Source organism: Onychomys torridus, chromosome 8, assembly GCF_903995425.1.
Source record: "Onychomys torridus chromosome 8, mOncTor1.1, whole genome shotgun sequence".
Taxonomy (NCBI): Eukaryota; Metazoa; Chordata; class Mammalia; order Rodentia; family Cricetidae; genus Onychomys; species Onychomys torridus.
The window spans coordinates 15,850,469-15,911,416 of NC_050450.1; the positions used below are offsets into that span (position 1 = coordinate 15,850,469).

The window sequence follows — 60,948 nt, forward strand, 5'->3', positions numbered from 1 at the left end:
TAATTGTGCTAGCACATATGTTGCAGACATAAGTCAAATTGTATCAGTTTGTACCCTTTAAATAGGTGTGGTATACTAGGCATGGTGGTGCACACCTTTGATCTCAGCATTCAGGAGGCAGAGACAGGCAGATCCTTGAGTTGAGGCCAACCTGGTCTACAGAGCTTATTAAAAATGAAAAGCACAGGGGCTAGGGATATGATTCTCTGGTAAAGTATTCTGACATGCTCTAAGTCCTATGTTCAATTTCTAGTACAATAAAAACAAACTTTGAGAAGTGTAAAGTTCCTAGCTCATAACCAATGCCTAGTTTACTTTTAGCTCATTTACTCCATGGCCAGTTGCTACCTCCTTTCTTCCTGGTGACACTGTCCCCATAGCCATACAAGCCAGCATCTGTTGTCTCTCAGCTTCCTACATCTGGCTTTCAGGGTACCACAAGGCCCAGAGGAAGACTGCATCAAATAGCCCTTTGCAGAGGTGACTAAACATTCTGGAGCCCCCGTCTACTGGAAATGGATCTGTTTCTCTACCCCCAACTGCCATCACATCACTTAAGTGCTTCTCTGAGTCCCCCCTTTTCCCTCTGCTCAGCATTCTCTATGCAGAGGCCCTGGGAGGAAGCTTGTAGTCATCGACCTCAAAGGTCAGAGGCTGAGGGTTTTCTTATTTGCTAGATTGCAGATCAGTGACTACCAAATAGGATTGGCTTTGATTCAGTTTGATAATTCCTTCACTTGGAGGAATTTCCAGGTCCTGGACCTGTCTGAGACTTTAGGTTTAAGGCAGCAAATATTCTAGGAAGACTCAGGTTCCTAACTCCTGGAAGGGCCATCTTACTTTATCCCTTAGCCTCTACTCTGGATCAAAAGATCCTGGGCATGTGGGGAGAGGCCAGTACCGGGCTCTGGGTTCTGGTGCTTTAGGCTAGGGTAACACCTGCAGTAGTCCTGGAGGTCTGGGCGGCTTCCCCATCATGTTTGTCCAGTTGTCCTAGTGACTGTGTGACCCTTCTCCCCGCCCTCCACTGCCCGCTGTGGCTGCCTGCACCCACCATATAAATAGAGGCGAGGAGCAGCTGGGCTCTCTTGGCAGTCACCATGAGGGCGCTGCTCCTGCTCTGCTGCTGCCTGGCCTCCCTGCTGCTTTCAGGACAAGCAGGTAAGCCCCCTGCACAAATGGCTCCCGCTGGGCCCCTGATGTGCCCAAGTTTTTATTGGAGTAAGGGGCTAGGCTGACAGCAGAACTTTGCTTCATGCTGGTATCACTGCCCTTCTCACAGGGGCCTGCGACACAGGATGAGATGCTAGAGAGAACTGGGGGCCCATGAGGGGTTCTAAGAAGAGATGAGAGCAGATGGTTCTGAGGTCTGGGCCAGATTCAGAGAAAGGAGTCTGGCTGGAACATGCTGGAAAGAGGACCCTCCAAGTCAAGCCTAGAGGGATCTCTGAGATGGATAAAAATAACAATCTTAGGACTGGAGGTTCAGAATTTCCCTCTTTGTGGGAGATAGGACAGAGGACTCTGTTCTAGCTAGTGACTTAGGTTTGCATGTCATGGACAGAGTGGGACACTAGGCAAAGCTGGGAATCATGAACAGTGGGCAGAACTGGAGTCAGAATAGGTAGTACTGAACATGAAGTTGAGGATTGGTGGTTGTGTTACAGCAGCCGGACAGATGCAGAGAGGAATGGAAGAAAGCTCTCTGAGGGGCAGGGTCTTTCATCAAGAAGGGGTTCAGCTCTGCACATCGTGGCTTTCCTTTGACATCTCAGCACTTTGTATGACAGAGGCGGTGGCTTGGGTTGCAGCATGGGGGTTATTTATAGGCTGTGGAGGGGACACCCGATCATTTTTCCACCTCTCTTGTTCTTCAGACTCCCAAGGCTAGCTTCCCCTTGGGGATTCTTTGGGGGAGGTGCCCTAAGATTCCCCCTAGGGATCTAGGACACCCCGGTTTGTCTTCTGTACTAGATTTAGTCTTTGCACATGAGATCATGAGGTTTGTGGGTCTGGTCTTAGATCTTTAAGGTTCTGTCTCATGAGACTATGGAGCTACAGAGGTACCGTTCCAGTGAGAGAACAGGCATTAGGAGAAACAAAAGCCATTCTTTGGGGGTGCAAGAGATAAGGCTGGGGGCCTCTGGACCTTTGAGCTTGCTGCTGGCCCTGCCCTTGTCTGCCCTTGAGTTAATTTGGTCTGTGGGGCTGTGGTGGCTGCAGTGGTGAGTATTCCAAGCGGCTGTCAGGTGGCTAAGTATGGAAACAGTCCTGTAACTGGATCCTGAGCCTGAAGTCGCTGCCACCCTCCCCCTTCCCAGGCCCTCCTCTGCTGGTCCAGCCCTGGCTGCCACCTTGAAGCCTCCACATAGCAGAGTCCCAGGAATTTCTGTCCTTTTAGGGGCATCTTTTATTTTCTCTCTTCATATAGAGGAAAGTGGATATCCAGAATATTCCAAAAGCTCTGCTCAGAGCTCTTGCTACAGGGGAAAGAGGCATGGGGTTTGTGTGAGCGTTTCTCCAGGCTGTTGCCTTCTGCACCCAGTGTGAGCCTGCTCCTGCCTGTCCATTAGTGTGCAGCTTCCCCTGCCTGCTCCTTCAGCTCAGTGCCCACTGCTCTGCGTAGACTGGATACTGTAAGGTGGCTGCTGGAGGTTATAAGAGCCCAGACCGTCTCTGTATGCCCTTATAACAGCCATCTTCCCTAGTGGTTGTTTTCCCCGAATTGCCATCCTGGTCAAAGGTCATGCCTTTGTACCTGGACTCTTCTCCCCACTCTTCCTCCTGTTATCTACCTCCTGCTTTGCTCTGCCCTGGGCTGGAAGAAGCAGATGTCTCCTCTAGCCCCACCTCCACTTCCAAGGCTAGGAACCCCAGAACTCTAGCTGTTTTTATCTTTCCCACATTGCTCCCACGTTTCCTCGAGACTGGCTGACTGCCTTTGAAACTCCTGTTGCTTCTTCTTCTCACTAGAAGACTCAGCATCCCTGTTTCTCTAGTTGTTAGTCACACGGACCTATAGCAGCACTTGGAGCAGCCATGGCTCCTGTTCCCAGACTCCTCTAGGCTCCACCCTTGTCATGTTGCCCTGAGTTCTTTGAAATTACCTGAGTGCTTTCCGTAGCCTAAGCACCTGGCAGAGAGATAGGTGCTCAAGAACCCTAGAGATGATTTAATCAATGTTTTCTGTGGACAGTGAAGGAGAGGAAAACCCAGAGAAGTGAAGGGGCCTTTCTAGTCAGTGACAGAGGCACATGCTTCAGTGTGTTAGTACTCCACTGGGGAACTGTGTTCTCCCCTGACTGCCTTCCTCTGACAGCCCCTGTGGGTGGATGTGAAAAGGGGCTGGGGATGAGGCCACCCAGGAAGTTTCTGAGAATGTTGCTTTGGATCCTTTGACTCCCTGGAGGGTTGGGTAAGTAGGTACTGCTAAGAAAGCATTTGTTAGGGATGAAGCCCTTGGTGTGTATGGCTAAAGGCTAATTCATGATACTTTAGATTCCTGTTCCTTGATCAGGAATCTAGGGTTTTTGTGTCCATTCATTCCCCCCACCATACCCATCTCAGCCCTGGTTTGTAGATATTTGATTCTTCTCTGGCCCCCCTCTGCCATCCCAATGGTAAGGGGTTGGTGTATGCTGGGGGTTCCTGTCTATTGCCAAGGGCAATGTGTCCATGTCACTCCTTGAGGCTGTCACTCCTATAAGGCTGGTATATCTAGAAGGAAACTTCCTGTCTCTTCCACAGAGGGCAGTTCAGCTTCTACTGTCTTCTGTTGGGAGGCTTTGAGGGGAGTGAATTCAGGGTTCTTGGGGAGAGAGCTGACCTCAGACCTGACCTTTGGGAGCTGACCTTTCTGGCTTCCAAAGCGATGTTCCCTACTAGCTTGAGAAAGCTGGACAAGCCCAAGTGCATCTTGTCTTTCATTTTCCACATGAAATCTGTGCAGTGCTATGCCAGGATATGCTTATGGATTCATCCCTTCGAAACAGGACACTTTCCCTAGTGTCGCGGGGAACCACAGTTTGGGGAATTCTGTTTTTGTCCCATATATGAGATAGCTAGTTCATGGTGGGCCAGAACCAGGATTGAGGTCTCTTCCCTCTTTCCCTGCACTTTTGCCCACTCACCTCCTGAGGGAGGTGAAGAGAAGGCCAGTTGCAACCAGCTGGCCATTTGGTGCCTGCTTGTGAGTGTAGACTGAGAACACCCCAGTTCCTGTGGACACAAAGGGAGGAGACAAGATGGCTGATTCTGCTGCTGGCTTGGCCTGCGAGGGGGCGGGGCTGGACGCTATGCTTCCCTTGGAATGAAGTGACAGCTGGGAGAGTGTGCTGTACAGAACAGGGTCTGTTGCTGTGGGGGTGGGCACATTCTCTACTCCCAACCCAAGTCTAAGCCTATTGTGTGACGTTGCTTGAGTATCTGAAGCCGTTCATCCACACAGCTTGCAATAGTTCATCATTTTATAAAGTCGTCCTATATTTTATTGTGCCTGCTGTGTTTTAAAGTACAATATGGGAGGAATTCAGAAGACATTTTGGCATGCCTTTGGCTTAGAAGGAAGGAAAGACAGCTGCCTCTTTACAGCTATCCCTGGGCTGATAAGATGCCATCATAATGGAGACTTGACAGCGTGAGAAGCTGAAGGAGGGTTATTGGGCTGAGTGGATTGAGGATTGTCTTTTTATGAAATAAATAATATTTGTGTTTATTGATTAGGGAAGGGCATGCATATGCCACAACATGTATGTAGAGGTCAGAGGACAACTTTTGGGAGTCTTGGCGATCTGATTAAGGTCATCAGACTTGGCAGCAAGCACCCTTACCTGCCGAGCCATTTGCTGGCCCTGAGGAGAATTTCTAGATTAAGGAAGATGGAGCTGGGACTTCGGAAAGCAGGGTTCAGATATGGGAAGATAGCAGGAAGGGAATGCATGTAAAGGGAACAGGATGAGGTGACCTCATGGAGTGAAGTGTGGATGGCCTTGAGTGGTGGCTGAGGTGTCCACTTTATTCTGTGGACAGTGGGTAACCATGGAGGACTCTGAGAAAATGTTCCTGGTTATGTTGACTGGGAGAAGTGGGGCTGGGGGAACTGATCAGTCAGCCACGTCAGGAGGATACGTCAGAGAAGAAAGACCCCAGCAAACTTATGTGCAGCACAGAGGCAACCCTAACAGAGTTGGGGCCCCAAAGCCAGACTTCTCAACCTGAGCAGGCTGCAGGAAGCCCCACAGGCTGCCGTTAGGTCACTGGAGCGACTGCCAGAAAAAGACATTGCTGTGTAAGAGAGAACACATTCTAAATGTTCAGTTTGGACTGAGTGTGGTGATACATGACTAATTCTAGCACTGGAGAGACAGTGGCAGGTGGGTCTCTGTGAGTTCGAGACCAGCTTGGTCTTCCTAGTGAGTTCCAGGCCAGTCAGGAGTGAGACCCTGTTATATACACACAAAGTTCAATTTTGGTCATTTTGAGTGCCACAGTCCAGTGTTTAGAAAGATGAGATTAGACTGGGTATATTGACACAGCTTGGGAGACAGAGGTAGGAGGATCATGAATTCAAGGTCATCCTGGGCTGGTAGAGGGCCTGTATTAAACAAACAAAAACAGAGGAAAGATGGATTGGAGCTAAGACTAGATTAAAACTAGGCCTAGAAATGTAGAGATACAACTCATTATTCAAAGACCTTCAAGGCTGGGAACGGGGGAGCCATTACAGAGGGAGGAAATAAGACCAAGGACTAATCTTTGAAGGACACTGGAATTGAAGATTAGGAAGAGGAAGATGATAATAAATAAATGAATTTCAGAAAGATGGGAAGGAATACAAGGAAAGAGAGTGTCCTGATGGCCAAGGGAAAGGATGTCTCCTAGAGGAAGGGGCAGTCAAGGATATTAAATGTCACAGAGACGTGAGGGACGATGAGGTGTTGATTTTGACAACCCAGAGGTCACCGGCAGATTATGAGGGATTTAAGAGTATTTAGTGATCACACAGAGGCAACATATTTAGATTTGGGGACTTAAAGATTAAGTAGGGGGATAAAAGCAGTAAAGAATTCGGGGCCAGAAGGCATTGCAGACAGAGAAATGTTAACACTGAGCATGTTTCTGAGCCAATAGGGAAGGATCTTGTGGAAAGGCAAAGGTTGAAGAGCATAGGGAAGGGCTAGGGTTACGGTTCAGTTAGGAGAGTGATTGCCTAGCACACATAAGGCCTGGGTTTAACTCCCCGCACCACACAATACTGGGAATGGTGGCAAACGCTGGTAATGCCAGCACTCGGGAGTGAGGTTAAGAGAACAGCAGTTCAGGGTCATCCTGGGCTACAGAGTGAGTCAGAGACAGGCTGGACCCCATGAGACCCTGACTTAAAAACAAGGACAAGAAGGAGATGGCAAATGGGGTGTCTAAGATAGCAGAATACCCAAGCAGGGCACCAAAGGCCTAAGCCTACTGTGGCTCTGATGAGAAGCACTGAAGAGGCCTTGGATAGATATCATGAGTTAGAATCGGCCTCAGTGGCCCATGCTATCCAAGGAGCTCAACTAGGAAGTATGCCTGTAGGATCCTGGCCTACACTGGGGATTTCTCTAGAACAGCGGTTCTCAACCTTCCTAATGCTGCGACTTTTTAATACATGTTGTGGTGACCCCCAACCATAACATTATTTTCATCTCGACTTCATAACTGTAATTTTGCTACTGTTATGAATTGTAATGTAAATATTTTTGGAGACAGAGGTTTGCCAAAGGGGTTGTGACCCACAGATTGAGAACCACTGCTCCAGCAGGTATGCAAGGCCATGGGGTGGAGAGGCAGACAAATCTTTCAGGAGCTGTGTATAGTTCGGAGACTTGCCGCTGTGAGTTTGAGTTGAGCCATGCTAGTCTCCACTGTTGAGGAACCACTGTAAGATGCCTGGAAGAGGGGGCTGGAGGGGGACAATAAGCCAGCATTTCATTAGAGTGCGTGCTGGCGGGCCCACCTCCTTCAGTCACAGTGGCTTCAGTAGAAAACAACTTGCCTCAGACTCCATCTTCCAGGACATGGACTTAACAAATACCTGTTGAATCGACTGTGGGTAAAGCTGTGTGTTCTGGTCCCATCTGGATTCATGGTGTTTTTTTGTTTTTGTTTTTGTTTGTTTAAAGTGGAAGCTGACAGGGGAGGGGAGGCACATGGCCTGAGTTACCTGAAGGGTGATCTTGTTATTCTTCATTGTGGGATGAGGACAGGCACCTAGGATCAGGTCTCCCCACTGGTTTCATCTTGGATGGGAGGCCTCCATCCTTCTCATGGACAAAGGGGATGAACAAGAGGAGCACCTTAGATGGGTAAGGCTTGAATCCTTCATTTCTGTGTTGAGCGCCTGGGCTCCTCAGAATCCTCAGTTCTTTCCTTGCCCGCCTTCTCACAAAGGTGTTGTAGCTGAAGCTGCCTGTCTTCCTGATGCATCCACCCTGCAGGGCCCTGTAATTCTTTGGTGTCTCACTTCTCGCCTCTCTGCCAGCACCTGTTCTGTCGTTCACTTCCACTACCTAATGTAGTGCAGTCAGGAAAAGTTACAAGCACGTCCATGGAAGACCAGGGCTTACCAGTTTGGATTGTCATTTTCTGTGATCACTTTGTTCTAGAGGGTTCACATTTTAGCTCAAGGAATGCATCTCTCAGGCGGAATTTCCCATTGCTTTGGTGAGCAAGGCCTGTGGCATCCCTTAATCACAATACAGTCAAAGGATAGTCTATGAGTTCTGAGTGCACAGGCGATGTCCACGGGTTCTGAGTGCACAGGCGATGTCCATGAGTTCTGAGTGCACAGGGGATAGTCCATGAGTTCTGAGTGCACAGGGGATAGTCCATGAGTTCTGAGTGCACAGGTGATGTCCATGAGTTCTGAGTGCACAGGGGATGTCCATGAGTTCTGAGTGCACAGGTGATGTCCATGAGTTCTGAGTGCACAGGGGATGTCCATGAGTTCTGAGTACACAGGTGATGTCCATGAGTTCTGAGTGCACAGGGGATGTCCATGAGTTCTGAGTGCACAGGGGATAGTCCATGAATTCTGAGTGCACAGGGGATGTCCATGAGTTCTGAGTGCACAGGGGATAGTCCATGAATTCTGAGTGCACAGGGGATGTCCATGAGTTCTGAGTGCACAGGGGATAGTCCATGAGTTCTGAGTGCACAGGGGATGTCCATGAGTTCTGAGTGCACAGGGGATGTCCATGAGTTCTGAGTGCACAGGCGATGTCCATGAGTTCTGAGTGCACAGGGGATGTCCATGAGTTCTGAGTGCACAGGGGATGTCCATGAGTTCTGAGTGCACAGGGGATAGTCCATGAGTGCACAGGCGATGTCCATGAGTTCTGAGTGCACAGGGGATGTCCATGAGTTCTGAGTGCACAGGCGATGTCCATGAGTTCTGAGTGCATGGGCTGCGCTGTGGAGTGGGCCATTTTCTGCCTGGTGCTGAGGAAGAATTGAAGCCATGGGAACTCAGTTGTAACTGGGCTTTGGATTGGTTCAGTGTTCCAGAGGTCTCAGTCCCCTGGGTCCACCCCAGGCCGGTGTGCTCAGCAGGAGAAGGTGACAGGTATACTTTAGGGAACAAATAGGACTGTCAGATTCATTTGAATTTTTGGAAACTAGTCTTTCTCCTGTTGGCCTGATTGTTGTGTTTCTGGTAGATTGAGGAGTCTTCCTCTCCCTCACCCCTCAGTCAGGGTTTCTCTGTGTAGCCTGGCTGTCCTGGAACTCACTCTGTAGACCAGGCTGGCCTCCAAACCCAGAGATCTGCCTGCCTCTGCCTTCTGAATTCTGGGGTTAAAGGTGTGCTCCACCATGCCTGGCAAGAAGTTTTAATCCATCTGGTTTCTGCCTCTTTCTTTTCCACTCCTGAAGGTGGATTTTACTTACAATCAAGGTTCCAGGTTCCTTCCAGCTCAGGGACATGCCTGTCTCTTGTCAACCAATGTATTCACCCTCCTTCCCAGAGCAGCCATTCCTGAACTGCTCAATTGCAAGATAGAAAACTTTCATGGAGAATCAGAATTCAAGTGTCAGAATTAAACCAGAAGCACAAGTAACAATGTATTAGTTTTATTCATAACCTGAATATAAATAGTTAACAAGTAGAATTTGGTCAGAATTTAATCAGAATTCAAGGGCTGAGAGCTCAACCATTCATACTCCCAAGGCCAGTACATTATAGCGGGTTCCTCACTCTAGCTTACCAGTTATTCCTCAGCTAGTATGGAGGGAGGGATGCTTTCATCTGCCCTGGGGTGAGTATGCCCACAGCCAGATTCTGAGGACAAGAAGACATTGATGCCAGTGGGAGCCATTCTGAAAGTCTGTCTTTCCTGAGATGGTGCTGTGTGGGGTTCAGGACAGCAGGGCGGCCATCAATGAGGCCACTGTCATCAATATGGGACACTGTCTTAGCAAGGATGGGACCTCTCTAAGGGTCTCTCTACTCCGTTCCCAGGGTCTTCTTTTCACAGCCTCCTTGGGCATTCTTGCTTCTTCCCTCTGTTTGGAGTGTGCTAGCTACTGTGTGGGTGTGGGCTATGTGTCGACCTTAGGCTGTAGAAGGTCCATCAGAGACTTGCAGAATGTGGGTGTAGTCTTCCTTTGAGAACACCCTTTAGTTAAGGAGACTGAGGTGGATTCTGGTCAGGATGGAATCAGAAGTCTGAGGAAGCAACAAAAATGACCAAGCTCTTTGGGAACTTGAGTGAGTACAAGGAGTGGGGGTATTTTACCCCTGAGGAGGGAGAGCTGAGGCAGATGTGGGGTCTCTAGCTCTCCCAGACCCTTCTCAGGACCTTCAAGGTCCTGGCTGAGCCACACGGTACAGGCAAGAATGGATTGTGTCTCTGCCCTGAAGAGATGACCTTCTATTTGGGGAGATGACTTGCACTGTAAAAAAATGTAACTAACACCCCCTGCAGCCTACACTGTGGTTGGCGTGCAGAGGATAGTTAGGAAGGTCGGCTCCGAGGAGGGATTCAGCTTGTAGGAAGGGAAATTACCAGACCATCAGCTTCCAGACGGCAAGAGACTAGATTTTTATTATTTCTCTTACATAGTAAATAAGTAGTGTTTGTTGTTGTCTGTTTGTTTGTTGAGACAGGGTTTCTCTGTGTATCTCTAGCCATCGTGGAACTAGCTCTATAAACCAGGCTGGCTTCAAATTCAGAGAGCCACCTGCTTCTACCTCCTGAGTGCTGGGATTAAAGGCGTGCACCGCCACACCACTGCTTGTCTTTGTTGTAGTTTTTAAAAATCTATTGCTTTGTTTTCAGTTACTATGACCAATCATGCTTCAAAGAGATTCTAGGAAAATCCTAGAAATATACAATTCATAAATTTTAAATAACTTTTTTTTTTTTTTAACAGAGCCTCACTATATAGTGTTGGCCTAGCTGCTCTGGAACTCACAGAGATCCACCTGCTTCTCTCTCTCAAGAGTCAGGGTCAATGGCATTGCCCTACTGACCACTGTTTCGATCTCCATACAGTATTCTGTTACATTGTTAGAACGGTTCTAGTTAACTATTAACCTGTTACTCTTTTGCTGGGACCCCACTCTCTCACAGTGCAGATTGAACCTGGGGTCTCATGCATGCTGGGACATACTCTGGCACTGAGCTAAAGCCTTATCTCACTGTGCCTAATTTAAAAGTTTATTACATGTATTTATTTCTCTGTGTGTTTGCACATATGTACACATATGCCTGTGCATGTGTAGAAGTCAGAAGACAACTTGAAGGACTAAGTCCTTCTGGGGCTCAAACGTGGGTTACCCAGGCTTGGCAGCACACATCCTTTCCTACTGAGCCGCTTGGCTGCCACCCCATCTTCCTCTTCTTGAGGCAGGGTCTCAGGTAGTTTAGCCAGGCATCAAATTCACTATGTAGCCTAGGATGGCCTTGAACTCCTGATAGTCCTGCCTCCTCCTTCCCAAGTGCTGGGATTACATGTGTGCACGAACACACCCGGCTTTATGTGATTCTGAGGATGGAACTCAGGGCTTTTGTACATGCTAGGCAAGCACTTTTATCAAGTGACCTATATCTCCAAGCCATCACTGTAGTTAATTTGTAAATTAAAACTGTATGGGGCCAGTGAGATGGTTCAGCAAGCAAAGTCATTTGCTGCCAGGCTTGACAACCCAAGTTCCATCCCCAGAACTCACATGGTAGAAGTAGAAAACTAACCCCTGAAAATTGCCTTCTGACCTCCATACATGTGCCATGGCTTGTGTGCACCCTCCTCACCAACAAATAAATAAATAGATAAAGTTTAACACTCATTATAGATATGCATGTACAGGAAAAAACAGCCTATATAGAATTCAGTACTATGTGGTTTCAGGCCTCTCCCGGGGCCCTGGAACATACTCCCTGCAAGCCCAGAGGGACTGTTGTACTGCATTACTAATCCTTAGAATGGAGCTTGGATCACTGAAGGCATTTAATAATGTCTAATGAATGAGTAGATGATTTGTGTAAGCAGAACTATCTACAGGCATGGGAGAAGCTCCGAGTTTTGCATCGGCAAGAACAGGATGAGAGCCACACTGGCTAGAATGGGAAGCTCATGTTCAGGGGAGACAAGGCCATACTGATGGGTTACAGCCAGTTGGGAAGGGCCTTGAATGCTAAGCTAAGTGGCTGTCTCTCTAGCCTGCTCTTCCTTTGACTAGATCCACCCCCTTCTCTCCCTCTCAGATATTTTTGGATCCTTCTAGAGCAGGGATAGCACTCTGAGTTCAAACAGGTGTAGGCAAAGCCTGGCCTGGAGTTCAGTGCTTACAGGAAGTGGGTTGTGCTGGGAGCTCAGCCCAGAACTGAGCCAGGGGAGAGCCCTGGAGCTTGCTTGGGAGTCCCCTCCTTCCTTCCCTCCTCCAGCAGGCCACTGCCAAATTGCAGCCCCTGGTCCTCTTCCAAGTAGCCATTGGTTAGGACCTGGTTGCCCAGTTGTCTCCAGTAGAATTTTCCCTAGATGGCCATAGGGAAAAGCTTGACTGACAAAGGCAAACCCTTGGCTCCTCCTCTTCATCTCCCGCCCTTCTTTCTGTCAACAGCATCTCTCGTGTCTCTCTACGTAGCTGGCCTTGAACTCATAGTCCTCCTCCCTTGACCTCCTAAGTGCTGGGATTATAGACATGAACCACCATACTCGTCTTGTACCATTTCTTTACCTACTAATGGGGATAATAATACTTGTATTATTGACAACACGGGCACTATGTGACTATGTGAGAACAAGGGAGCTGGGGGAAAACAGCTCAGTTGGTGCAGTGCTTGTCTAACATGTACAAAGCCCTGGGCTTCATCTCTGGCACCTCAAAAACTGGTCATGGTGGTGTGTGCCTATAATCCTAGCACTTGGGAGGTAGATACAGAGGGACCAGGAGTTCAAGGTCATCTCAGTATACTGGGATATATAGTGAATTCAAGGCCAGGCTAGGATATACAGACCCTGTCTCAAAAATAAATAAATAAATAAATAAAAAAGTCTATCAGATGCTAAAAATATTCTTTGAGCCAGGCATGGTGGTTCATGCCTTTAATCCCATCCCTCAGAGGCAGAGGCAGGGGGATCTCTGTGAGTTTGAGGCCAGCCTGGTCTACAGAGTGGGTTCCAAAACAGCCAGAGCTGTATAGTGAGACACTGTTTCACAAAAATGCTCTTTGATATTAGATGGTTTTTAATGTTAACGTTAACAGGGCTGTGACAGTATCAGATCATTTTCACTGCTGAGCGACATGTGCTGCCAGTTTCCTCAAATATCATGCGACAAGAACAACTAAGGGACCGATCAGCATTTCACTCCTGCTAGGGCTGTTAATATCTTTGGGATTCTCTGTCCTCAAAGAGCTTACAAACCAAGAGAGGGGGAGTCTATACTCATGAGATGAACAGAGAACCATATAAGGTAGATGGAATCAGGGGCTAAAAATAAGTAGCCAAAGAGAGCAGGGAAGGGGGAACACTTGTCAGGCAGGCTTTGTGGCTGGGAGGGGGCGCTCAAACCAGGTTTCTAGGCATGTGGATGCCAGGAGTGTAGGGGCAGGGACTAGGGCCTGGGACTAGTGAGGTCACATCTGGCTTAGTGTGGGAGGGTGTCTGGCAGATTCAGAGGGCCAGGCTTAGGTGCTGGTCATTTTTCTGTGGTTGTCATAACAAGCCACTCCAAACTTGATGGCTTAAAACGTTAGAAATGGCTGGGTGTGGTGGCACATATCTTTAATCCCAGCATTTAGGAGATTGAAGCAGGTGGATGTCTGTGAGTTCAAGGCCAGCCTGGTCTACAGTGAGATCCTGTCTCAAACCAAACCAAACCAAACCCACAAATGTGTTCTTGTTCAGTTCTAGAGGCTAGAAATCCAAATCAAGGCTATACTTCTGAAGGCCCTTGTGGAGGAAGCTTTTGTGCCTTTTCTAGCTTCTTGTAACCACTAGTAACCCTTGGTGTTCCTGGCTTCTAGCTTTACCTTTCCAATCTCACCTCTGCCTTCCTATGGCCTCCTCCCCTGTCTGGACTTTTATGTTTTAACCTCATCATATAAAGCTATTAAAGACATTGGGTTTAGGGCTCACCCTAACTAACATGTCCTCATCTTAACTAATTACATCTACAAAAATCTTATTTCTAAATAAGGTCACATTCTCAGATTATGGTGGACACACATGTTGAGAGCATACCATTCAACCCACTATAGTGCCTTAGCTGTGAACCTCAGGATTCTAGCAGCTGCTACCTCCAAATGTCTAGTTCTTATGTCCCTTGGGCATAGTCTTCTGCTGGGCAAAGGCACACCTGTTGTCTTGGCCCTACTGCTCCTGTGGCCCCACAACGACCTGATGGCTAATTTGGAGCTCTGATGACACACCCAAGGGAAACGTTAAATGAATGTATGGACAACTGGCCAGAGAGGAGAATTCCAGGAGCAGCTGCCCAGCCTGTAAGGGTGCTGAAAGGCAGGGTGACTTTCTGAGTATGCCTCAGCTATAGAACAAGGTAGAGGTGGGGAGGGAAAACTGCTTTCTGGATGGCTAGTGACAGAAAGAGCAAGAACTCAGAAGTTGGAAATCTGTGCACAGCATGCTCTCTTTGTGAGGCCCTGATTCCATCTCCCTTCTTGATCTCAGCCACTGGGTGTTGTGGGAGCCAAGGGAGGGGTATGTGGGATGTAGAAGCCTCTCCCTATCTTTCACAGAAGCTGCTCAAAACCAACTTCTGAAGGACCACCCTGTGAGGCACCCATTCTCATAGACCTCCTGCCAGCAGCAGAGGCTCCCTACTGGACAGTAGAGTAGCTGGGGCTCCTCGTGTGGGTAGCAGGAGTGCCCAAGCTTGAGTCTGGGCACCTAGCAGTTCTAGAAGCTGGGCACTGTGGCGCATCCTGGTTCTGGAGGAAGCAGTGTCAGAAGGTTACTTCCAACCTTTGCTCAGAGTAGGTCTCCAGACCTTTTAGAAATGAGCATCAGTGGGCACTGGAGAGATGGCTCAGTAGTTATCAGAACTTGCTGCTCTGTGAGGGGATCTGAATTTGGGTCCCAGCACCCACATCAGGTGGCTTACAACTGCCTGTAAATCCAGCTTCAGGGTATCTGATGCCATTTTCTGGCCTATTCAGCTTCCCACATACTCAGCACAATCACACACAAATACATACAAATAAATCTTCTTTTAAAAAAGAGCAACAACAACAGCAACAACAAAATGTTTATCAGTGACCACAAGACCTAGTTCAAGGAACTCACTGGTCTCCCTTGTTAGCCTGGCATTGTGTGCTCTGCTCTGCCCAGCTCTCTCCTAGCCTCTTAACCATAATTACTGCTCCCCTCCCACAGTATCTGACCTGAAATAACCTCAGATCTCATGAGTAACTACTCAGCAACTACCTATGTTGTCCACAGTCCCTTCTCAGGCATGGAGACTGATGCTGGGTGGTTAGTTCTGGCTTCCTGTCTACTCATCTCTCCCTCTAATCAGATCCTAATGTCTTTAAGGGGAGGAGATTTTGTTCAGCAATTCTGTTCACTTAGTTATTACATGGTAAGGTAGGAAAGCAACTCTTCTAGGACCCTTTAATCACCTGAGAACTAGGTCTGTGGAGGTTAAGTATTGGCATCAGGACACGGCTCAATGGCACTTCTCTTGTCTTATGGAACTATTTTGCTACCAAGTTGAAAAAAGGTCTTTCATTTTGCCACCATTTTATCCTATTTTCCATCCAACTGTTTTCCACCCACTCACTTTGTATCCATTCACACAGATAGCTATTCTAGGTGCTAAGGAAACAAGTTCCAACCAAGAAGAAACTATGTAAGTTAAGCAGTGTATTAGGAAACAGTAGATCTAGTGAAGAAAAATAAAACTAGGGAGGAAAAACAGCAAGGCTAAGTGGAGACCATCTGCAGTGGGCTAGCTGGAATAAGCCTTACAGAGATGGCAACATCAGAACGAAATTGTCTGGGAAGAACATACTCAGAAGAGAGGACAGGAAGCACAATGAGCCAGGAGGACACTGAGGTGGCCCAAGAGGAGTTCTCAAGTGTGGCCAGAGTGATCAAAGTGGTACAGGAGAAGAGATGAGGTCACAGGGGAAGCGGGGCAGAGGGGATGGACCTCTAGGTCACTGGAGAGCTTTGGCTCTTCCTTTGCCTAATACAAGAACAACTGGAGGGGGTGCACCGAGGAGGGACATCACTCATTCCTCTGGCCGTGGGGAACACACAGGGGCATGGGAAGGGGTGCTGTGTGGTCTTTTTTAGATAGCCCTGAGAAACACTGACCAGGAAAGGAGGCTTATTATCACGTGTTCTCAGTGCATTCATCTGGTACTCAGAGTGCAGGGATAGCTGCTTCGTCTCAGCCAAACACCTGTCATCTCCCTGGGGGAAAAGGTGACAGGTACTTCAGGAACACAGAACAGACACACCTAAGTTTGAGTGTGTGTGTGTGTGTGTGTGTGTGTGTGTGTGTGTGTGTGAAATTCCTATGGGATGAGCCTGAAAGCTGAGCTCAGAAGGATGAGCAGGAATTGGACATGGGCCAGGGGTTGACAGTGAGACAGGCATTTTGGAGACTGGTTAGAAAGTCATACTGAGTGAAGGTGATTTGAATAATAGCTCTTCAGGTATGGATGACATAAATCTAAAGAAGTATTGGGCATGGCCCTTTGCCCTGGAGGGATCAGGGTCTGTGTCTTGTCGTGTTACTCAGTGTAGATCAGTCTGGACAATGAGTAAATTGAGGCCAGGTTCAGAGAGCTCCGTGGCCTTAAGTGATCCAAACCAAAAGGGGTGTGGTACCAGCATGACTAGCAAAGGGAACAGGCATGAAGGCCATCACGACACCAATTATGAGCTGGATCATAACCCCTAAAGGACGTGTTTAAGCCTTAAGCCAAACCTGTGTTTTGCAAATGGGCCTTTGTGGCTGCTGTAGTTGAGCTCCTAGGAGAAGAGTGGCCCTGTCCAACGCGGGGGCTTCCCTCTGGGAGGAGGGGGAGAAGGTCACATGACCATGGAGACAGAAACTGAAAGAGGAGCTGTAAGCCAGGGATTGCCAGAGCAGCAAGACAGGCTCCCTCCAGGGCTCAGAGGAAGTGGGGGTGGGGGGGGGGGGGGGGTGGGGGGGGGGGGCCAGGACAGCCCTCCCTCCAGGGCTCAGAGGAAGCGGGGCCAATGGATTTTTACTCCTTTTCTTTCTTTCTTTTTTTTTTAAGATTTATTTTTATTTTTCAATTTTTATATTTATTTATTATTTTTATTTATTTATTTGTTTGTTTGTTTATTTTTGAGACAGGGTTTCTCTGTGTAGACCTGGCTGTCCTGGAACTCACTCTGTAGACCAGGCTGGCCTCGAACTCACAGAGATCCACCTGCCTCTGCTTCCTGAGTGCTGGGATCAAATGTGTGCACCACCATTGCCCAGCTTACTTTTATTTTTACTCGTGTCGATGTGTGTGTGTGTGTGTGTGTGTGTGTGTGTGTGTGTGTGTACGTGATTGATTGTATTCCACATGTGTCTAATGAACTAGAAGAGGCTGTCCGATTCCTGGCACCGTAGCTGTAGGCAGCTGTAAGCTGCCCAGTGTAGGTGCTGGGAACTGAACTTGGAACAGCAACAAGCGCTCAGAGTCACACAACCATCTCTATAGTTTTTCCTTTTCTTCTCTTCCTCCCTTTTTAGATAGCATCTCATGTAGTCCTTGCTGGTCCGGAACTCACTATACAGCAGAAGATGACCTTGAACTTCTGATCCTCCTGCCTCTGCCTTGAGTGCTGGGATTACAGACACGTGCCGCATTTCCTGATTTTAGGGAGTGATATGGATGAAATCCAGAACTTCATGCAGTCTAAGCAAGCTCACTACCAACTGAGTTACATCACCAACCCTGAATTTCTACCCCTGGAAGCTGCTAAGTTTGTGCTATTCTGTTTTGGTGACCTTAGGGACTAATGCAGGACTGTATTCAGGCTTTGGTGCAGGGATGTGGCCCAGGTCCAGAATGGACTGAGAGGACTGTAATAGCAGGTAGCTCTATAACCTGCTGTATAACCCACTGAGCCCTCAGCACTGGCCAGGGAGGGTCCGCCTGGGTCAGGGAGTGTAGCGTGTGCGCTTGCTTTAGCTCTGCCCTTGGCTTTGAGCTTCCTCCTCTAGAGTGAGCCCCATAGGATCTCAGGAATATTCGGCCTTCTGTGGCTCTCTGCATGGCCACAGGCTGCCAAAGAAAAAGGATTCAATGGCATAAGGGCTCCCTGGTAACTGAACAGGTGAGGTGGGGTGCACAGAGTTCAGGTTCTTAGTGACACTTGAAGTCCCCAGAGAAGGAGGCTGGTTTCAGATTGATCTGCCTGCAATGACTTCTGAAGGGTCAGATGTCCAGAGAGGGAGTCTTGTGGGAAGAGGCCTGAGAGGCATGTTCCAAGGGCCTGTCCTAGGTGTCTGACTGAGGCTCTGGGTCCAGGCCACTAAGGGAAAACCTCAGATTCCTGGAGTGGTCTGCCATAGGAGGCCTGAGTATGTTAGACATGTTTCTGATGACGTCCCAGGAAGGACATCAGGGGAAGAGTTGGATTTACTCTAGAGCAGAGTTGTTGTTTGTTGTTTTTTGTTTTTTGTTTTTCCCCTTTTCAAGACAGGGTTTCTCTGTGTAACCCTGACTGTCCTGGAACTTATTTTGTAGACCAGGCTGGCCTTGGACTCAGAGATTTGCTTGCCTCTGCCTCCTGAGTCCTGGCATTAAAGATGTGCACCACTACCCACTCTGCCCATTGAGCAGAGGTTCTTAACCCATGGGTTGAGCCCTTTTGAGGTGTTAAATGACCCTTTCACAGGGGTTGCCCAAGTCTATTGGAAAACAGATATTACATTATGATTATGATTCCTAAGAGTAGAAAATTACAGTTATGAAGTAGCAATGAAAATGATTTTATGGTTGGGGTCACCACAACATAAGGAACTGTATTATTAAAGGGTCGCAGCATTTGGAAGGTGGAGAACACTGCTCTGGAGGCTCTGAGTTTGTCCTGTCCATGCAACATCAACATTAGGGTTGCTCTCTTTTGACTCTTATGACATGACTAGTGAGATCATCTCTACAATCTTCTTGAGATCTTGGGAATTTCAAAGACTTCCCAGTGAAGGTTGGAAGCTTTACTCAGGCTCGCAACTGAATCCCTCCTAAAATCTCCAGACAAAATTGTACCTAAAACCTGCTCTAGATGTTTCTGACTTGTTAGGAAGACAAATAGGGGAGTGAGTGAGCAAGCCTACATATACAGGGTTTCAGGAAGACGATGGAATGTGGGCATGAAAGGTTAGCAAAGGGGGCGGGCTGTACTTGGTTAGGAACCGTGTGTGAAGACAGGTTAGAAGAGTTTGTACTTAGCCTTGGCTTGTATTTGCTCTCTGGGCGACTTCTAGCACCCTTTTTTCATTTGTGAAATAAGAGTTAAACTAATTAATTTATAATTTTTCTTCAGTTCTGGAAGTCTCTATTGTAAAAATAACTATAAGGCTAAAAATCAAGATGTGGGGATATGATGTAAGGACCCAGAAGTGGAACTCTTCTGTCATGGATTTGGGGATATTCTCAGGGGAGAAAGTGGGAAGCAGTTTTTCCATAAGGGTCTATAGACTAGGGTATACTACCTGTCCATTGCTGACCCCAACCTCTGTCTTTGGCTTGACCTTCCTCCTTCATTCACTATGAACAGACATTGGAACGGGCAGCTTCCGTGGCGATCGGGAGCAAGAGCTGTGGAAGCTATCCTGCTGGCAGAGTGGGCAGCAGTGCTGGTGCTGCTGGGTGCCGCTTGCCTGGTATTCTAGGTATGGTACTTCCTCTCACTGGAATTGTTTGAGCACAGCTCAGGAGGTGATGAGGAACCTACTATGGTCGGTTCTACAGACTGGTCCTTCAAAACCCTGCAAGCATTAGCTTCAATTTCACTTGAGCAGCCCATGCAGTTCCTATTAAGCAAGAGCTCTCTCTGTGCTGCCTCTGTCTCTGAGGCAAAGGCCCCACTCACCATGGTCTACAGGACTGTAGCATTCTTGAGGGGTTTATTATTGTGAAGGGCCCTTACATTTTTGTTTGTTTGTTTGTTTGTTTGTTTTGTTTTGCTTTTGGAAGGGCCTTCCACCCATTCTCAGACAAATATAGTCCTTACGGTGGATCTGTGTGTTTGTGTGATTTGCATTGGGGGTAAAGTGCAGGCATGGTTACCTCATGTCAGTGACTTCAAAACCTGAAATGTATGAGAGGACATGTATAGCCTCAGATGTTTCTAGGTGAGTCAAGGCTGATGGAGCAGTGATCATAGGAATTGCCAATTAGGCTCATCAGAATGAACTCTTGGCCTCTGGAGAGCTGGTACCTCTAGTTCCTCAGGGCCCTGGACCAGCTGGAGCCTCAAAAGACTATCACTACCCCCAACAAATCCTATAGACCCCACCTCAGCTCTTGTGACTGGAGAGAAGCTCTGAGTAGAAAGACCTCCTCTGGCCTCTTGGGTGAGCTCCCAGACCCAGAAGGTGCAAAGGAGTAGAGTGAGGGGCAGCCCTGTGCCCCTCTTGTCCAGAGCTGGCTCTGTTGCGGTCACTCGGAGTGTTTGGCACTTGACCTTTGCTCTTCTAGGAAGCAGTAAGTGTCACACCTACCATTTGTTGGATGCTTTTTAAAAAATATCTTCTTTTATTTATTGTTTGTGTCTTTCACATCATGCATTCTGATCCCACCCATCTCCCATTCCCTAGAATCTGACCTCTGCCCATGAAACCTCCCTCCCAAAATAAAACAAAATAAAATTTAAGATAAAAAAGGAAGAAAAAAAGGGATAAAGGGAATATCTCATCATGGGAGCTGAAGTATGACACAGTGAGTCTTGAAATAAATCCCTTTACCCATCCAGGTGTTCATTGCAAAGAATCACTGGTCTGGTTTGAGGCCCCTGGTCTCTGCTACGATATCAACAGTGGGCCCTCACTAGGACTCTTCCTGGACATCCCGTTGCTGCCCTGTGTCAGGGGGTCCTGTAGCCCTGGGTCTGCAGGACCTCCCCCACCACCTGTGCTCCAGCAGATTGTCAATGCTTTTAAACATCATTTGATGTTTAAAGTGCTCCAAGGGGCTGGTCAAAGCATGGCATGATGCTCTGCATTTTTCTTTTTTCAAGACAGGGTTTCTCTGTGTAGCTTTGGAACCTGTCCTAGAACTCTCTCTGTAGACCAGGCTGGCCTTGAACTCACAGAGATCTGATTGCCTCTGCCTCCCTAGTGCTGGGATTAAAGGCATGCGCCTCTACCACACAGAGATGCACAGCATTTTGTGAGTGTGTCAAGGCTGCTACAGGAGGATTAGGGATAGTTTAAGGTCATACAGATGGTGCAAAAGCAAAAATCAGAGCCTGGCTCTCTGGATTTGCGAGTATACTCAGAGAGACTGCTCTTTTGGCTTAATGGTCAGGAGCCTTCTTAGCCTATGAGGTGTGGCCAGGGAAAGATTTGGTTCAGGGCCAGACTAGGAAGATCCAGTTCCCAAGTGCAGAATCAAGCAGACTTCTCCAGCCTCCTTGGTTGGGAAAGGTGGCTCTGGTCTCACTGCTCCCTTAGCTGCTGAGCCCCAATGACTAACCCAGGGCATCTAGAGGGAGTGGCATGCCTTTGGGTCCCACTGGGTATCTCCTTGCTGGTACCCAGAAGTTAAACCATCAGTTCTCCCAGCATCCTTCCCTACAGATCCCAGGGGGATTCAGTTTCTTCAGGCTGGGAGTTGGGGATCCAGGGGAGCCAGATACGTACCTTGGTCTCTCTCAGACTCCACCCTGAATTCATTCTCCTTCTTTGTCCTGGCCTTGATCCTTCCAGAGTGAGGACACACTCCACAATGACTCTTGTGAGGATTTTTGTGCTGATCTCCATAAAAACAGTTTCAACAGAGCATTCCTTCTGTCAGTTCACTTGGAGGCAGCATGACTTAATCTTCTTTTCTTTTCTTTTTTTCATTTTTATTTTGAGGCAGAGTCTCATGTAGCCCAGGGTGGCCTTAAACTCAATGACCTTGAACTTTTGATTCTCTTGTTTCCTCTTCCCAAGTGCAGAGATTATAGGCATGTGGCATCACATTCAGTTTATGCAGAACTGGAGATTGGAGCCAGGGTTTTGTGTGCTGGGCCAGCATTCTACCACCTGAGCTACATTCTTTTGAAGGGGTGAGAACAGCAGCAGTGTCATGGGTTCTGATATTTCTCCAATCACTTTGGAGACGCGGCCCAAGAGAAGCTGACGTGTGGGCCAAGGGCCACTAACTGTGGAACTTGGAACTCCCGTGTACCCCAAGGCCAGTGTGCTCCTCATAAGGTGTACAACCAGGAAGACTTTTCCCACTGGCATCTTTATTACTATTATGGCTCATTTGCATAAATGTGTATGAGTGACTTTGACCATCACAGTTTCAAATCAAATGGATGAGAAAGCATGTAGGAGAGTAATTTCAGCCTATCCTTACTAAAGATTGCTAAGAAGCCAGCACACGCCTTTAATCCCAACTCTTGGGAGGCAGAGGCAGGTGAATCTCTTGAGTTCAAAGTCAGCCTGATTTACAAAGTAAGTTCAGGTTGACTAGGGATACACAGTGAGACCCTGTCCCCGTTCCCACCCCCAAAGTCCTAAAGAGACATACTGCAATGCAATTTATATTGAGGTCAGCTCAAAACAGATAAATAAACAAAAAATCTCTTGGGTTCTGAGATCTGTTCTTTCAACCTCCACTTTCAACTTTGGGATGGAGCTCCTTGTTACTTGGTACTGAGGAAGACTTAGTGCTGAGGGTCTTAGGCCTTGATATTATCTAGAATTATCTTATAAAACACAGCTACATGCTGGCCCAACCCCAGAGCCTGGATTCAGTGCTTGCAAAGCTTTGTAGGTGTGATGACACCATTCCCAGGCAGAACTCCACAGGAATGGCTTGTGGGACAAATGTTTCCTGTGTCTGTCTCCTCAGTTCAAGAGAGACTGATAGCCCTCGCCTTTGCTACTTGAAAGGGCTGTGAGGAGGATCAAAGAATAAGAACTCCAAAGTGTCTCAGAACCCTGAGGGCAAGACGGGATCTAGGGCAGAGCTTTGCACCTGTGGATCAGCAAAGTGGAAAACAACAAGCCACACAGGAACAGAAGGGCAGGGAGTCCCTCTAGAGAGTGGGCAGATAGATTTAGGGAGCGAAGGAATATGGAGGAGGCCCTGTCTCTAGCCCTACTTCATCTTCCCTCTCCTTAGGAACTTCGTGGAACACAGGCAGGTAAACCACTGAGGCAGAGTGAGAACACTAGGCCACAGTCTCTGTCCCAGCCTGACCCTGTCCTCTGGCCAGCTGTTAAGCCCCTCCCTGCCAGAGCTTCCTCCTCTCCAGCTGGACTCACAGGCTCTTGGAAACTCATCAGTCTCTGAGTCCACAGAGAGTGCTGTGGAACAAGGCAGGAGTAGAGGAACAAAGCCAGGGTGCTTGTCTGTGGGGAGAAAAGAGAAGAACCGAACACTATGTGGAACCACTGTTGGGGCGTGGGGGTGGGAGAGCAACAAAAAGCCTAGATTCCCCAAGAGGCCTGATGGTAGAGGGGGTGTCCGGGGAGGTAGTGCTGGCTTGTGCCAGGCTATGCCTGCATGTGAGTGAGGCTGGGACTTGGCCTGTCAGGGGCCTCTGAGGATGAGCTGGGGACCTGCTATTCATGTGCCTTGACGTCAGTCCCCAGCCTGGCAGCGCTGAGGTGGCTGTGTTGGCAGCAGTTCATACAGTAGGATACTTCATGTCCTGATATGGAATCATACTCAATTCACCAGAACTCAGCCCACCGGGATCCTCTGTGTTCTCTTCCTCCTGCGCTGGGCGCCAACAAAGGCTCTGGCCAGAAGTCAGGGAAGAGGGAAGAAAGAACACTGGCCTTAGATCTCAGGGAACTGAGCATCAGATGTGCCTCCCACAACAGATTTGGGTCCAATGCTTCCTGAGGTTGAGCTCTGGGAGCCCCAGCGGGACAGGTGGTTTCACGGAAAGACTTTCTGCCAGAGCAGTCAGTTTTAGCCTGAGAAGGAGGGCCATGGGGCACCAGTCTTTTTCCTGCCAAACTGCTTAGTAGACAATGAGGGGCACTTTGGCTTTGAGATCTAAAAGCCAAAGATGAAGCCAGGCGGTGGTGGTACATGCCTGTAATCCCAGCACTTGGGAGGCAGAGGCAGGTGGGTCTCTGTGAGTTTGAGCCCAGCCTGGGCTACAGAGCTAGTCCAGGACAGAGAAATCCTGTCTCAAAAAAAACCAAAAACAACAACAACAACAACAACAACAACAACAACAAAAGCCAAAGATGGGAGATGCTAATGTACACACACGGTCTAGTAACTGCAGGTGGAAACAGAGCTGTGTGAAGGTCAGGTCTCCCTCAGCATCTAATTCTTCATGCTCTTTTGGATGATGCCAGCTTCTCACTCCCACTGGAGTCAGAGTTTTTTATTTTTTCATTTTTCAAGACAGGGTTTCTCAGTGTAGCCCTGGCTGTTCTAGAACTTGCTCTGTAGACAAGGCTGGCCTCAAACTCAAGAGATCCACCTGCCTCTGCCTCCTCAGTGCTGGGATTTAAGGCGTGTGCCACTACTGCCCAGTAGAGGTTCTTTCAAGAATATTAGAAATATAATAAGAAGCCAGACCTAGAATCTGTTTAGCTCAGTATCATCACCACAGCCATCATCATCCTCACCACAGCCATCATCGCCTCCATCTTTGTCATCATAGGGTAGCAGCAGCCTGTGGAAATGGTTAGATATATCAGAAGAAAAGCTGGTAACTACTGCTGTTCTGAAGACGATGGGGATCCTCTCAATGTGGAGGGGACAGGAGCAGAAGCTTGGAGTCAAAACAGTTTGTCTTTGAAGCTGCAGTGGTTTGTAGTTTTGTGTGCTGAAGATACGTTTTTGTTGTTGCTAGGGATGCATCCTGGATAATTGAAATCTGAACCACTAAGAAAAGGGAGGAAATAAAGAATCAAGAACAAGGTGATTCCATGTGTTGAAAGCCACAGGAAAGGACAGGAGAGGAAGTGGTAGAGACCGGTGCCTCTCAAACCATAAGAATGTGTAAATTAGTCACCTGCGGCATCTTGTTAAGTATTCTGATCCATGTGTTCTGGCCGGCTCCTGAGACTGTGTCTCCAGAAAGCTGAGGTGACACTGGGGAAGAAGCTGGTCTCTGGGCCACATTCTGAGTAGTAATAATCCTGCTCCGAAGACAGGCAATGTCTTTTTCAGGTCCTCAGCCTGTTACTAGCCATGGGACACAGGTAGGTTCCTGAATTTCAGTCTTTTCATCTGCAAAAGAGATAAATAGCCGGGCTGCGGTTGAGCACACCTTTAATTCTAGTACTCAGGAAGGAAAGGCAGACAGATCTCTGAGTTTGAGGTCAGCCTAGTCTACAGAGAGCATCCAGGACAGCCAGGGCTACTCAGAGAAGCCCTGTCTTGAAAAACAAAACAAAACAAGACAAAACACACACACACACACACACACACACACACACACACACACACACACACACAGACAGAGAGAGAGAGAGAGAGAGAGAGAGAGAGAGAGAGAGAGAGAAGTAATACTTGTTTTCCAGAAGAGAGTAAGTCTAAATAAATTGAGTGAGATTGAGATATTTGAGATATTTTCTGTTGCCTGGCACAGTAAGTAATTATATGAATATATCTCATGTATCAGAGGACTGCCAGTCTCCATAGGTTAAAACAAATTCCTGCCACAGATTCTTCTCAGGAACTAGAGAGATAGAAATACAGGGGAAGGAATTGTGGCAAGTAATATTTAGCTTCCCATCCTGCTGAGACCAAAGAACCAGGAATTCTTACTGGTTCCCTCATGTGAATGCTGACTTCTTTTAGAACTTTCTGCAGGGCAGGCAAGGGTCTTGAGTGCTGGGAACACACAATTAGGACCCATCCTGCTACCCAAGAGCCAGGAACATGATCCTGGAAAGAAGGTGCATGTAGTCTGGGGCTGTGAGACCCATCAAAAGTTTCTGTGTCTCCCAACAACATCATGGACCAGGAGTTGGCAGTTCTGTATTCTACCACCTCTGAGTCACATGGTGCCATGTGTTTGTGGCAAACCAAAGACCATCCCTAATTTGGGTCTAAAATCTGCCAGGCAGGATGAGCAAGTTTACAAATAGCCATGCATACTATTGTGCTTGGGGTGAAGTTTTATACATTTGTATATAGGGCTCCTCTATAATAAGTGCCCCAGATTTCCCATCCTTCAAAAGCAGGCACAGGTTGATTAACTGTGGGAGCGAATGAGAAAACACCCATTCCTAATGGCTGGAGGCTGCCCCTGCCTTTTGAGTACTGGCAAGGGGTGGGATACCTGGAGACAGACAGGCTTTTCACTTCAATGAAGTGGGAGAGGCAAGCACCAGGCTTCCCCTAAGAGGGGCTGTCTTCCCCTCCTCCCCGAGGGCTTGCAGTTCTTCCTGAAGACCTCCTCTTTAAACAGACCCCCGTTCGGGAGGGAAGGTCAGAAGGGATAGGTCTGAGCTTTGCTTCCACCCCATTTTCCAAAAATACCCAACTTGACCCTTGGTGGTAGTCTCTGGTACAGACTAGACCCATGTTCGTTCTCTTCTCCTTGTGCCCTCTGCTCTGTGGGTACAGCCACAGGACCTTAGAAGGGGATCCCCTCAGAAGGGGTTGACTGAGGCCATTGGGAAGCCCAGGCCCTGCCCATTTTGGATATCTCCTCCTTAGGGCCCTGTTCCCTCTAATCTGAGGTAGAGAGGCCAGCGAATGCCTGCCCTTAAGGGGACAGGGTTAGATGTGTGACTTAATAAAGCCGAGAGCCACAAGTAATCCCCTAAGCACTTTGCCTTGTAACCTAAGATTATCTGGCCTGCAGACACCTGTTTTCACTCCTCTGCTGATAGCAGTATAAAAAGCATGCTGGTTAATGACTCTAGGAACTGACAAGGAGTGGAATGCTCTAGCATTTGTCCTATCTTGGAATATCTCCTCAGGAGCCAGGTGGCACGTGCCACGCCCGTTGCAAGGTTGAGGAAGGACTGGAAGGGCTCACCCAAGTTTCTATCCATTTATAGTCAGCAGGACCCAGGGGAGATTTGAAGGTCAGGGTCAGGCTTTGGGGGCTCTTGAGTTACTACAGCAGCTAACTCCCTTAGTGGACAGAAAGTCAATTCTTTGACCCCCACAGGCTCGGAGGGAGGCAGGTGGTCCAGAGGACCCAAGTTGGGAGGCATAACGTTGGACAGCAGGCACTTATGGTGCTCTCTGCAGTGGGAGCTGGACTGATATAGACTCTTGAGAAGCAAGGCAAGTGCCAACCCTGTGAACTGACCAATCATGTTCTAATCATTTAGAACTGCAAGTCTCTGCTTCGGGTGGCACAGAAGATGTTGGCAATTTGTTGGAGAATCATTTCTCTGCTGGAGATGCAAGTCTAGAGGAGAAAGAAAGGGCGCATTATGCAGATGCGGCCCCTGGAGACAAGAACCTGCTCCTTCACTACCCAGACGGCAGGGAGGCTGAGAGCTTGGAGCGGACCCCAGCAGGGACCCCTTCCACTGCCAACGGCCAGGGCTCCGAATCTGAAGCTAGCCTGTCCAATACCTCAGCTGCAGAGTCAGCTCCATCTGGGGGTGCTGAAGGGCCTGGGGAGGAAGAGAAGGGCCCAGAAGCAGGCACCCTTTCTCCAGAAGGGGTCGAGGGGCCAGAAGAAGAGAGGCCAGAGTTCAGTTCTGGAGGGAAACCAGGACAGGAGGAGGTTGGGCTGGGGCTCCCCATAGAGGGGGCTGCCAGTATGGAGGCAGAAGTACAAGAAGGAAGTAGTGAGGTCCCGGAGGAATTCCAGGGGAGTGTAGGAGATAGCCCCATGACAGAAGCAGCAGCAGGGACAACAGAGTCTGCAGCCACTCAGGTCCCTCCTAGCATAGAGGGTGAAGAGGTCTATACAGTGGAGGCAGAAGGTAGGGGCAACACAGGGTCTGGTCACCAATCCGCAGAGCTAGATGGGGTTCAGGATGCCACATATGTTGGAGATGAATCAGAGGCTGACACAGCTGCAGAAGCCAGGGAGTGGGCAGAGGACCAGCCCCAGGGCCACGGCCTGCAGTCGGAAGATGAAGCCCTCTCAGGGCCTGATTACCAGCCCCCTGACCTCAATGCAGTCTCTGACAGCATGTCTTCGGGAGTAGAGGCAGAAGCTGCAGAACAAACAGCTGACCAGAGCCAAGTCCATTCCTCTCAAAAAGAAGTAGAGGCTAGCCCAGGGTCTGGTCATCAGCCTACAGAGCTAGTTACAGCCCCAGATACCACATCTGCTGGACAAGAATCAAAGGCTGAGGTGGATACAGAAGCTGGGGAGAAGGCTGAGGACCGAGGGGAACCTAGACCTAGCCAGGAGGCCAGTGAGAAGTCTGGGGACACCCAGAGTTCCAAGGACAGGGAGACAGAGAACTACCCTCCTGAGGGCCAGGTGTCAGGGATGCCTGAGGAGGGCCCGGCTGAGGCCTCCTCTGAGGAAGAGGGTGGTGAAGAAGAAGGTGGAGCTCCGTCTAAAGAAGAGTCTGAAGAAGACAGTGGTGATGGAGCTAGCTCGGAAGAAGAGGGGGACGCCCCTGGGGAGGCTGGAGAGGCCCAGAAAGCAGCAGGAACCACAGAACACGAGGTGGAAAGCACCCAGCTTGATGTGGAAGATTTGGACATGGGGTCCGAGGGTGGCAAGACCCAGGATACAAAGGCGGAGGCATCCAAAGAGAGACAACAGGGCAGAGGGAATCCTGTAATTGCTCATCAGGGTAGGACTTCATTCCTCAAGGCAATCCCAGAGCCTCGGGCAGATACATTCTCTATGGAAATCTTGTATATTGTGGTACAAACATGGGGGGTGGGATAATCCTAGGTTAGTTCTGGGTTTGTTAGGCAGGGCCCTGTCCCTCGGATTAACCCAGAGAGTCCGCTTAGGCATTTCCTTAGCCACTTAACTTCAGTGTGGATGGATCTAGCAAGAGGCTTCAGAGGGACCTTACCATTTCTAAGTTAGGACCAAGAAGGCTCCTCTTTAGGGGGGCTAGATGTGGATCATCAGCCTTAAGGACAAGGGGGCTGATGGCAGGTTTGCGGTCCTGAGATTGGCTGGTGGAAGGAGATGCAGGGAGTTGGTAGGGTAGGTTAGGAACCACAGGCCACTCTGAGTCTGCTCTTGAAGACTTCCCACATAAGGTGTAAATGTCAGGAATCGAGGGGTCAGGATCATGGTGTGAGAGATGAGGCTGACTGCTCTTAAATGCCCCTCTAGAGCAGGACAGCCCTCAAGTGATAGGGAAGAAGGAGGAGAGGGGCTGAGCTATTGGGCAGCATTAGGGACAGCATGGTCAGACCTGAAGACCTCGTGTGATATGTGTGACTAGAACAGAAGGTGGCTTTCAGAGCAGAGACTGGTGGTGCTCTCACTGTCACTTTCCCAGATGGCTTCCTTACAGATTTCCTTAAAGCTATTTCCCCACTTTGAGACAGGAGCTTATGTACTCCAGGCTAGGCATGAACTCATTATGTAATAGTCAAAGTGGCCTTGAGCTCCTAACCTTCCTGCCTCAGCCTCTAGAATGCTGTGATTATAGGGATGTGCTACATGCCTGGCTTCTTGCAGAACTTAATATCCACACTTTTCTTTATGTACTTATACTTTCTTTAGGGAGGTAGGACTGCAAGCAGTAAGCTCCTCCCCTTTTTCTATCCTTCCTAATCTGGATCTGGGAGCAGGGACTGCTGAAACTGTAAGACATGCAGACGCTGGCCTCCCTCTACCCACAAGCCTAAGTTATACCCTCCTAATAATCCAAGATCCCTGACAGGCATCTTTGCTAGAAATGAGTGACCTTAGAGGCCAGGGAACATGAACTACATCCTTCCCAGGACTCACCAGGTATGGTGTCTCTTATTTGCTTGGTCAGTGGGACAGCTGACCTGTCTGTGACCGCCAGCACATACAGGTACACTCACACGCCTGCAGCGTTTCCTTCCACTCATTTCCCATCAGTGTTAAGCCGACAAGATGTTCATTCAGTTGAGGAGAGCAGTATGGAATGAAGGTAGTTCATTCAGTGTAAGTAGAGTCTCTCAGTAGCTCTCTTTGCCCTGGAATAAAATGCAAGGCCCTGTGATGGTCTTTAAGGATGTCTAGTCAGCTCCTGAGGACCTAGGCCACTCCTTGCCAGGCTACAGAAAACTACTTTCTTTTCTTTACTAACTCTGGCTCAACAGCAGATGTCAGGGAAGGGGTCTCTGCACCCCCTGACACACTCCCCCAAACCTGCAGGCATTCTTCTTAGGCCCTCAAAGCTACAATAGCCTCCTAGCTGCTCAAAATGATCACGTTTTGTTATTTTGTCTCCCCCCCCCCCCCAGAGCTGAGGATTGAACCCAGGGCCTTGTACTTGCTTGCTAGGCAAGCGCTCTACCACTGAGCTAAATCCCCAACCCTCAAAATGATCATGTTTTAAAGACAGTTCATCAGTTCGTTCCCATTAGGTGGTAGGATGACCTTCCAAGGGCAGGAGCTGTGTCACTGTGTAGATGTCACGGTAGTGCCAGCATGACATCTGGCACCTGGCATGTGATAGGTGTTCAATACATGTGTTTTATTTTTTCAAACAAGGCCTTGCTATACAGCCTGGGCTGGCCTGAAACTTGAGCGCCACTTGTCTTGGCCTCTGGACTGTTGGGATTATAGGTGTGCGCCACTATATTCTATGCTCAGCATAGTTAGAAAAATAAATACAGTAAATGGGGTGGGGTGGTAGCTTCGTCAGCATCCTAGTTGTTCTCTGTTGTGATAAAACACTGACCAAAAACAAGTTGGAGGAGAAAAGAACTTATTTCGCTTACAGGTTACAGTCTATCTACTTGAGGGAAACTGAGGCAGGAACTGAGGCAGAAACCATGGAGGAACACTGTTTACTGACTTGTTCCCTCTGGTTTGCTCAGCTAGCTTTTTTAAGTGGCCCAGGCCCACCTGCTTAGGAATGACACCACCTACAGTGAGTGGCTCTCCTAAGTTAATTAAGGCAATTAGGACAGTTCTTCAGATGAAGCTCCCTATGCAGGTGGCACTCATGTGTAGCAAGTTGACACTAAAACCAATCATCCGAGTGAAATGCGCAACTGTGGGAGCCGAGAGTTTGACCTCCAGGTCCATGTAAAAAGCCAAGTGTGGGGTTGTGTACTTGTAAGTCCAACACTGGTGACCAGAGACACATAGATCCTTGGGGCTCACTGGCCAGTCAAGCCTAGTTGGGGAGTCCTAGGTGCCAATGACAGATCTCATGAAAATTAAGACAGATAAACAAATAAACAAGGTGATAGATCTGGAAGAATGGTATCAGAGATTGACCTCTGGCCTCTACACATTGCCACACACATGTGCTTATGCACACTCCTGTATACTTACACATACATGAATACACACACATAGATCATGGGTCTTGAAAGTTGTGTGTGTGTGTGTGTGTGTGTGTGTGTGTGTGTGTTTAAAGATTTATTTATTTAGTATACAGTGTTCTGCCTGCAGGCCAAAAGAGGGTGTCAGATCTCATTACAGATGGTTGTGAGCCACCATGTGGTTGCTGGGAATTGAACTCAGGACCTCTGGAAGAGCAGCCAGTGCTCTTAACCTCTGAGCCATCTCTCCAGCCCTTGAAAGTTGTATTTACATTTCAAATTCATTCAACTTGGCAACTTGGTTCTGCATCTACTTGAGGCCCAGCCCTGCTCCATCTCTGTGAAGCTTAGGGCTCTACTGGCTTAGATTTGCTCTGACCGTACATTGTCTGTTCTCTTCCCAGAAGAGACTGAGGATGTGAGTGAAGAGGCTCCCGTGAGAGACCGCTCCCATATTGAGAAAACCTTAATGCTGAATGAGGACAAGCCAGCTGATGATTACACAGGTAACTGGGGAAGGAAGATGGGCTGGGATCCAAGGCACCAGAGCTCTGTAGTTCTGAGGCCAGAGCCTGGGGAAGGGGGCTAGGTGAGGTAACTCGGTGAACAAGGCCAAGGCAGGGGGAGGAGGAAGATAACCAAGCAGAGGGCACAGTGTCAGAACAGAGGTGAGTTCCAGAGCCACTGCCTGTAGGATGCATCCTACCATCCCACCACTCCTCCACCACCCTTGGGCAGGGAGGATGGTTAATAAGAATTCATCTTATCTGCTTTGGTTTTTAGTTTACAAAGCTTTCATTTCTCACGTTTTATTTTGCCCCATAATGAACCAAGGATTTCAGTGGGGGCTTGTTATCCTTTCTTAATTAACTAGCCGAGCACTGATGAATACAGCAATTTGCTCTTGGCATACAGCCAGAGAATGGCAGTGCAAGGACCAGAACATTCCTAGCCTGATTCCTGCTCCCCACACTGTCCTCTTGTGCTACACACCCCACAGCTCTCAGTTGCACCCTGGGTTTCTGCTCCCCCAGAACATGGGCATGTCTGAATCCTCCAGGGAGCATGTGTATGGGCCTGCAGGGCACCCAACCTCCTTACACTCTAGACCTCGGCAGTACAAACAGAAGCACAGACATGAGATTCCCACCTCCCAAGCAACCTAGCTTTCCTTATGTCATTGAGGTGAGGAAGAAAGAGAGTATTAGGATTTCAATTTAATCTTTCTTGAGACAGTGTCTCATGTAGCTCAGGTTGGCCTGGTACTCCCTATGTGGCAGAGGAGAACCTTGAACTCCTGATCTTCTTGCGCTCACCCGAGTAGAAATCACAGGTGTGTGCCGCCAAACCGGTTTTTTGTTTTGTTGTTGTTATGGTGCTAGGGACCAAACCCAGGGTTCTGTGCTTGGTAGGCGAGCACTTCACCAGCTGAGCCACATCCCTGCCCAAGAGTTAGTGTGTTACTATTACTGAGACAATGTTCCACTGTGTAACCTGGCTGCCTGGAACTTGCTATGGAGATCAGGATGCTCCTGGAATCACAGAAATCCAGCCATTCTGCCTCTTGAATGCTAGGATTAAAAGTGTATGACACAGTGCCTGGCCAAGAATTAGTTCTTTGTTTTGTTTTGTTTCTTAAATAGCTCAGGAGGCTTTGTAGATTGGGTAGGAAAATGCTTTGGGTTGAGGATTTCTGAGGGTGGGATGTGGACCAGCTCCTTCCCGAACACAGTCATGTTATGATCTTGGGTTGCCAATGGTTTTCTGCCTCACCAGGCAGAGCTAGACTCTCTGGGGTTGAGGTCACTCTGGAGTGAGGAGCAAGCAGCATGGGGCTGGCCCTGCCTGATGCTCACTCCTTGCTCCTTTCTTCCAGCGGTTCTGCAACGGCTGCGGAAGATCTATCACACATCCATCAAGCCCCTGGAGCAGTCTTACAAGTACAATGAGCTGCGACAGCATGAAATCACAGGTATGGCATCAGGACCCACACTTGGGCTCTGCACTACCTCCCTGGTACCCACTCAGGCTCACAAGGAACATGTGTAACGTGTGCTAGGACTCCAGGAGCCGAGCTTTTCTGAGGAGTGGAGGACAGGAGCTCAGGCCTGGGGAGTGGCCTTTCCCAGAGGAGTGAGTGCTCAGCACTGTAAGAGTGTGACACAGATTTCATTGCTAAGCATTTTGTCTCAGCAGTAGGCATTTGGATTCCCAGGGTAGTAAGGCCTGTGTGATCCCTCCTGGGCTCAAGAGTCTCCAGGCTCCCTAGTCACATAGGCCTCCATATGACCTATCTTTCTCCCAGCCTTCTTACTGTCCCTCCTGTGTTTGTATGTGGTTTTTCAAGACAGGGTTTCTCTGTGTAGCTTTGGCTGTCCTGGAACTCTCTCTGTAGACCAGGCTGGCCTCACAGAGAACTGCCTGCCTCTGCCCTCTGAGTGCTGGGACTAAAGGTGTGCAACACCACATGTGGCTGCTTCTGTTGATTTTTGAGACAAGGTCTCACCATGTAGCTCAGGATGGCCTTGAACTTGAGAACTTCCTGCCTTAGCTTCCTGAGAGCTGGCTTTACACAAATGTGCTACTGTGCCCAGAATAGGGCCTAGATTCTTTTAAAACTTGGTTTTAAAAATAATAAAAGACAACCTTGTTTCAATTATATTCAAATAATGTAAAATAATATAAACTGAAAAATAAAGCCAGGCTTGATGGCATATAACTGTAATCCTAGATTTTTTTTTTTTTTTTTGAGCTGAGGATTGAACCCAGGGCCTTGCGCTTGCTAGGCAAGCACTCTATCACTGAGCTAAATCCCCAACCCCGTAATCCTAGATTTTAAGAGGCAGAAGCAGGAGGAGAATTTTAACATTGAGACCAGATTAGGTTACACAGTGAGTTCTGGGCTTAGTACATGGCAAGCCCTATCTCCAAAACACCACACACACACACACACACACACACACACACACACACACACACACACACACGCGCACACACGCGCACACATGCGCACACACGCACACATGCACACACGCACACAGCTTCTTGTTATAGTGCTCAAAACTACAGAAACGAATAGGATCTTCCAGACAATTCCTCTATATCTATGAGCATAGAATTGTCTTTTTCTTCTTACATATATGAAATCATATTATGCCAACTGTGCATATGTGTATATATGTGTGTATACACATATACATGTATGTGCATGCATGCATACCTCTCCATTATTCTTTATTGAAGCTTCTTGGTCCTGTCATCTATGAACACACCAGGCTCTGTACAACCAGCATCCAATTCCCGAGGGACAATGGGTGCTTTCCATTTCTGCCCTAAATAAAATGGGGCTAGTAGCTGAGAGCGGCGGCGCAAGCCTTTAGTCCCAGCACACAGGAGGCAGAGACAGGTGGATCTCTGTGAGTTCAAGGCCAGCCTGGTCTACAGAGTGAGAGCAGGAGAGCCAGAGCTCAAAAAGACCCCTCCCCCACAAAGTGGGGCTAGTGAGGTGCTCAGCACATAAAGGTGCTTGCCTCCAAGCCTGATGGCTTGAGTTCAGTTTGTGGACCCCACATGGTAGAAGGAGAGAATCAACCCCTGCAAGTTGTCCTTTGACCTTTATACACACACCATGCTGTGCACACCCACACACATGCAAACATATAATATATGTACATATAAGATAAATTAAAAAATTTAATACTTCACAACTGGGCATGGTGGCTGTGCCTATAGTTTCAGTACTTGGCAGGCTGAGGCAAGAGGATCACAGAGACTTTAAAGTCAGCCTGGGCTACAGAGTGAATTTCAGGCCAGCCTGGGCTTCAGAGTGTTATGCTGCCTGGAAAAAAGTAAGATTAAAACATTCCAAACACTGGCATAGTCACTATATGTTTTATGTGCATATATTTGTAGGACATGTTTTGTTTGCTCGCTCGTTTTTAAAACAGTACAGTAGAGGGGTGGACAAGACATGTCAGCGGGTAAGAGCACTGCTTGCCAACGCTGATAACCTATATGCTGGAAGGAGAGAACCAAGTCCCACACTTTATCCTATGGAACATCCCAGCCCCACAAATAAATGTTTAAAAATTAATATGGAACACTAGGATTCAGTATTTTGATCATTGTTGTAAAATCACCTTGAAATACTCTAATCTGTACAAGAACATACCAGAGAATTCTTTTCCCACCGGTTTGGCATTTTTAAAGTGTTACTCATTTTGTAGTGCCGGGGCGACATCCCAGACTTCAGGCATGCTAAGAAGGTGCCCTGTCACTGAGCTGTATCCTCAGCTGCTCTTACTCCTCTCTGAAAGCTTTCATAATTGTTATTTTTCTCCTTTTCAGTTCAGTTCCTGGGGATGGAACCCAGGGCCTTGAGCATCCTAGGCAAGTGCTCTACCACTGAGCTATATATAACCCAGCCCTTGTTTTAATTGTGAGTGATAACACAAATCTCTCCCTGTGTTCCTTGGCAGTTTCCATATTATCCTAATGCCTACTGAGTAGCTGTGGTATCTGAGGGCATATATATTCCTACTTTACAGAAAAGGGACCTGATGCCCAGGTAGTGCTGGTTGCCCTGGCCACGAAGCCACTGTCAGGATGGCGGCTCTGTTCCGTCCCCAGGGAATGCCCCGTTCTGTTAGTCCTACCATTCTTACGAGAGGGTCAGCTGTCCTCTTCTGCTTCTTAGAGGACGCGGTGTGAGGTTACAGAATCTCCCAATGGCTTTCTTTTGTCCTCTGTGTTTGCCTTCTCTTCCTCTCTGACACCGAGAGTGGGATGGCCCTCCTGGGGAAACTCCAGACTTAAAGCCTCAGTGGTCAAGAGGCTGCCAGCTGCCCCAGGATTGGTTCTCAGCAAAGGCCAATTGGCTCTTTTCTGGCTTCCCTTTCTGGACTTGGCTTCTCTGTCCTAATCTCTTGCCAGCTTCCTGCATGACCCCTATCCTTCAAGCTTATTACTGGTCTACTAGGTATGCCCACGCTGCCCTCTGCTGTGCAGAGTTGGTACAGCAGCACCCGGAAGCCCTGTCTCAGCTCGCATAGCCAGCACTGACCTTTTGTAAAATCTCTGTAACTCTGTCGTACCTCTCTCCCCAGGCCGGAGGGCTTCTTATGTATATTTACAGGCAGGAGGGAAGGGGCCAGGCCATGAATATGTGCTCACCACGCACAAGACACCTAGGACTTTATTTACCCCAGAGAAACAAAAGCCGGGCATCCAAAAGCCAGGTGCAGAAGGGGAATCATACTATACATTGTATAGAAACGATGAGCCGGGATATCTACAAAACTGATTATACGCATAAAGGTAGCTGGGAAAATGCCAGAAATTAGCATTGCTGCCCAGTGTAGTGCATACAAATATAGTCTTAGATACTCTGGAGGCTGAGGCAGGAGAACCACTGGAATCTTGAGCCCAGGACTTTGAGGACATCCTGGGCAATATCATATAACCTTGTCTCAAAGTTAAAAAAAAAAAATAGAAAAAACCCTAGCATTAGTCACCTACTAGAGAGGGTGTTAGAGCCTAGACAGAATGGGCCTTTTTGTACGTCAGACTTTTGACATTACACAAAATTATAGGAAATAAATGAAAAAGAAGTTTAAAAAGGAAGCCTACATTTGGAGGGCTATCTGTAGGCTCAGGAAGGCAAAAGTCCGGAGAATGTAGGTGCTCTGTGGAGACTGTTCAGAAAAAAACAAGAAGACAAGAAATCAACATGAAGACAAATCATATCTCTGTCCACCCTCTTCTTTGCCTGTATTTATTTTATATGTTTGCAGTACTGGGGAGTGAACCCATGGCATCACACATACTATGCCAATGTTCTGCCACTGAACACCTCCTAAGCCCCCATCCCTATTTTTGAAAACACTGAAGAATTCTACTGCCCCTAGCTGGGTAGCCTTGGTAGAGTGTGCTACCCAGCATGGCATGGCATCAGGGAGGACCCTGGCCTCAGGGCCTAAGAATTTAAGGATTCCTAGTTTTCAGTGTTTGGTTTCAGACCCTGGAAGACTTATCATGGATTCTGGAGCAGACTGAGACTAGTCTGTGCTTTTGATGGGGTTTGGGGAGCCCCAGTGAGTTCAGATGGTTCAACACTGTCTGTGCCTCTCCCATGTCCTTTCTTCTCTTGTTATTGATCTGGGTAGCAAAATCCATCCTTTTTATGAACCATTCTTCTCTGGACTTAGACAGGAGACTGCACCCAGTATGAGCACTAAGCCAGTATGGGAAAATCCACTAATTCCAGATGTGCAAAGGATCTGGAAAAGGTCAAAACATTGACTTCTGCTGTTTTTAGGGTGAATGTTCTTGTAAAGCAGAGAAGTGCCACTGACTGCTGCCATCCCAATCCACATGGAACCCCACAAGCAGTTGGATGATGGGGGTACAGAGTGCTGTGTAGTGCAGTGCTGTCCTGCAGTCACAACTGGTGTTAGTGCACTTCTCTTTCCAATTCCTGTTGTCCACAGATGGGGAGATTACTTCCAAGCCAATGGTGCTGTTCCTGGGACCGTGGAGCGTCGGCAAATCCACCATGATAAACTACCTCCTCGGGCTAGAAGACACTCGCTACCAGCTCTACACAGGTGAGAATGGGGGTATAAATTGTTAAAGCAGATGAATAATTAAAGCACTTGTATGCCCTTAATATTAAAGAAAATTACATGCAAGATCCAGCAGCTCTACCACCTCCACAGCAGCATTATTCATAAAATAAAAACAACTCAAGTGTCCACTGTTAGATGAAGGAATAATCAAAATGTAGCCTGTGTATACAGTGGAATGTCAGCCTGAGAAAGGAATGTCGCATAACTGAGGGGATGCTCAGTGGGAAAAGCGCTTGCTATGCAAACCTGATGATTTGAAGCCAGGTCCCTGGTATCCATATAAAAGCCAGGTGAGTAGCACATGTGTCTGTGATTGCAGAACTTTTATAGGGAGATCGGAATTGGAGATAAGAGAACCCCGATAGCTGGAGGCCAGCTAACACGGCCTATGCAACAGTGTACAAGAGATAAAGTAGAAGGTGAGGATACTCATGGTTGTCTGTCTTCTGACCTCCACCCCTGTGCCATGACAGGTGCGTGTAACACACACACACACACACACACACACACACACACACACACACACACAGATAGAAAGGAATGAAACATGCATGCTGTCAGAACACATCAGATACATCCTTGCCACAATATGGATAAACCTTGAAAATGTGCTAAGTAAAACAAGTCAGGCATAAAAGCACAGATACTGTATGATTCCACTCATATGAGGTGCTACAACAGGAAAAACTCAGAGGCAGAGAAAGAATAGAGGTTGCCAGGGAAGGGGATGGGGAGTTACTACTTAATGGAAACAGAGTTTCAGTGTGGGAAGATGATAAAGTTCTGGAGAGGGAGGATAACTAACTGTTTGCATGATAATGTGAATATATTAATGCTATTGAACTAGGTTTAAAGATTAAAATGTAAATGTTATGTTCTGTGTATCTTGACACAATTAAAAAGTGAGAAGGCAGGAACCTGGCACACCTGTCCTGTCCTTGTGGAAGCCCTTTCCAAGATGCCTTGCTTGTTCACATCCCTTCCAGAAGTCTGTTTTTCAGTGGCTATTGTTTTCTATCTCTCACCCATGTGTGCAGGTGCTGAACCCACCACTTCTGAGTTCACTGTCCTTATGCATGGGCCCAAGCTGAAAACCATTGAGGGCATCGTCATGGCTGCTGACAGTGCCCGATCCTTCTCACCCCTGGAAAAGTTTGGCCAGAATTTTCTGGAGAAGCTGATTGGCATCGAGGTTCCCCACAAACTTCTAGAACGAGTCACTTTTGTAGACACACCAGGCATCATTGAGAACCGCAAACAACAGGAAAGAGGTAATTCGGGGGCTGAGGATGTGCTCAGAGTAAGAGTACATGTTCTGCAAGCATGGGGACCTGACTTCAAATCCTTAGCACCCATGTCAAAATCCAGGCATGAAGCCTGGTGGTGGTCACACACCTTTAATCCCAGCACTTGGGAGGCAGAGGCAGGTGGATTTCTGGGAGTTCCAGGACACCCAGTGCTGTTACACAAAGAAACACTGTCTCAAAAAACCAAAAAAGTAAGGCATGGTTACCTGTGCCTATAATGCCAGTGTTGTAGGGTGGGCATAGGTGGATCCCTGGATCCTGGAGTTCTGTGGCCAAGCCAGCCTAGCCAAAATGAGAGACCCTGTCTTAAAGAAATAAGACCCCTACCATCCTTCTCTCAATGTATATACACTTATGGGTACACTGACCTTTACATGCGCGCACGTGTGTGCGCGCGCACACACACACACACACACACACACACACGAATCCATTTCTGAATAGCAAGAGCTCTGTTTTAGGATACTGTGATCGACAGAGGATGGTAGGCCAGCACGGAAGCAAGAATGGTTAATGTTCCAAGACCAGGGACGCGTTCTTTACCTTCACCCCTCTCACTGCTGTGCTACACGGGTCTGGACTGCCGTGTTCCTGCCTCCTAAAGGGCTGCTTGAGTTTGGAGATGGCCACTATTTCCCTAGGGGAAGTACTGGTCTTCTCTCTAAGGTCTTGAAGATGTCCACGCTGGGGACTAGTTGTCTTTGGGCAGCCAGTCTATCCTGAATAGGGGAGGGCCTGGACTAATGGGGTCCTGGTGCATTATACTTGAATTCTGGCTAACCTGGGTCTTGGGCATGGGCTTATTCTGTTGAACATGGTCTACATCTCTTCTTACTCCCAACATCTGCTTTCCTGGGCCTGCTTTAACCTAAACCTTTATTAGACTTCCCAGCCCCTGCCCACCTCAGACGCAGGGCATTGCTATTCTGGGCATGTAAGCATTAGGCTGTATAATAGGGCACTGAATACTGCCATGGCATAGGGCTATCTGCACTGATGTGTCCTAACCAGGACAGTCATAGTAATATGTGATCAAATGGCAAATCTCAGTTTATGGTTATGACTTGTGTTTGGGTTATAACTATGTAGGCAGTTTTTTGTCAGAACTGCTGGCTTCCCCATTTATTATGCACAGAGACTTATTATTAATTATAAATGCTTAGCCAATAGCTTAGGTTGTTACTAACTAGCTTTTATAACTTAAATTAACCCATATTTCTTATCTGTGCTCTACCATGTGGTGGTACGGCATATTCATCTTGCTTCTCTCCGTGTCTGGCTAATGACTTCACTCCCTTCTACACCTGGGCTCTCTTTTTGTCTACAAGTCCTATCTAACCTTTTCTTGCCTAGCTATTGGCCAGTCAGCTATCCATTAACCAATGAGAGTAATGTATATTTACAGTGTACAAAGATTGTTCCACAGCATAATTAGACCCTGATTTATTAGTAATAATTAATTTAGAGTTATGATAATCTTATTATGCCTCTATTATGAATCAGATAGCTTTATACATTATTTTGTTGGTCATTATAAAAAAATCAGTGTTTTAAAAACTGTATTAGTCATGGTTCTTTGGAGGAACAGAGCTTATAGAATGAATCTATCATCTATTTAATGTCTGTTTGTCTATCTATCTATCTATCTATCTATCTATCATCTATTTAATGTCTGTATGTCTATCTATCTACCTATCTACCTACCTACCTACCTACCTATCATCTCTCTATATGTATATATGATATGTGCATCATATCACTCTCTATTTCTATAGATAGATATAAGGGACTTATTAGAATGGATTACAAGCAATTGCTGTCTACTAACAGCAAGTCCAAGACTCCAGGAGTTGTTCAGTCCACAAAGATGGATGTGTCAGCTGGTCTTCAGTAGACACTGGAATCTGGAAGAAGTAGGCTCTAAAGCCAGTGAAGGAATGGACTTGCCAATGAGATGGAGGGCAAGCAGGCAAAGAGAGCAAGCTTCTTTCTTCCTTGTCCTTTATATAGGCTGCTAGCAGAAAGTGTGGCCCAGATTAAAGGTGGCTTTTCCCACATCAAAAGATCAGATTAAAAGTGAGTCTTCCCACTTCAAATGATTTAATTAAGAAAAGTCCCTCACAGGTGAACCCAGACACTTGGTTTTTAGTTCATTCCAGATGTAGTCAAGTTGACAACCAAGAACAGCCATCACAGTGATATTGCTTGTCATCTTGTTTTGTAAATGAGAAAACCAAGGAAAAGAACAAGTGAGAATTCACATATAATGAGCACCTGTATGGCTGCTGAGTTAACCGGGTGCTTGCTCGTTTGAAACAGTGATCTTTCTATCACTGTCTCTTATAACATTATTATTATTTTTGTTGTTTTGAGATAGTTCTGGCTGTTCTGGAACTTTTATGACAACGAGGCTGGCCCTGAACTCACAGAGATTCTCTTGCTTCTGCCTCCTGAGTTCTGGGACCAAAGGTGTGTAACACCACACCCAGCCTAACACAGTAGTCTTGAAGTTAGCTTTGGTATTACTGTTCTTTTTGTAATTTTATAGCTTATGAGCAAGAATTTAAGATGAGTGACCATCCAGGGGTCTGTAGCTAGCCCAGGTCTTGACAGACACTCAACACTTGACCCACATTTTTCTCCTTAAACCATACATCCTCTTTCCTTCTGACTTCCTGATACTCTTCTTTCAACATCTTTCCCATTGTCCTAGGTCTTTTTAGACATTTGGAAAATCACTTGCTTTTTTTCCTTTAAAATTTTTATTATTTCTTAGCTGGGCAATGGTGGCACACACCTTTAATCCCAGCACTCAGGAAGCAGAAGCAGCAGGAGTTCAAGGCCAGCCTGGTCTACAGCGTGAGTTCCAGGACAGCCAGGGTACACAGAGAAACCCTGTCTCAAAAAACCATAACCAAACATAAAATAATTATTTTTATGTGTATGGTTGTTTTATCTGCATGTATGTCTGCACCACATGCATACCTGGTGTCCACGGAGGCCAGAAGAGGGAGTTGGCTCCTCTGAGACTCAAGTTACAGATAGTGATAAGTAGCATGTGGGTGCTGGGGACAGAACCTGGCTCCTTTGAAAGGGATGCCAGTGCTCTTAACCAATGAGACATCTCTCTAGTCCTGATTTTTTTCCTTCTTGTTGCTGTTTTTGGTTTTGAAACAGGGTCTCATTATGTGGCTCAGCCTAGCCTTGAACTGAAGATCCTCCTGTGTCTGCTTCCCTGATTGCTGGAATTTTAGGATTGCACTACCACACACTGCACAAAAAGCTCCAGTTTGGACAAATACTTCACTTCACTAGAGACTCAGAAGCCACTGTATATTAAAGCATGGGTCAGACTGTTCTTGATTAAAGGTTGACAAAAAACAAGAGATAATGCTCACTGGTCTTTAGAAATCCAGGAAATTGCCAGTGCTATAACTTTGTTCAGCCCACATAACAGTCTGGTACTGGAGGGAGGTGCAAAGGGCTTTGTGTGTGGCCCACTCAGCTTGACTTCTCATTCCTGTCTCCCCAAGGCTACCCCTTCAACGACGTGTGTCAGTGGTTCATCGACAGAGCCGACCTCATCTTTGTTGTTTTTGATCCCACCAAGTTGGATGTGGGTCTGGAGCTGGAGACACTCTTCCGCCAGCTGAAGGGACGAGAGTCTCAGATAAGGATCATTCTGAACAAGGCTGACAACCTGGCCACGCAAATGCTCATGCGGGTATATGGAGCTCTCTTCTGGAGCTTGGCCCCTCTAATCAATGTCACAGAGCCTCCACGGGTTTATGTCAGCTCCTTCTGGCCACAGGACTATAAGCCTGACACCCACCGGGAACTGTTCCTCAAAGAAGAGATCTCTCTCCTGGAAGACCTGAACCAGGTGATTGAGAACAGGTTAGAGAACAAGATCGCTTTTATCCGCCAGCATGCCATCCGTGTCCGAATCCACGCCCTCTTAGTCGACCGCTATCTGCAGACTTACAAGGACAAAATGACCTTCTTCAGTGATGGGGAACTGGTTTTTAAGGACATTGTGGAAGATCCTGATAAATTCTACATTTTCAAGACCATCCTGGCAAAGACCAATGTCAGCAAGTTTGACCTTCCCAACCGTGAGGCCTACAAGGACTTTTTTGGCATCAACCCCATTTCCAATTTCAAACTCCTCTCTCAGCAGTGCTCTTACATGGGGGGCTGCTTCCTGGAGAAGATTGAACGGGCCATCACCCAGGAGCTCCCCAGTCTTCTGGGTAGCCTTGGGCTTGGGAAGAATCCGGGTGCTCCTAACTGTGACAAAACAGGCTGTGGTGAGACCCCAAAGAACCGCTACAAGCAGCACTAATCTGTGCAGCCATTCCCGGCCAGCGGCGAATGAGCGGCGTCCTAACTGTCCGAGAAGTCCTGGTGTACTAACCCTTTGAGCCGCACTGGGGACAATCAGTCTGCAGTGGAGATTTGGGAGTTCATTGAGGCCAGTGAATCAGGGAAGGAACAAGGGTTCTAGGGAGGAGAGTGGAAACTGTGAATTATAGTGTGCTTGTCTTTTTGCTTCAGTTAGAAGGCCTGACACAGGCAAGTCAGGCTTTCCTTGTTTTTCCTGGGTCTTGTCTTGGGGGACAGAGAGCAGCTAACTTCTAATGACTACTCAGATGATGAGGGTCAAATAAGCCAACCTCAGTCGAATTTCCAAGTACTAGAGGGTTTTCAGGTCACTGAGTGTCAACTCCTTTCATACAAATCTTCTGTCCGTTCCCTCTCCCTCTTTGGCTCCCTCCTACACTTGGGTTGGCTTTCAGCAGTGGACAGTCTTTCGAGTCTGATCTTCATGAATTCTGAGCCCAACCTTGGAATCTTTTCCATCTTCCCAACCAGCAGGGCATCCAGAACACTAAAATAGGAGTTTTCTGATTAGGATGCTGATCTGCTACCCCAAGTATCATTTCATTGATGTCTCAGTTGGAGAGCTCAGACACTTAGTTGGCTCCAAAAGGAGGGTGAGTGGGTGATGTACTCAAGAAGTACTTTTCCTCCTGAAAATGGCTTACATTAAAGTATTGGAAGGGCTCAGGGGTTAATTGGTTTGCGGTGTGTCTTTGTCTGTTGCATGTCTTGGAAAACTCAGATCACAAAGGTGTTGGTTTCAGAAAGGACAATGGGGACCTTGTTCCTGGTCCTTGGAGGCTTCTTCTCCCAAGTTTCAGGGGAAACTGTTTCTACAACTTCTTTGTGGGAACCCTTGACAGATGACATGTCTCTCTTGGTTCCCAGGACTGTGGCTTCTCCTTCTCCTTCATTCCCTGATGAATCAATACTTCCATCTGAGAGAAATTCCCTAGGCTCAGAACCAGCCCCAGCCCCTTGGCATTGGTGGCACACAAGGTCTGAGGTTTAGGTTCCATCTGAACTCCTGCAGATATCCACTGAATGCAGTCAGGACAGCCAGGACTTTCACACACCAGTGAGTGTGCATCTGTGTGTCCACTGTACAAGAGAGAGCTAGGGTAATGACAGACTTGAGGGCACAGAGAAAGGATCCCTCAGAGTCTTGCATGGCAGACATACATGCCATCTTGGAGCACATGGGAGCAAGAAGCCCTGGGAGGGTGAAGAGCAGGCAAAGGAAGGTCAGACTGTCTTGAGGGCCCTTTGAGCACAGCCAGCTGCTTTTCTTTGGGAGTAAGCTGTTCTGAGGACCTTGATTGTGAGGCATGGGTTGGGATCCACCAGTACCTGTGAGTCATCTGGAGTGGAAGGAAAGTGGGAAGGAAGGAAGGCTGAGCCAGAGTTGTTCTTTCTGAGGATCATGTAGGGAGTATAAGCAGATTGGTCATCAGTGGGGGCTACATAGAGAACTTCAGTTTAGGAGTTCATGTCTCTCTGATACTTAGCTGTCTGGCTGTAAGGGAAGCTCCTCTTTGGCTCTATGTAGGGCCCAGGACCTCTCACAAGTTAAATGCTCCAAAACTGCCAAGACACTGTTTCCAAGGAGTGAGTTCCTTTCATAGGGTCGCCTACTCAGGTAGATGAGCTGCAGTCTGTCTTGGATTTTTTTCTCATTAAAATACACAGCCAACCCTCAAACCCCTCGTCTCTCCATCACTTGCTCTCTGGAGAGACTGCCCCCCTCCCTGTCATGCTCCTCATGCCTGAGGGCTTTGTGCAGCAAATCTGGTTTTTCTCAGTGCAGTCAGAGACGGGGGCGAAGTGGACCAGATGGACCCTGTCCTAGCTGTCAGTGCCTGCATGCTTGGGGAAGCAGGTGAAATAAGGCAAGCAAATTCATACAGTATTTGTATTTGGGGGAGGGCCTTATGGCATTACCTTCCATTTGGATTTTCCTCCATCTTTTTCTCCTTTGTCTCCATTCTGTTCTTCTCACCCCTAATTCACTTTCCTCTCCTGCCCATGGGCTGCTGATGGGCCAGCAGAGTTTAACATCCATTCTTTGCCTAGCTCTGCAGAGATGGATTTTGAGTAGGATTCTGACTCTAGGAAGAGGGAGTTTCATCCCAGGAGAAGCATGAGATCCAGGGATTTCCCGAGTGGAATTCCATGTAGCTGCCTGAACAGTGGCCAACCTTTCCAGTGTTCTTTCCACTCTGGTTTCATCAGGGAGAACGTCTCAATAAAGTTCCAATCTCTCTTCAACACTTTGTCCTTCTTGTCTCCAGCCAGGTCAGTCTCTTAGCTTCCTTTTATCTAGTACAGCATACTCACGTTCAAGTTTCTGGCCGACAGCTTGGAACTTTATAAGCATTTGCCCTTGTTTTCACATGTCTGCTGGCGCCCCTTTGGCAGTTCCTTCCAGCACCTAACCTCCTGGGTGTGGAGGATAATCCAGTCCTCAGCTGGCAGAGAAGAAGCCAAGGCCCACTGCCGTATAGTAGGAAACCCGAAGGACTTCTTCCACTGAAGCACCTTAGTTTGTTACTTCTGACACCCAGGGCAGTGTCCCTTTTGAACAGGGATCACTTGACGTTTCCGTGCCCAGGTCCTTCACAGAGCAGCTCAGACAGTGACACCAACAGGCTCATTTCCTCTACCTTACAGCTACCTCATGATCTCCACGGCTCTGATGAGGTAGGGTCTACCAAAATGGTGAGGATGGCCACCTTCCTCTAGCTAATCCAGAAATTGGCCATCCCCCTACAGGTGTGGACATGTGCATTTTGAACGTGGCCTAACTCCTTGGGCCAGTACTCATCCCAGCACATCTCATTGATTTTGGTGTCCTAATCAGAACAGGGCTCCTTTAATTTGGAAGCTTTCTGCTCTGGAATCCTCCCAAGAGGTTTCATATTATGGTTTAAGAGCTAATTTGAAAGGGAAAAATGTGGAAGGTTGGAAAGAGCCTAAAAGGGAGAGCAGGGCACACAAATGAAGGCCACACCCATACAGTTATGCCAGGAAGGGTCCAGTCAGTGGTGAAGGCCAATGTTTCTGGGTTCTCTGGCTCAGAGGAGTTGATCGTAGGGCCAGACAAGTGGGCCATGATCTCCTACACTCACCTGACCTAGGGCAACTTTAAATAAGTGAGCACTTCCACCTGCTCTCCTGCTGCATCCTGAGCACCCTGACCTGCTCACCTGCTGCAGCCTGAGCACCCTGACCTGCTCCCCTGCTGCATCCTGAGTACCCTGACATGCTCACTTGCTGCAGCCTGAGCACCCTGACATGCTCACCTGCTGCAGCCTGAGCACCCTGACCTGTTCACCTGCTGCAGCCTGAGCACCCTGACATGCTCACTTGCTGCAGCCTGAGCACCCTGACATGCTCACCTGCTGCAGCCTGAGCACCCTGACATGCTCACTTGCTGCAGCCTGAGCACCCTGACATGCTCACCTGCTGCAGCCTGAGCACTCTGACATGCTCACTTGCTGCATCCTGAGCACCCTGACATGCTCACTTGCTGCAGCCTGAGCACCCTGACATGCTCACCTGCTGCAGCCTGAGCACCCTGACCTGTTCACCTGCTGCAGCCTGAGCACCCTGACATGCTCACCTGCTGCAGCCTGAGCACCCTGACCTGCTCACCTGCTGCAGCCTGGCTCTGCTCTTGCCTAGCCCAGAAATGCAGAGCTTTGCCCTGGAAGAGGGAAGGCAAGCGACAAGATCTTTTTCAAAGAGAAATGCAAGCTTCAGATCTGTGCTGTTCCATAGCTCAGTGCTGCCATTATTGGAATTGGGAAAGAAACAGAAAGCAGAGAAAGCAGGGCCAAAGGCCACTCAGACATAGTCAGGAAATGTGAGGGACATATGGTTACATATATAAAGGACATGGGAAAAACATTCAAGTGAAGTATGAGGGAGTGGAGAACAGGTGGAGATGTGTGCTCTTGTGTCCCAAAGATGCCTAAGTGTCTAGTAGGGTGTTGGATACACAGTAACCCTTAACTTATATGCTACTGGAATGAATAAGTAGATGCTGGAGGAGAAGGTGACTCTGTGTGTGTGTGTGTGTGTGTGTGTGTGTGTGTGTGTGTGTGTGACTCTGGATGGCCCACCTAGGATGGAGACCCAAGGCATTCAAGGAACCTGTCAGTCCCTGGCTTTGCTGATGTGTCTTGGCCTTAGAAACCTCACAGATACTGGCAGTACTTAATGCCAATTCCTCCTCGGTGACATAAAGCTTGGGCTTTTTCTAATACAAAGAAAGTGTTCTCTAGAAGATCACAAAGGCAATAAGGAGGAGGCAACAGAAAAACAATCTGCCTACTGACCTGGAACTGTACATAGGAAAGGTGTGTTCAACAGGTTGTTCTCCTAAAGATAAATTCTCAAGCATAAAGGAACTTTTCCCACACCTGCTTGCACTCTGGGATGTGGGCTGTTTATTTACATGTGTAGAGGATCCAAAGTGGGGACTGACCACTAGGAAAAGGGCGTTTCTAGAGTATTTCCTTTGTGCAGGCAAAGCACCCTTATGTCTAACGAAGATGGGCTAATCATACTGTCTGTGTCTGATGCTATGCCAAGGCTTTATGTGCGCTGTTTAACTGAATCCTCACAACCCTGCAGGGAGGTCACTGGCTAGCAGAGCTCAGAACACAGACTGTAGAGTCACACTGCCTGGAATTGATCCTGGGCTTGCTACAAGGTGGTCTTGGGCAAATGACGAAAGTGTACTTCATTGATAAAATGGAGACAGTGACTGTTCCTCTCTTATGGGGATGTGGTAGAGAGTAAATGGCTTGGTACGTGCAATGTGCTTGACTTGACACAGGACACAACTCACACATAGTACTTAGTAAATTTCAGTCATTACTACTATTGTTAGTCACTTTTTACCAATGAGACTGATAGCCAAAGTGGCCAGGATAAAGGCGTGTGTACCTGGGAGGGCTGCCCAACACCCAGCTCCCTCCCTGTATAGCTCATGCTAGGTTATTTGCTCAGGGCCACACACATTAGGTAACACTGATTTTCTGACCCTAAGCCTTCTTTACAACCAGGAGAAGATCTGCTTGAGTTTTTGAGTGCTCATTCACTACTTTGAATCTTTTTATTTTTAAATTTGCTTATTTATTTACTTGGTGTGTGTGTATGTACATATACATGTGTGTATGTGTGTGTGTGTGTGTGTGTGTGTGTGTGTGTGTGTGTGTGCATGTTCATGCATGCATGTGGACAGTTTTTGAGAGTCTGTTCTCTTCCTCAACCATATGGGTTCCAGGGACTGAACTCAGGTTATCAGGCCAGCACACAAGTGTCTCTACTGGCTGAGCCAGCTTACCATCACTACTACATTCTTTACTTCTTTTTTAAAATTATGACTGAAAATAGATTTTTATACAATATATTCTGATTACAGTTCCCCTCCCTAACTCTTCCCAGATCTTCTCTACCCACACAAATCTTTTTCTCTCTCTCTCATTAGAAAACAGACAAGCATCTGAAAAAATAAGATAAAATAAAAACGAATAAACCAGAATAGGAGAAAACAAACAAACAAACAGAAAAAAAAAACACAAGAAACATATACATTAGGAAAAGAAAGCTGGGTGTGGTGGCGAATGCCTTTAGTCCCAGCACTAGGGAGGCAGAGAAGCAGCAGGTGGATCTCTGTGAGTTCAAGGCCAGGACAGCTAGAGTTGTTACACAAGAGAAACCTTGTCTCGGAAAAACAAAACAAAACAAAACACACACACACACACACAAGAGAAAGAAAGAAAAAAGAAAGGAAGAAATCTTTTTGAGACAGAATCTCACTATTTGGCTCAGGCTGACCTTGAACTTGCTATGTAGCCTGGTCTATCCTCAAACTCATGGTCTTCCTGCCTCAGTTTCCCAAGTGGTGGGATTATAGGTGTGCCCACCAGGTCCAACTCTATTATAGCCTTATCAACACCGATTTGTGCTGACCTGGAGCCTAAAGTCTTGGTATACAGTATATATTTCTCAATTACTAATAAAGGTGATTTTGAGCTGGGTGTGGTGGCTTGTGCCTATAAGCCCAGCACACAGGAAGCCATAGTTTGAGACTCTCAAAAACAAACAAAAGATTATTTTGTGAAGAGTATGAAAATATTTGTTATATTTCCATATATTCTAGTGCTAGTGATTTTCTCAGCATTATTTCAAAAGATTTGGAAGTTTTTCAGATTTATAAGGTATAATTTCTGTCCTGGGGAAGTGGCTACCTAGTGGGAGACCCAAGGCACAGGAGAGGCAGTGATTAGGGAAGTCCCCAGGAATAAGAAGACATTTTCCAAATCACAATATCAGGATACAAAGTCTAACCCAAGATTTTCTTACCTGTTTGTTTCAAGATGAGGTCTTGCTCTGTTCCCAGGCTGGTCTGGGCTGCCTGGATCAAAGTGATTTTCCTGCCTCTGACTTCAAATATTTCCCCTTTTTCTCATTTGTAAAGAACCAGTAAATTGAAACTGTTAAATTTGTTTGGACAGTAATGTATTACCTTTGTAGAAAAGGGTTATTTCCATAAAATCAGGACTCTTCAAGAGCCAGCCAGAACACCAGAAAAGGTGATCAAGCTTGGGGAGGGAGATGGCTGGACAGGATTGGTAGGTCAGCGAGGAGGAAGAGGGATCCTGGGGAAGAGAAGGGTTTACACACACAGGAAGGTGAATCCTCGTGTGGCAGTGATGATGAAAAGGCAGATCAATCAAAGCGAGGAAACTGGGCTTTAAATGTGAAGTCCAGGGAGTCCAGGCTACAAGCTGCTGGGCAGAGAACAGCACCCAGAAACGGGAGATCTAGCCCATGGATCTGCTGGGTGGAATATGTTGGGGGTCTCTTATCCCTCTACTCCTAAGAGCTGGGAACGTGGAGAAGAAACTCCGTCCATCAGCCTGGCCCTGTGTGGCAGCCCCGATTAGACCTCGAACCCACGAGGCACTAGGGAGACTCAATCCATGTCCCTTCTCTGGTTCCTTGTGACATTTTGGGATATTCCATCTCGGGCAGCCAGTTAACTGGGGGCAGTGTTTGCGAAGGCAAGAATATGATGTGTTGGTGCTCCTACGGCCCTGTGAGGGCACAGGACTACTGTTGGTCCTCCACCTCCCTATCCCAGGGTGGACAGGGCGGGGAGAAGATGCACTTCTGGAAGGCACAGGATGCAGCTGGAATCCTCAGTGTGGCCAAATTCCTCTTCCCAAGACTGCAGGGACACTGGCTGTACCTGGCCCTGGCCTTCTTCGCCAGCGTGCTTCTGATCTTAAGGAGGAAAGCGAGGCCAGTTCCGAACCAGGGTCCTGAAGGTGGGGGAGTGGGGCTCCCGACTGAACTTGGCCAGTCTCTCAACCTGGGCTTCGACCGGGGCCTACAGGCACAAACCACAGACCGGGCTGTCGGGGCAGCCAGCCACGAGTTGGCGGCGCACGCGCACGACCGCAGGGCTCCGTCCTGCCCTCTAGCGGCCTCCTCTCGACGCTCTCGTGCTGGCACGGGCGCATGCGCAGACGCGGAAGCCCGGGACGGCGCTTCCTGGAGGCTGCGCCTGGTCTCGCGTGGGCGGTGGAGCGGCCGACGCACCGCTCGGAGCAGCGGGCCCGAGGAGCCCGAGCCGGCCGAGTCACCCAGCGGACGCGACTGTGTGTCGGAAGGCCGGGTCTCTGCCTCTCTGAGGCTGTGGCACTGCCGACTCTGAAGCCCGAGAGGCCTTGCACTTGCCGAGAGTTTTGTGCTTGCCGTTTTTTAGAGATTTTCTCCAGGGCCGGCCCCCGGGAGAAGAGGAAGTGAAGATTGTAGGAGCTACCCCAGGATTTTCCCCACTTCAGGGTAGGGGACACTGATGAAACGGCAGCCACAGGCTACCAGGGCTAATCGTACTGTGGTTGGAACGGAACTATCTGGGCTGTTTTCCCCCCAATCGCTAATTTTAGGAGCTAAAAGGACTTAAGAGATTCTGTAGTAGTTTCCTCAAGAGACCAGCGCTGGCTGTGGTAGCCAATCATTTTAGTCACAGCACTAAAGAAAGAGAAGACAGAATCGGGCAGATCTCTGAGTTTGAGGCCAGCCTAGTTTGCATAGTGAATTCCAAGACAGCCGGACTACATAGAGAGCCTATTTCAAAGTAAACAAATAGGTAAACAAAAGAGAAACAGAGATGCCTTGGAATAGGCAGAGAGCACTTGGTTAACACGTGAGGCCCAGGATTCTACCCCCAGCACCCTCCACTATAAACCTCCCGATCAGAATATAAGATTATTAGAGTCTGCTTGGAACAAGTCCAGTGACAGGGATCTGAACTCAGAGCACTTTGTATCTTTCAGCAGGGTTCAGGTTACGGTCATTCAGAAGGCAGAGATTTCCCCAGCATTTCCCAGCACAGAAACAAGTGTAGCTTCCCTGTGCAGGTCGGTGGAGAACACTGGCTCCGCATTTTGCTTCCTTCGTTATGTTAAAACCCCGGGGCAGGGCCTTTGTGGTTAGAAAGGAACGGATACACTTTTTCTCTGGGTAGCCCTGGCTGTCCCGGAACGGGCTCTGTAGATCAGGCTGGCCTCGAACTCACGGAGATCCGCCTGCCTCTGCCTCCTGAGCACAGGGATTAAGGTGCGTGCCACCGCTGCCTGGCTGGCATCTGGTATCTTAAAGCCCGAGAAGAGGAAAGTCCTTGGGAAGGGGCTAAAGGGAGACACACTGCAGGGAAGGAAGGAAGCTGCCCATCCCACCCTCTTCATCAGTGAACTTTATCCCTTTGTGCACATTCTTTCCTGGGCTTCAATGAACAGAATACCCAGCGGGGGCAGGGAATTGTAGCATATGAAACTGTGTAGTCCAACTAATTTTATAGGCCAGGGAGCTGAAGCCTGAAACAAGAAACTGCCCCAGGGTCATAGAGCAAGCCAGTGACTACGCCTTATTAGGTCCAGCAGGAAACAGATGGCAGGCTGGGGATAGAGCTCATTTGGGAGAATGTTCCTGTAGTGTTCAAGACTCCTTAGGTTTGATTCAGAGCACTGCATACAACAGCGTGCCTGTAATCCGAGAACTCTGGAGGTAGTGAGGCAGGAGGATCAGCGCTGAAAGTCCTTTTTGGCTACAGATTGAATTTAAGGCCAGCCTGGGATACATGGCTACATGAGATCGTGTGTGTGTGTGTGTGTGTGTGTGTGTGTGTGTGTGTGTGTGTGTGTGTGGTGGGGTGCACGTTTGAATTGGGTAATTTGAGGAAAGATATAGGGCATGAACTGCAGTAGTAGAATATTCTGGGGTTAGTACCAGCGGGATCTGAGTCACCTGTACTTCCAGAGAGAGAGAAGCTGTGTAGAATTTCATCTTAGTAGAGCTGGGACTTGTGAGTCAAGGGATAAAGAAAGGAGTTCAATGAATAAAAACAGTCCTCACTCCCTCCTTGTCTGTCAAGACTGCCCATGAAGCAGAGGTTGAGTAAGAGAGTCTTGATGTAGTTCAAACAACATTTCTAGAGTACAGAACAGGGTGGAAAAGGAGGCACATACCCTGAGGGACAATCAGAGACACCTAGCATAACATTTGATCTAATAAAAAGGTTGCATTTGTGTGTATACATTTTAGCATGTACTGTCAAGCATGTCCATTGTATTTTCCCATAAACTGGGTTTTCTCTGTTTGACCGATTAAAAACCAAACCTGACCACTGAAATAATCTACAGGGTGGAGATCTACCTGAATAATTAAGCTGACATCTGTCTGCCTTTCTAGAATTTGCATTCTCATGGTGGGTACCCTGTGAATGTAGAACAAAAGAACGAGCAAGAAGCAAGCAGATAACTTTGTTTTTTGTTTTTTTCGAGACAGGGTTTCTCTGTGTAGATCTGGCTGTTCTGGAACTCGCTCTGTAGACCAGGTTGGCCTTGAACTCACAGAGATCCACCTGCCTCTGCCTCCCGAGTGCTGGGATTACAGGCGTGCGCCACCACTGCCCGGTGCAAGCAGATATCTTAAGTGGCAGCACTCACCAAGGAGCTTTTGCTGTTCTTTTCATCTACTTGTGGGACTGTTCTAGGGCCACTACAAGGACAGGCCATCAGCACAAAGTTCCCATGGATGGCTGTCTCCCCTGCTGGTCTTAACAGGCCACCCACCTTCTTTAGATTAAAAGAGCAAGTGTGGAAATCTGAAGGAATATCTTGGATTTCTGTTTGGCTTTCTATGTAAGAGAGCTTTTGAAATTAAAAATGTCTCTGCCTGGAGCCATCCTTACCCATCTCCTGATTCCCGAGATCCCCCAGGATCTGGGCAGGAGCCCAGGGTGCTACCTCTCCTCTCTGCTCAACTCCTACTGGGTGTTCCACCCACAGGCTCAGTTGTTAATTGCATTGCTGGTGCTGCTGGGGGAACACGAAGTTCTTCAGGGATAAGCAACAGCCAGTTTGGTGGGGAGTTTCACCAGTACCCCTAAAATGGTGTGCTATAAGAGACAGAAGCCTAAATCCTTGGGCTCCTTCTCCTATGCTTCCTCTTCAGAATTTTTATTGACCTCTTCTTTCCTAGAAGGCTCAGGACCTTTCTTCCATGGTCCTAATCTCCATCCTCATCTAAGGAAGTAACAGGGTTTGTGGACTACATGCCTGGCTCCGTGCTAGGTGCTTCCTATCCTGTATTTAGTCAATTCCATAGCTGTCCATTGTATAGAAAGTAGAGACTTCACCTAGAGAACTTAAAAAATTCTTTGTTTATATTTAGGAAATTATTTACATGTGTGTGCATGGGTGTGCATTGGTGCCTGGAGAGGCCAGAAGAGGGTACTGGATCCTTCAGATCCAGAATCAGAAGTTCTGAGGTGTTCAGCAAGAGCAATAGTTGCTCGTAACTGCTGAGCCATCTGGACTACCAACTCCTGCCTAGGAAACATTCTTTAAAATTTAAATTCCAGATTTCTTACTTTACTTTTTTATGATTTTGAGAATTTCATTGATGAATACATTGTATTCACACCATTTCTATCCCCCTTCCTCACTTTAACTCTTTCTGCGATCACTGCCTCAGCTCCCTCCCTCCCTTCCCCTTCCTTTCTGCTCCTCATCTCTTCCTACTCTCCCTCCTCCCTTCCCTCTCTCTTTACACACCACACACACACACACACACACACACACACACACACACACACACACACACACATACATCCACACACATACATCCACACACACATACATCCACATTCACACGCACACATACATACATACACACACACATACATCCACATCCACACACACATACATACATCCACACACACATACATCCACATTCACACACACACACACATACATACATCCACACACACATACATCCACATTCACACACACACACATACATACATACACACACACATACATCCACACACACATACATCCACATTCACATGCACACATACATACATACACATTCACACACATATATACATTCACACACATACTTACACACATTCACACACACACACACACACACACACACACACACCCTACTGAGTCCATTATAGAAAAATTTGAAAACCACAGCCAATAAGGGCAGGGCCCACATTGATCTCATTCTAATTCCAAGATTTGTCCTGACACACTTCTCCTTCAGAAAAAACCCTGTTGTTAGAGTATTTGGGTTCATTTTGTATGTTTGCTCTTCAGAGCCTTTTCTGCATGCTGTTTCCTGTGTTCCCAAATCTTGTGCACAGCACATGTACTGTTTTAACTTGCGGATTTGCCTGGTGTTCGATTCCCTCTGTGGTCTGTACATCTGGATACCCTACTATACTCCTCTGATGGTGGTGCCTCCTTCATCTACAGGCCATTTCAGCTCCTTACAGTGCCAACACCCATTCTTCAAGACTCAGCACAATGACACCTTCCAAAGGATGTGCCTCCAGTGTCATTTTCCTCGAGATTTCTGAGCTCAGCTTTGTAGACCTTCCCTACACTTATTACATCTCCCTTCTGTTATAACAATTTGGATATGCAGTTTATTTTTTTCTTGGGCTGAAGTAGAGAATCTGCTGTGTTAGTGGGTCACCCCAGTTCCTAACAGAGGACCTTACACACTGTCAAACACCAGAGAACAAATGCTTTGGGCTTTTTATGGTGGGGAGAATTTGCAAAGTAAAGATTCTCCCCTCAACGTGGTTCCTTTGCTTAGAACTAAATTCACCTGTAAAATTATCGTCTTGGTGGAGACTAGGGTGGGAGAGGGGAGGGGAACAGTGCTAAATGCTTCCTGTCTATTATTTGTGCTTTTATTGAAAGCTTTAAATTCAGAGAAATGAAGAGACACCAGTTAGAACAGGCGGAGAACAGTCTGCTTATTTCCTGTCCAGATGGGGTCCAACAGAATGGCGGTTGAAACCCTTCACCTTAAAAACACGCTGTAGCTTTCTCCTTCATGTTTGTCCAGAGAGCAAAAGCCTCACTCCTGCTTTTGTCGCCGTGGAGAGAGGTGGGCCTTGCCTGTGACTGCACGTCGCTGTGGGGCCTGAGTTGGTTCGGAATATCCATTTCCCATATCGGCCAACACAGGCAGAGTGCTGGCGTGGGCTGGGATGGCTCCCCTGCTTTGTCACTGCCCACAGCTTGGCTCAGAGCCCTTGGGAATCAAAACCTGTCCCTAGGAGAGGCACAGAAGGCTCTCCTTAGAGACAGTAGCTTGCGTGTGTGCAAGGCGGCAAATGTCAGTCCTTGTCCCCGTGGCCAAAGTCCAGGTCAGTGAGGAGCCACACAGATAGGTCAGTAGAAGTAGCTACTGTAGGAAGTAGTCCCCTTTCTGGGCATCAGACAACTTAGCCTTTTACTCGGACTCCGCCAGGAGCTCACTGTTTCCATGAAGGAAGGCCATTAACTTCTTTTTCTTTCTTTTTTAAAATCACCTTCAGTCCCGTCGTGCCAAGGGTAGAAGGGTTACTTGAAAGTAAAAACCTTTCCCTGCCCATAATGGTGTCCCAAGTCTAAGTTACAGCAATAGACGGTATGCTAAGGTGCCTTTTGTAGCACAGAGAGACCAACTCCACCTTCCCAGGGTGGAGATAAAGCACGTGAGAGTAAACTTAACTCAAGAGAGGGCACTTGAGTTAGGCCTTCAGATTAGAACTCTGCTTTGCAGATGGAGCTCGGTATGTCTGTGGGGGATGCTGTGTACTGTAGTGTCAATGGAATGTGGGGGGTGAGAGTGAAGGAAGGCTGGACGTGCAGGTCTACTAGGGTCTAGTAGAAAAAGGCCTTCGTAGGCCATGCAGATTTGGGGCCTTTTCCTGAGGGCACAGGAAGGGCACCGAACTGCTGTATTAGTATTAGTATTAATACTTTTAGTGCTGGGATTTAACGGAGCTTTTTAACATGCTAGGCAAGTACTCTGCTACTTAGCTACATCACCCCTCCCCCTTTAAAATTGAGGCAAGATCTTACTAAGTTGTCTGTGTTGGCCTCTGAGCTGGGGCTGCAGGTGCACACTGTCCTGCCTAGCTTGTTTCTGTGTTTAAGGAAAAGATGTAGTCATAGCTGTGTTGTAGAAAGAGCCCCATGGCAAGTGTGGGGACTGAATTGTCAAAGATGATAGATAGATACATATATAGACTGTCATAGAAAAGAAAAGTTGAGGACCTTAACTAGCGGGCTAGAAGCAAAGATTAGACAGGGTTGTCTACCCCGGTGTTCTGTGCTCCTGAACTCACCTGTGCTCTGCTGCTTTTGTATATGTTCCCACCCTAATGAGCCTTTGATGTTGATCGTGATTTTGAGACCGATTCAAGGGGACTGTGACCTGTTTGGGTTTTGAGCTTATTCCATTTCCCTGTTCTATTTACCCAACACTTCGGAGAACCCACTTCCCGGAGATCAATCAGAAAACCGTTGTTTGCCTCAGACTGCTTCTCACATCCATCTTCAGCACTGACTCTGTTCTCTGGCATTGGAATCAGGACTCTATATTGGTCCTGAGATTTCTGTTGTCCTTTCCAAAAGGAAGGATGAGACACTAAGTCTTACTGTAAGACCCTGAAAGCAGGAACTAGAAGACATTGGATTAATAACCAAGTTTGGGATATCAGCCTTTAGAGAGATCAGTTGGTAAAATTCAGGGCAGTCCTATATGACTAGACATGCCTGAGCACCTTGGTTTAAATTTAGATCACTTATATAAAATGTAATCTGAAAACCGTGATGCAAGCCTTCTAATTGCTTTACTGCTGCTGTCTTGGCTGAGGTTACATATGTTGTCCTTTCTTGTTCTATTTGTTCGTAAAGCTGTCATCTAATGATTCTTGGGCCAATAGACTTTAGCAGTCAATCAACAAATAGGTTCTTGGTACCTGTGGTGTGTCCTACTTAGCCTTCATTGTCAACTTGACACAGCCTAGTCATCTGAGAGGAAAGTCTTGATTAGCAAATTGTCTCCATTAGATTGGTCTGTGGGCATGTGTGAGGGGGTTGTCTTGATTGTTAAGTGATGTAGGAGGCCAAGCCCACTGTGGGTGGAACCATGCCTACGCAGGTGGTCCTAAGCTATATAAGAAGGCTAGTTGAGCAAAAACCAGCAAGCAGTGTCTCCATGAATTACACTTCAAGTTTCTATCCTGACCTCCCTCAGAGGTAGACCATGACCTGGAAGTATAAATTGAAATAAATATTTTTCTCCCCTAAGTTGCTTTTAGTTTGAGTGTTTTATCACAGCAACAGAGAGGAAAGTAGAACACATGGCTAATTTAATAATTGACACTATATTATATAGCTGCATCCTGGCCATGTTTTCAAGCAATCAAGAGACACTAGTATTATTTTAGTTTACTCTAGTTGGTAACGACAAAATCATGAAAACCAGTTAAAGAGCAGAAAAGTAGGAAGTTTGGCAGGAGTGGCATAGACCACAAATACCCCAGAGTCTGATAGAGAAAAAGAAATGGGTTAGGCCTTTTGGTCTCTCCAGTTGCAAGTTGGATCTACTTAACTGCCACAGGGGTCAATGCTGGATCCAACTAGTCTTAGTGTGAGATTGGAAGCCAAGCAGCACTCTGTGTGCCTTCATGGGGCTGTGGTCCTGCCACACAAATGTCTGCCCTGTGTCAATCTGCATTCCCTACAGATGAGGATTTTTCCATCCACCTTCAAAGCTCAGCTCAAATGCCCCGCTGTTTTCCAGAAGATTCTTCCCTCTCCTCAGTCAGGACTGACGCTGTCTCTCTCTTTCTCTACAGCCCTTTGTTGATGAACAGATTGGTGTTTGCACCATTTCCATTAGATCGTGAGGTACCTGTTAGCAGGGCACATGTGTGATTCATTTCTCTACTCCCAGTGGCTGGAGGAGATGGAACCTCACTCAGAAATTGTCTGCTTAATGGATGAAAAATAGTTCACAGCTTTCATTCTCTCTCTGGCACTTGAGCTATCTAAAGTCAGTTTTGTAAAAGTAATAGTAAAATCAGAAGGGAATGGTCCTGTTTTCTGGATCCAGTTTCTGGCAGGAGGCATAATAAGTGGTTGGGGGCTTAGTTTTGTGGTAGAGCACTTGCCTACAAAATTTAAGGGGATAGGTTTGATTCCCAGTTCACCAAACAACAACAAACCCCAAGGTATAGAGAAATGAAATTAAAATGATTTTAAGTAGAGTTTGTGTACACACACAAGGTGAGTGTTCCGTCCAGTCTCCCCTTGGTTTTGACCTCTAAGGATCAAAGGGACAAATGGGGTATGAGTGGCCAGAAGCTTTTCTCTAGAGCATGGGATCAGAGAGCTGGGGCCAAGTTCTGATGGCTTGTTGGTGGCATTATCGGTGCCTCCCCAACCTGAAGGTTTGTGCACCAAATAAGAAAAAAAAGTAAGTCCCTTAGGACACAAAGTGTTGCTTGTATATTAGGCATAGATTAGTCATGCCTCCTGCTAAGCAAGCCTAGTCACTGTATCTCCATATCCTCAGCCCTTCCGTTCTGTGAGGGAAGTTCTCATGCTAGTCACTAATATCTGCTTGAAATAATTCATTCTCCATTCAGGCCCAAAGGCCAGATCCAAAATAGTAGTCAGAGAATAACACGCTTGTTTTTATTTATCTTTTAAAAATTATATTAGTTTTGTTTTGAGAAGTGTCTCTGTGTAGCCCTGGCTTTCCTGGAACTCACTGTGTAGACTAGGCTAGCTTTGAATTTATAGAGATCCTCCTGCCTCTGCTTCCCAAGTGCTGGGATTAAAGGTGTGTACCACCCTGTCTGGCACATTTTTTAAGGTTCATGTTTATTTTTTTGTATGTTTGTGCAGTTCAAACATAGGGACTACACCAACTTATTTGTCTGGAGTTAAACAGGTAATTGTTAGATGCCTGATGTGGGTCCTCTGGAAAAGCAGTATGTGTTCCGAGTCACTGAATCATTATTCCAGCCTCTAGACTGGTTGTGTGGTGGGTATCCACACATCCATGCATGTTCACACAATAGAAAATATGACAAGGAATGTATGTGGAGGTAGAGGACAATTTGTGGGAGTTGGGGCTTAGACCCGGATCAACAGGCTTGGTGATCAAGGCCTTGACCTGCTGAGCCATCTTGCTGGCCCAAAGAGCATGTATTGTTATGTTTTACTTTGTTTCTAAGTCAGATGCCTTCCTCTCTGAGCCTCAGTTTCCTTACCTATAAAATGGAGATAACCATATCTATCCTGCAGACCTGTGGGGCTCCTGGGAAGCTCAAAAGAGACCGAGAATGTGACAGAGCCTGTAGACTGCCGGATTGTCCGAACGCTATGGTTTTTAATCCGTGCTGGAGGGCTGTGAAAGCCATTGCACATCTAGACAGTGACATCATGTGCATGCTATTGGAGTGCAGGGTGGGGCACAGAAGACAGGCCCAGAGTCATGGGGGCAGGCTAGAACCTAAAAGGGAACTCCACCCATTGCCTGTCTGTAGAAGATCTGATTCCTTTGTCATTTGTTTCTCTGGCTCCTAAACAGTCAGTGCCCGACTTCTGCGCTGGGGGAATACTCAGGTTACTGTTCAATTGTAAGGACCACACTGGTTTACTTGTCTATCTCTAAGCTACAGTGTGGTATCTCGACATGATGGGTATTCAAGATAAGAAGTTTGTATTTTGTGAGATCTCCTCATTGCTCCCATTCTCACTTCCTCTGTGTTTGCAAATTCTACTTGTAAATAAACATGAAAAACCAGGACGTGATTCAGAGAAATGGAGGCTTAACTTGTGCATAAGAATGACTGGCCTGCTTCAGAACCTGAGTCTTCTGTCCAGGGCTTTGTTGATTCCAGGTGTCTGTAAAGCCAGGGCCTGTAACCAGGTAGTTTTTGAACACCTTCTTTGGTCCCGCTTGTCACTGGAACAGAAAGAAAATGGCTTACTTAACAAAGACTTGTATTTATTGTGTGTTTGGCTCCATCCTGGGTGCTTTGGGGAACAAGATAAAGTTATGGCTTCTGAGCTGGCAGTTCTCAACAGTACGGTTAAGATAATGACTGTGGAGGCTCAGGGAATTCCCAGTTGCAGGCAGTTTTTGCAGAGGGCAAAGGGTGTGGTAGAGAATCACTGACTTGGAAGACAGGCGGAGGCG

At 47.5% G+C, this 60,948-nt stretch overlaps 1 protein-coding gene and 1 long non-coding RNA gene across 4 annotated transcripts; one reads left to right on the top strand and one right to left on the bottom strand.

The window, feature by feature from the left end:
- Positions 1-1,093: 1,093 nt before the first annotated feature.
- On the top strand, positions 1,094-45,351 carry Srl (sarcalumenin). Its single transcript, XM_036197668.1, has 6 exons — positions 1,094-1,161; positions 31,445-31,546; positions 32,917-33,012; positions 37,529-37,645; positions 38,704-38,937; positions 42,507-45,351. Exons 1-6 carry the CDS (start codon positions 1,101-1,103, stop codon positions 43,316-43,318), a joined length of 1,422 nt encoding a protein of 473 aa, XP_036053561.1. The 5' UTR covers positions 1,094-1,100; the 3' UTR covers positions 43,319-45,351.
- On the bottom strand, positions 21,917-36,121 carry LOC118589952. 3 transcript variants are annotated; one of them, XR_004945696.1, is made up of 4 exons: positions 35,696-36,121; positions 29,524-29,738; positions 24,293-24,899; positions 21,917-23,442 (listed from the first exon to the last, which is right to left on the bottom strand). It is a non-coding gene; the product is annotated as an uncharacterized LOC118589952 (long non-coding RNA). The 3 variants fall into 3 exon arrangements; XR_004945695.1 differs by lacking the exon at positions 21,917-23,442 and having other exon boundaries at positions 24,148-24,551; positions 24,682-24,899; XR_004945694.1 differs by lacking the exon at positions 21,917-23,442 and having other exon boundaries at positions 24,148-24,899.
- Positions 45,352-60,948: the final 15,597 nt, after the last annotated feature.

Bases quoted from the DNA above. Each gene is read 5' to 3' on its own strand.
- Srl (XM_036197668.1), top strand. From the start codon at position 1,101: ATGAGGGCGCTGCTCCTGCTCTGCTGCTGCCTGGCCTCCCTGCTGCTT. The intron at 1,162-31,444 runs GTAAGCCCCCTG...TTCTCTTCCCAG, and splicing joins GCTGCTTTCAGGACAAGCAG to AAGAGACTGAGGATGTGAGT. The intron at 31,547-32,916 runs GTAACTGGGGAA...CCTTTCTTCCAG, and splicing joins GCCAGCTGATGATTACACAG to CGGTTCTGCAACGGCTGCGG.